General features: G+C 44.0%; 5 protein-coding genes across 5 annotated transcripts; 3 read left to right on the top strand and 2 right to left on the bottom strand.

Moving 5' to 3' along the window:
* Window positions 1-6,331: 6,331 nt before the first annotated feature.
* Window positions 6,332-7,279, bottom strand: LOC123376377 (olfactory receptor 52E4-like). The gene has a single exon (XM_045028323.1). It carries the CDS (start codon window positions 7,277-7,279, stop codon window positions 6,332-6,334), a length of 948 nt encoding a protein of 315 aa, XP_044884258.1.
* Window positions 7,280-23,737: 16,458 nt separating this feature from the next.
* Window positions 23,738-24,685, top strand: LOC123361826 (olfactory receptor 52E4-like). The gene has a single exon (XM_045001987.1). The coding sequence runs from the start codon at window positions 23,738-23,740 to the stop codon at window positions 24,683-24,685; it is 948 nt and encodes a 315-aa protein (XP_044857922.1).
* Window positions 24,686-40,679: 15,994 nt separating this feature from the next.
* Window positions 40,680-41,627, top strand: LOC123362739 (olfactory receptor 52E4-like). Its single transcript, XM_045003194.1, has one exon. The coding sequence runs from the start codon at window positions 40,680-40,682 to the stop codon at window positions 41,625-41,627; it is 948 nt and encodes a 315-aa protein (XP_044859129.1).
* A 9,970-nt stretch (window positions 41,628-51,597) lies between these two features.
* LOC123350483 (olfactory receptor 52R1-like) lies at window positions 51,598-52,551 on the top strand. Its single transcript, XM_044989102.1, has one exon. It carries the CDS (start codon window positions 51,604-51,606, stop codon window positions 52,549-52,551), a length of 948 nt encoding a protein of 315 aa, XP_044845037.1. The 5' UTR covers window positions 51,598-51,603.
* Window positions 52,552-59,279: 6,728 nt separating this feature from the next.
* LOC123362241 (olfactory receptor 52E4-like) lies at window positions 59,280-60,227 on the bottom strand. The gene has a single exon (XM_045002654.1). The coding sequence runs from the start codon at window positions 60,225-60,227 to the stop codon at window positions 59,280-59,282; it is 948 nt and encodes a 315-aa protein (XP_044858589.1).
* Window positions 60,228-72,089: the final 11,862 nt, after the last annotated feature.

Here is a 72,089-nt window from a genome sequence, read left to right as displayed (position 1 = left end):
TGTCACCCCCTGCCATCACTGCCTGGTTTAGGAAACATTTCCTTCGGGGGAATCCAGCTGGGTCAGTCCAGGAACCAGAGCACTCTGTGAAACACCGTGGGCAGAGGAGCCATATTTGGGAAAACATCTTGTGGACACTTTTCGCCCAGCCCCACTCCTCTCCCACTCACAGTCCTCCAGCATTCATGTAGCGGCTCCCGATTTGCTGCCACAGCCCTGCTCCAGCGCTTGTGGTTGGGCACCCACCAGGCAGTTCTGTCTGGGTCCCACCCTGAACCCATGTGCTTTTGAGTTGCAGCCACGTTCAGGCCCTGCCTCTGTGTCCAATCTTGGATGCAGCTTCCATTCTAGTCAGGGCCGGCTCTAGACCCCAGCGTGGCAAGCACGCGCGTGGGGCGGCCCTTTCCTGGGGGGGCGGCAGGGGTGACCGGACCTCCCGCAGGCATGACTGCGGACGGTTCGCTGGTCCCGTGGCTCAGCTGGACCTCCCGCAGGCATGCCTGTGGCAGCTCCACTGGAGCCGCCGGACCAGCGAACCGCCCGCAGCTGCGGGAGGTCCAGCCGAGCCGTGAGACCAGCGGACCCTCCGCAGTCATGCCCGCGGGAGATCCGCTGCTCCCGCGGCTCCGGGGCGCCTCCCGGGCATGACTGCTTGGGGCGGCCAAAAACGTAGAGCCGCCCCTGATTCTAGTGTCTCCCTCTGTGAGCGGAGACCTGATCACGAAGCAGCGAGGCCCTGAGACTGGTTTTGGCTTGACTCCTCCAGACTCTCCAAGTGCTTCAGCCCACCCTTCCCAGCTCTCCCCCTTGGGCACATTCTGTTTCCAGTTTCTCTCTTTTGTGTCACAGGATCGTTAAAGCAAACAGACCCAGGCCTTGCAAAAGAGGTTGCTAAAACAATTCCTCTACTTTAGAGAGCACAAGAGTTACCCAGATCTAGGTAAACACAATACAACACCTGCACATCATTCCCTGCCTCCGTATACTCACTGCCCTGGAGCATTCTTTGGGGTTTGGTAAGAGCCATCTAGAGTGTCCAGAGGCCATGTCCTGCAACTCCTGGCTTCTCCTCCAGCTGAGTCTGTCTCGCTGCTGCAGCCACAGCCCTGCAACCAAATCTGCTGCATATGTGCCTCTCTCCTGCCCCAGCTTCTTCTGGCTCCTTCAGTCTCTGCGTTTTTAAAGGGCTAGACCTAAACTGCCTCTCTTTTTTCACTCTTCTGGGGAGGTTTCATTCATTCTATGCCCACCCCTCTGCTGAGACGCTGGAGAAAACTGGCTTTATCTAGAATGCAGTTATTCCTTGCTTCTGACCGGGCAAGAGCTTGTCAGGAGTGAGATATCTAACGACTAACCTATTTGTAGACAGATGCTCCCATCTTCTGCCTTTGAGGCAGGAAGTTTGTTTATGAACAGAGGCAGGGTGACAAAGGACTAGTCATTACATTAAATTAAGGCTCCTTAGATGTTCCTGGAAGCATTGCCAGGCACCCCTGTTAAAAGATAGGAAAGAAGGGAAGGAAAACCTGGTGAGAATGGAAAGATTTAAATAGTGCTGCCCCCCAGGGGTCTGTACTGGGACTAGTGCTATTTAACATCTATAGCAATGATCTAGAAAAAGGAGTAAACAGTGAGGTGGCAAAATGTGCAGATGATATAAAATTAGTCAAGATTGTTAAATCCAAAACGGACTGGGAAGAGCTACAAAGGGATCTCACAAAACTGGGTGATGGAGCAACACAACGGCAGATGAAATTCAGTGTTAATAAATGCAAAGTGATACACATGGCTAAATATAATCCCAACTATATATACAAAATGACAGGGTTGAAATTAGCTGTTAAGCATAAAGAGAGAGAGCTTGCAGTCATTGAGGCTAGTTCTCTGAAAACATCTGCGCAATGTACATTGGCAACCAGAAAAGCTAACAGAATGTTGGGAATTATTAAGAAAGGGATAGATAATAAGAGAGAAAATATCATATTGCCTCTTGTAGCAGAGCCATCACCCCGATCCGGTTTGGAAGGGGTTAAAAACAGCCCTGGGAAAGGGCTGCCCATGAGAGCCAATCACGAGCGGGCTTGAGACAGCCAATCAGGATCCAGCAAGGCCAGTATAAGAAGGGATCCTGGAGAAAAGGAAGTGAGTCTTGCTCCAGCAGGGGATCAAGAAGGACCTAGCTGCCTGGTGGAGACAGGGGTACCTTGGACAGAGCAGTACTGGGAAAGGGCAGGCTGAGCTGGGGAGCTCTGGCCTGGCGACCTCCCAGGCTGAGGCCTTGCAGCAAAAGCCTGAGAATGTACTAGGGAGGTAGCCAGGCCAAGAAAAGGCAGCAGGTCCAACCCCCTTGCCAGTGATGAGAGACCATTCAAACTGCAGTATGAATTGGCCACTCATCATCGGCCAGGAGGTTGGACCTGCTGCCTCTTCCTTCCCTGTCCTTATGCAGACGGGTCTCCTCCTTGATGATGCCCGCATTTTCCAACATGAGTAGTAGGGTTGGGCACTCTCCGCCATGGCACCTCCTGCTGGTCAGTCTAGGAATTAGCTCATCAAGCTCAGATGCGCCCTCCTCTGGCAGTTTCTCCCCTGCCCATACCTGCCCCTTTGTAGTCCCTTTATCTTCTCCAGTTCAGGCCCCATGACCCTTCTGGACCACGGTGCCCCTTACCTTGGGATGCTGCCCCCCCCCAGCAGTGTCCCCACACTCTGGGTCTCCCCTCCTCAGGGGAACCACAAACCTGCTATATCCACCTTGCCTCAGTGGCTACTGCTAGTCATCATCTAGCCCCTTCTCTTGGGGGCGAACTACAGTCTGAAATGGCCACTCATCACTGGCAAGGGGGTTGGACCTGCTGCTTTTTCTTGGCCTGGCTGCCTCCCTAGTATCTCCTCAGGCCTTTGCCGCAAGGCCTCAGCCTGGGAGGTCGCCAGGCCAGAGCTCCCCAGCTCAGCCTGCCCTTTCCCAGCACTGCTCTGTCCAAGGTACTTACCAGGCAGCTAGGTCCTTCTTAATCCACTGCTGGAGCGAGACTCACTTCCTTTTCTCCAGGAGCCCTTCTTATATTGGCCCTGCCAGGCCTTAATTGGCTCCCTCAAGCCCGTTCGTGATTGGTTCTCCTGGGCAGCCCTTTCCCTGGGCTGTTTTTAACCCATTCCAAACTGGAGCGGGGTGACTGCCCTGCTACTCCCCCCTCTCAATATCCCATGCCCAGGAGTAGGGGGATCCTCTAGCCTGTGCAACCCGGAGATGTCCTGCCAGGTTCACTCGCTTCTCTTCACTTTCCTTCAACTTCAGGACCAGGTCTTCTTTCTTCTTTTGGGCTTTCTGTAGCTCCACCTCCGCTGTCCACTGGGCCCATTCTGCAGCTGTCAGCTGCGTACATAGGCTATTGTCCCCCGGACCCTCTAATGTCAGCGTCTGGGTTCCCATCGTAGCCTGCTCCCTCACAGTCTGGGTCCCGACCTCTCACTTGTCCGACTCTGTCTCAGTCCACTTTTCTGCCACCTCATGCTGGTGGCTCAGGCAGGTCTATCACCTTCACTGCCATGTTAACCACACTCATAGAATCATAGAATATCAGGGATGGAAGGGACCTCAGGAGGCATCTAGTCCAACCCCCTGCTCAAAGCAGGACCAAACCCAACTAAATCATCCCAGCCAGGGCTTTGTCAAGCCTGACCTTAAAAACCTCTAAGGAAGGTGTCATAAACAGATAGTTAAGGGTTAATGTCTCTTTTACCTGTAAAGGGTTAAGAAGCTCAGTAAACCTGGCTGACACCTGACCAGAGGACCAATAGAGGGACAAGATCCTTTCAAATCTGTGTGGAGGGAAGTCTTTTGTTTGTGCTCTTTGTTGTTGTTGTTGTTGTTCGCTCTCGGGACTGAGAGGGACGGGACATCAATCCAGGCTCTCCAAATCTTTCTGAATCAGTCTTTCATGTTTCAAACTTGTAAGTAGCCAGGCCAGGTGGATTAGTTTTATTTTTGTTTTCTCAACTTGTAAATGCTTCTTTTTGCTGGAAGGATTTTTACCTCTCTTTCCTCACAGCTTGAAGCCTCCTCTTACAAAGACCCTTGTTAAAAAAAACTTAACACCTCTGCCCTCAGGCTGCTTTCTAAGCAGCTAGAAAGGAGAGAAAAAAATCCTACTGGCTTTTGGTTCTTAAAAAATCCCTCACCGCTTCTCACCATGTCAAGGTTTCTTTCCCCACTTTGAACTTTAGAATACAAATGTGGGGACCTGCATGGACCCTTCTAAGCTTAATTCCTATCTTAGATCTGGTAACGCTGCCACCAGCCAGAATTCAGTGTCTGGCACACTTGCTGTACCCCCATAACCTTCCTTTCTCTGGGCAGCCTTGAGAGGCTTCACCAGTTCCCTGGGGAACACAGATCCAAATCCCTTGGATCTAAAAACAAGGAGAAATTAACCATCCCCCCTCTTTTCCCTCCACCAATCCCTGGTGGGTTCAGACCCAATCCCCTTGGATCTTAAAACAAGGAGAAATCAATCAGGTTCTTAAAAAAGAAAACTTTTAATTAAAGAAAGAAAGGTAAAAATCATCTCTGTAAAATCAGAATGGAAAATGCTTTACAGGGTACTTAGATTCATATAGCCCAGAGGAAACCCCCTCTAGCCTCAGGTTCAAAGTTAGAGCAAACAGAGGTAAAAATCCTTCCAGCAAAAAGACGCATTTACAAGTTGAGAAAACAAAAATAAAACTAATCCTCCTTGCCTGGCTACTTACAAGTTTAAAACATGAAAGACTGATTCAGAAAGATTTGGAGAGCCTGCATTGATGTCCCGTCCCTCTCAGTCCCGAGAATGAACAACCCCCAAAACAAAGAGCACAAACAAAAGACTTCCCTCCACCAAGATTTGAAAGTATCTTGTCCCCTTATTGGTCCTCTGGTCAGGTGTCAGCCAGGTTTAATGAGCTTCTTAACCCTTTACAGGTAAAAGAGACATTAACCCTTAACTAACTGTTTATGAAAGAAGGAGATTCCACCACCTCCCTAGGTAACCCATTCCAGTGCTTCACCACCCTACTAGTGAAAAAGTTTTTCCTAATATCCAACCTAAGCCTCCCCCATATCTTTGCCTCTTCTGGGACCCCAGGCATCTCCTTCTTCAGCCGCACTCCCCTGAGGGAGCAATGCCTGTTAAGATGGCCCTGCTTGCAGCAGCCAAAGCAGATTCCTTTCCCTTCTGCTGCCTTGGGCCTCTCATAGTCTGTCTTGGGTCCCCTCTTCTCGCTGGGGTTCAACTGAACCCTCCACCTTGGGCCTGGGCACTCCGACTGCAGGTGTCCGCATTGCCCACAGGCCCAACATGTCCGTTGCCCCCTGGGTTTCCTCACCCAGGTGGCCTTCCCAGGGCCATGTTCCTTCTCCTGCTCTGGGTGAGGCTCCTTGCCCTCATCCCAAGAGGGGCAATCCCTCCTTAAATGTCCACACCTCCTGCAGGCGTAACAAGCCCTGTACTACACCACTAGCCTCCTGGCCCTGTTGTGGGGCTTTTCACACCACTCTCTCTGGTCTCTCCTGGGTTCCTTCCTCAGGAGTCTTAGAAGGGTCAGCTGTTCATCAGGCAGCTGCCCCAATTGTTCCTGAAGGGCCCAATACATCTCCCATTGTCCCTCCTGGATCTCCTGGATCATCTGTAGCAGGGACTCTAGTCTTCCTCGCTGCTCATCAGTCCACTTTTGCTGGGGCACCAATGCTGGAGTCCAGCCACAGACGGCATAAGATCCCTCTGTGAAAAACCCCTCTACATAGGCCCCTGATTGTCCCTCCTTGCCCCAAGATGCCAGAACATTTTAGTACCAGAGCTGAGTGAGTTTAATATTTATTTATTTTTCTTTCTTTTACATAGAAATTAGATACAATTCTCCAGTCAGCTAATTGGTAAGTTATCTGCTAAAAAAATACAGTTTTTGAGTTCCTAAGTAACCCCTTGAATCATGTTTAAAATTGTCACCCTTACCAAAACCTTAAATGGCTCCCTTGCAGATGGGGGGTGAGAGGAGGAGGGACATGGTGATGATGCAGTGAGTGACAGGGTGGGGCCTTGGGGGGAAGAGGCAGAGTAGGGGCGGGGCCTTGTCGGAAGAGGTGGGGGCAAGGGGTGGGACACTGGGGGTCCAGTACAAGCAATGAGAAAGGTGTCAACTCAATGAGTTCTACATAGACCGGTTGCCCAGTTTGTCACACTGACACTACACAGTAAGGTCAGGAAGGGGATTAATGTCTCTCTGACTGTCCAGTCAGGGATTCAAGGAACACCATGTCAAAAGCCAGCTCTGCACGGAGCACAAGGAGAAAAATTTAGGTCTCTTTATGAGTAAAGAGACGGAGCAGCCTGTCCCGGATCTGTTTGGTTCTCACACCAAAAATGATGGGGTTAAGCATGGGGGGCACCAGGAGGCACACATTCATAAAAAGAACATGGCAATGCAGGGCCACATTGTGGCCAAACCGGTATGTGAGGACGGAGAACAGACCTGGGATGTAAAAGGCTAAAATGGCACAGAGGTGGGAGCCACAGGTTCCAAAAGTCTTGAGCCGGGCATCCTTTGTGGGGAGTCTGAAGACAGCTCTGAGTATCTGGATATAGGACACAGCTATAAAAAACACATCTAGACTGATCACCAAGATTGCCATAAAGAGACCATAGTAAATATTGATACGGATGTCAGCGCAGGCCAGCTTCACCACAGCTATGTGCTCGCAGCACGAGTGGGGTATGATATTGGTTCTGCAATATGGCAACTGCCTTGCTAGCAAGGGACAGGGCAGTACAAGCATGCAGCCACGCAGCACCACGGCCAGGCCAATATTGGCCACCATGGGGTTTCTCAGGATGATGGAATGTCTCAGTGGGTCACAGATGGCCACATAGCGATCAAAAGCCATGGCCATGAAGATCCCAGACTCTATTGCAAAAAAGCAGTGAATGAAGAACATCTGGATGAGGCAGGCACTGAAATCTACCTCCCTGGAATTGAACCAGAAGATGCTCAGTGTTTTCGGAATGGTGCATGTGCACAGGACAAGGTCGGTGATGGCCAGCATGCAGAGGAAATAGTTCATGGGCCCATGAAGGCTCAGCTCTGTCTTCACAATGAACAGGATGGTGAAGTTCCCCAAGATGGCTATGGCGTACATGGTGCAGAAGGGGATGGAGATCCAGACATGGGCTGCCTCCAGGCCAGGAATGCCCAACAGGATGAAGGTGGAGGGGTTGGTGAAGTCAGTGGTGTTGGAATCTGCCATGGAGTAGGGGAGAAGATGTCCAGTTCCTAGGCAGAACAAAGTCTTTTGCATGTACTGTGTGTTCCCCTAACTTCCTGTATATGCCCAGGCTCTAGAGTGAGGGTCGCAGTACAAATGCCTGGATGGAGGGACAATGTTAATATGAGACACTACATGCACTATTGGAGGCTGTTCTCATGGGTGAAACATTTTCATTATTCAGAGAAAGGAATTATGAATAATTTTGACACTACTAATGTTAGACCCTCAATAGAGATCTCCCTACGGGATAGGGAGCAGGCAGATACCAGATAAAATGCTGGTATGTAATACTCTAAATGCTCTTTATTGATTACAAAACAAACTGTATTCACTCCACATTTACACCACAAACATACTATACCAGAGTCCACAGGTCTGAATGGTCCCGATGGCCAGTCAAGATTCCTTCCGATCATAAGATGCAGGGAGCCGACTAATACCTCATCTATATCCACACAAGGCTCTAGATCAATAAGCGACTCCCTTTTGCAGAAATCATAAGCAACCATTTATAGTCCATTCTGTCACATCATCGGTTCTTTGCTTTTGTATATCTATATCTATCTACACAATTCAAAAGAGACAATCCTGGGCGGGCCACCATGGTCCAAGGCATGCCATTTCTTCCGAATCTTATACAATTTTATATCAGTCCAGTTGGTGCTAATTCTCCATATTTTCCCGGAACATAATAAGATTGTTTTTGCACAAATAGGTTTAATAGTTCTTGATCTTATGTTCTTGCTTTAGTTGCCAAGTCGCAACGCACATATTCATATCAAGCACGCATCATTCATATCAGTCTTCAATGTCCTATAACATATTACATGGATATATGAATCATTCTCTCTATATATACACAGAAGAACATGAGAACATATGAATGGCCATATTGGATCAGACCAAAGGTCCATCTAGACCAGTATCCTGTCTGAGCCCAGTGGTCAGTGCCAGTTGCCCCACAGGGAATGAACAGAATAGATAATCATCAAGTGATCCATCCCCTGTCCATCATTCTCAGCTTCAGGCAAACAGAGCCTGGGCACACTATCTCTACCCATCCTGGCTAATAGCTATTGATGGACGTATCCTCCGTGAATTTATCTAGTTCTTTTTTGAACCCTGTTATAGTCTTGGCCTTCACAACATCCTCTGGCAAGAAGTTCCGCAGGTTGACTGTGTGTTGTGTAAAAAAATGCTTCCTTTATTTGTTTTAAACCTGCTGCCTATTAATTTCATTTGGTGAGCCCTAGTTCTTGTGTTATGGGAAGTAGTAAACAACACTTCCTTTGAAAGTCTGAACATATAACACTGAGAAAAGAAAACTGTTTACATAATCCATATTTAGTCTGTGGAACTCCTTGCCACCAATATTATTGAAGCAAAGAGCTTAGCTGAATGGGATTCCAAAATGGATTGGCTATTGTTGGTGGTGCTGATGGCACCACCTTTAGTTAAGGCAGTCGGACAATTTCAATCAGGTGAATTCAATTTTCAGTTGCTTTTAAGATTGCCAAAATTTAACCGTTTGGACTGAAATTTCCCACACAGGGTGTCTGTGTCTGGCTGAATTTTGTTTTGGAAAGTTTCAAACCTAACATTTCAGCTGCCTTCTCGAATGAAGCTGGGAGAGAAGATATCTAGCCCATGCTGAAACATTCTTGTAATTGTTCCAGTGTGGAGCCTGAGCACCTCCATGCTTTCCAGTGGATAAAAGACAGGTAACAGTCCCCCTCCCTCACCCCCATTAACCACCAGAGCCCTGAAATGCAAGAGGAGGAGGTGACAGTGTCTGTGCATTAAAACGCAGCTGTCTCCTGAGGTCTTTACTCAGTTCTTACACCAAGGGGAGTTTTGCCTCAGTGTCTGAACAAACTATGGGTCACAGCCTCAGAACTTAGCCTTGCATTGTACATCTACTGACACCTCACACCCTGAAGGATCCACTGTGCCACTGAAATGCAGCTGGAGGCCCTTGGCCATGGGCACACAGCAAAGAGGGATATTTTGGCCCACGATAATGGAGCAAACTCATCACCTGTGGCAAGGGCCCTGGGATGTTTAATGGCTGTGCAGAGTGGAAAGGACCACAGACTTACTCTCAATCCCTTCATGTCCATGTTGCACTGGGTTTGTCTAGCAGGCGAGCTCCTCAGCAAGAGATGTGTACCTGTGAATTCTGAGATGGAAGTGTCCTCGCTGGGAATCCCCCTCAGGTAGCCGTTTCCCACACCTCTCTCAGCTAAGCATCTGCAGCAACATCCCACACCGAGAGCCAACACAGGGGTCTGCACCATTTATAATATAGCTCTGTGCAATCCTAGGGGCGTTCACTCAGCCTCTAGTGAAGAAGAGGCGGCTGGATGCAAACAGGCTGGAGACAAGCCTTTCTGCATTTCTGTGCTGTTTACCCAGCTTTAGGAATAAACAGTAATTAAGGGACCTTCCCACAGGGGGATGTCTCTCTTTCCAAGTCTGCGCTTCTGTGCTCTTTATCCAGCTTTAGGAGTAAACAGTAATTAAGAGAACTTCCCAAAGGGAGATGAGAACTCTTGGGCTCTGCGCTGAGTCTGAGAGGAATTGGCTACTCTGTGCATTTTTGAATACTGAAACATTATATTGATTAATAAGAAAACTAGGGTTAATGTTAGTTGTCCATTGGGTCTGATACCCTGTACATGCCAGGGTGGTTGGGTATATAGTAGTCAGGCAAATCCAGAGAAAGATGACTAAGAGGAGACATGAGCAGTTTCTGCAGGCACACAGGGCTGTCTCTAAGGGATCACAGATCAGTAATTCTCATCAGTAACTATCATCATGTTGTGCAGCACCTTTTATTGAAGGATCTTGAAAACACCTAGCAAAGGAAAGTGACTATGAAAATATCCCCATTATATAAATTGAGATGCAGGATGACATGAATTGGCCAAGGTAAATATACTAAGACATGAAAAGATGTTAGTATTTTTATATCTGCCTAGTGTAATTTTCACTCCATACATGTGTCTTCCCCCAGCAGCTCTCTCACAGGAGCTCTCTGTGTCTTATCAGCCCAGGGAATTACCTGGTCCCCTCAGTCTGATAAGTCATTAGCATTTTCACAAACTACTATCTCTTGACAGGGTTAGTTTTCACAAGCACGTTTGAACAAACTCCTGAGAAATCAGGACCTGGATTGGGATATCCTCCGTCTCCCCCTCTCTAGCCCTGAGAGGTCGGTTGTGTGCCTGCTCCCCTCCAAGAGGTCAGTTACATGGTTCCCTCTCAAAGCCTGAGCCATAGGTTGGGTGTCCAGGTGCACAGATGCCGAATCAGCCATTTTGTCCTGGGCGTCCTGCCCCATGTGATCAGTAGGCGGCAGAAGTAACAGCCATCTTGTTGGTATGTGCCAATGCATATCTTTATATTCCATTTCAACAAACTTGAAAAAGTATATAAGAGATTCTGTCTTCTTGGCTAAGGAGGAAAAGTCACTGTATGTTGTAAAAATCAAGCAAGTCATGCATAATTCCCTTTCTCACTGAAAAATAACACATGATTACTGGGAAGAATTTCTTATTACCCTTGTTGGAGGCATCAGATCCAACTGAAAAACTAATGTGCACCATCCAAGTCCTTAAGCAAAAGTTCTTATGATTTTGGTGCTAAAACACTCTCTGTTATGCTGTTTGCTTTCATCCATCCGTGTGGCATTTTCTCACAATTTCATAATCACATAAAAATATTGGAACCATTTTGTTTGCATAGTTCTGTCTTGCATAACTTAAATAGTGTGAACTACTGTGGTGAACTTGCCCCCACTTCAGCTGTGGCCACCAGATTTGTACTGGATGAATCTCTTTTGTTTAAAAAAATTGATTTGTGATATTGTTATCTGTTATTTTATGATTGCTTGTGTTTTGTGCTCTCTGCATGGCTGGTCCACATGCATCTTCCCTCGTATTTCCCAAAAAATCCTTGATGACATAGAACGCATTCTGCTATAGCCGTGTTGATTTTGTGAAGCCAATTTTTGAATGCATTTTCTTTGCATCATTTGTCATTAAAACAGCAAAAATGCTGTTCTTTTTCACTGTGCCACTGTTTGAATGCCCCTCATCACTGTCATCATTCATGTTTTGCATTTTTGTTTCGAACTGTTAGCTAAATGATATGAGTTCCTGTTCTCTGCTTACTGTACAGCAATTCATCAATGGAAAAAACAACAACAACCCCCCCACAAGGTGTGTATATGACCCATTTCTGCTCTTTCTCCAAATTATATGAACCTGTACAGTGAGCATGCAGGGAAGAAATATTGGAGGAACTGGTTAAGCAGACATTGTTTTGATGGGAAAATTGTGAAGAAATTAAGGAACATTCAATATTTCATCACCTGATAATTAAGTACATCCATTCACCAACACAGTTTCACAAAAACTGCCTGATAATATTCTCCCCTGCTAACTCTTAATTGGCAGATATACTGGGGGGGATCAAAGAATCTCTTTAAAAACAAATATATAGAGAGCAGATCTGGAAGGTGACATGCATACACAGAAGCCAGGATGCAGCAGAGGGAGCAAAAAAGTCAGACCAATTGTTCTGGGAGGTCACAGAGAGCATCCCCTAGCCTGATGCAGGTGGTTGAAGAGCAAATCTCACTCAGAACAACAAGCTCTGCACTTCACCCTGCTGACTGAGCCACTGTGAAGGACTTCCCTAGGTTGGTATCTGGAACTGGGGTATTGCTGAGCCCTCTGGCACACACCAATCTGGGTCCCCTCACACTGTAAAACCCTCCAGGTCCTGCACTCACACAAACATTCACAGGCAGCGACACACCCAACTGAGTTACATGAACATTTTCGCCAGCCTCTCATGCACTAACAATAGAGAGGATCCAGCCACTTCCCGCCAGCTCACTAGCCTGGGAGCCAAGAGCAGTACCGCTTTGCCCTTTTCAGAAACCTGACCAGTGCCAGTTTATAACTGAGTCTGCTCCTTCCTCAATGTGGAGAAGACAATGAACCAGCCTCTGTTCCTGAGCAACTTTCCCTTTACACTTCATGCAACACACTGTTTTAGGTAATACACATAACACAGATTTATTAACTCAGAAAGCTAGATTTTAGGTGATTATGAGTAAAAAGTATACAGATCAATGTAGATTATTTAATAAATAAAGCAAAATCACAATCTGAGTTCTAGCCACTAGACAGGATTTTAACCAAGGAGGGTCTCACCCTTATGGTACCAATCTTCCTTACAAAGGCTGGGATTTCTCCTTTCCAGCCTGGGACTACTGCTCAGTCAATTTGTTTTCCCCTCTAGCTGTGTTTTCAGGTGTTCGGTTGTGGTGGTAATTTCTACCTAATATAGCTTCTGCCATGTGGAGGGAACTTCATTGTCCCAAACAAAGCCCCCAGCACAGTTAATGGGAAAGTTCAGGCACAAGATGGAGTCCAGTGTCACATGAGCTGGTCACATGCCCTTGCCTGCTTCAGTGAGTCATAGCAGGGGCCATTACCCATATCCTGGCTAAAACATACACAGGAAAGTCCATCAGTTGGATATAATCCTCTTACATGGCCCATTGTGTTCACTGAGGGGCCGTCAACTTGAATTGTCCCTTCACAATGTGCTGGCTAGACTGGACGTAAGCTACCTTGAGGGATTTACCACAGGCACAAACTCATTTGAAATACAAGAACATAGTCAATATGAATTACTTCAGATACAAAAATAACACATACATACAAATTGGATAATCATATTCAGCAAACCATAACTTTTCAATTGACACCTCACGTGAGATATTTTGTACAAGATTTGTTGCAACTATATAGCAGTGGTCAATATGGGGGTGCCAGGGTGTTGCTCTGGGGTACAGAGTGTCGTAGAAATATAACTATATAACTAAAGCTATCTGAGGTCTAATTTTTTATTTTTATGTAAGACGTACAACCATGGCCTGAAAAAAAACTGTATTCTGGTCTGCACTACAGGAGAAAAGCAAACTGAGTGACAGAGCAAAGCAAAATGAGAGAGTGTTTCCCACACTACCCAACACACGCACAATATGTGACCCCCTGAAAATGTTCCCCTCACTTTCCTTCTTCACTTTCCTTCTTCACTTTTACCTTAATTGAATTGGCCTCGTTAGCACTGACCCCCCACTTTGTAAGGCAACTCCCACCTTTTCATGTGCTGTGATATATATACTGCTGGAGGCTGATCAAATGAAGTGGGCACCTGTACAGCAGCAGCTGCTGCCATGTTCCTTTCCATGGTCTTTGTGGGGATGTTGTGTCATCAGGCTTGCTACAAAGCTGCAGATCTATAGAACAGTGGATACCTCAGCTCCCATGGCTGTTGCGATATATATCCATGCAATATGTTATAGGCCTAGTGTGGATGAAGTGTTCCTAGAAGGAGGAGTGCTAGGCACAGACGGGCTCCACCTAACAAAGAGAGGGAAGAGCATCTTCGCAAGCAGGCTGGCTAACCTAGTGAGGAGGGCTTTAAACTAGGTTCACCAGGGGAAGGAGACCAAAGCCCTGAGGTAAGTGGGGAAGTGGGATACCAGGAGGAAGCACAAGCAGAAGAGTGTGAAGAGGGGAGGATTCCTGCCTGATAGTGACAAAGCGGGATGATCAGCAAATTATCTTAAGTGCCTATACACAAATGCAAGAAGCCTGGGAAACAAGCAGAGGGAACTGGAAGTCCTGGTGATTGGAATAACAGAGATTTGGTGAGATAACTCACATGACCGGAGCACTGTCATGGATGGATATAAACTGTTCAGGAAGGACAGAAAAGGAGGAGGAGTTGCATTGTATGTAAGAGAGCAGTATGACTGCTCAGAGCTTCAGTATAAAACTGCAAAAAAACCTGAAAGTCTCCGGATTAAGTTTAGAAGTGTGAGCAACAAGGGTGATGTCGTGGTGGGAGTCTGCTATAGACCACCAGACCAGGGGAATGAGGTGGATGAGGCTTTCTTCAGGCAACTAACAGAAGTTACTAGTTCACAGGCCCTGGTTCACATGAGGGACTTCAATCACCCCGATATCTGCTGGGAGAGCAATACAGCAGTGCACAGACAATCCAGAAAGTTTTTGGAAAATGTAGGGGACAATTTCCTAGTGCAAGTGCTGGAGGAACCAACTAGGGGCAGAGCTCTTCTTGACCTGCTGCTCACAAACCAGGAAGAATTAGTAGGGGAAGCAAAAGTAGATGGGAACCTGGGAGCCAGTGCCCATGAGATGGTCGAGTTCAGGATCCTGACACAAGGAAGAAAGGAGAGCAGCAGAATACAGACCCTGGACTTCAGAAAAGCAGACTGACTCCTTCAGGGAACTGATGGGCAGGATCCCTTGGGAGAATAACATGAGGGGGAAAGGAGTCCAGAAGAGCTGGCTGTATTTTAAAGAATCCTTATTCAGGTTGCAGGAGCAAAGCATCCCAATGTGTAGACTATGGCAGGTGACCAGCTTGGCTTACCAGTGAAATCCTTGCTGATCTTAAACACAAAAAAAGTAGTTTACAAGAAATGGAAGATTGGACAAATGACCAGGGAAGAGTATAAAAATATTGCTCAGGCGTGCGGGAGTGAAATCAGGAAGGCCAAATCAGACTTGGAATTGAAGCTAGCAATAGATGTTAAGAGTAACAAGAAGGATTTCTTCAGCTATGTTAGCAATAAGAAGAAGGTCAGGGAAAGTGTGGGCCCTCTTACTGAATGGGGGAGTCAACAGAGGATGTGGAAAAAGCTAATGTACTCAATGATTTTTTTGCCTCTGTCTTCATGAACAAGGTCAGCTCCCAGACTGCTGCACTGGGCAGCACAGTATGGGGAGGAGGTGACCAGCCCTCTGTGGAGAAAGAAATGGTTCAGGACGATTTAGAAAAGCTGGATGAGCACAAGTCCATGGGGCCGGATGCGCTGCATCCAAGGGTGCTAAAGGAGTTGGCGAATGTGATTGCAGAGACATTGGCCATTATCTTTGAAAACTCATGGCGAACGGGGGAGATCCCAGATGACTGGAAAAAGGCTACTGTTGTGCCCATCTTTAAAAAAGGGAAGAAGGAGGATGCAGGGAACTACAGGCCAGTCAGCCTCACCTCAGTCACTGGAAAAATCATGGAACAGGTCCTCAAGGAATCAATTCTGAAGCACTTAGAGGAGAAGAAAGTGATCAGGAACAGTCAACACGGATTCACCAAGGGCAAGTCATGCCTGACTAACCTAATTGCCTTCTATGATGAGATAACTGGCTCTGTGGATGAGGGGAAAGCAGTGGACGTGTTATGGGCTGGATGAATGGACTATAAGTTGGATAGAAAGCTGGCTAGATCATCAGGCTCAGGGGTAGTCTAGTTGGCAGCTGGTATCAAGCGGAGTGCCCCAAGGGTCAGTCCTGGAGAATGGCATGGATTGCACCCTCAGCAAGTTTGCAGATGACACTAAACTGGGAGAAGTGGTAGATACGCTGGAGCGTAGGGATAGGATACAGAGGGACCTAGACAAATTGGAGGTTTGGGCCAAAAGAAATCTGATGAGGTTCAACAAGGACAAGTGCAGAGTCCTGCACTTAGGACGGAAGAATCCCATTCACTGTTACAGACCAGGGACCGAGTGGCCAGGCAGCAGTTCTGCAGAAAAGGACCTACGGGTTACAGTAGATGAGAAGCTGGATATGAGTCAACAGTGTGCCCTTGTTACCAAGAAGGTTAATGGCATTTTGGGCTGTATAAATAGGGACATTGCCAGCAGATCGAGGGACGTGATCATTCCCCTCTATTTGACATTGGTGAGGCCTCATCTGGAGGACTGTGTCCAGTTTTGGGCCCCACACTACAAGAAGGATGTGGAACAATTGGAAAGAGTCCCGTGGAGGATGATAAAAATGCTTAAGGGGCTGGAGCACATGACTTATGAGGAGAGTCTGAGGGAACTGGGATTGTTTAGTCTGCAGAAGAGAAGGATGAGGTGGGATTTGATAGATGCTTTCAACTACCTGAAAGAGGGTTCCAAATAGGATGGATCTAGACTGTTCTCCGGGGTGGCAGATGACAGGACAACGAGTAATGTTTAACTTTGTCATGTTTCTGAGAAAGATGGCTTCTCTGGCTGAACTTGAAAGTGGGGGATTACAGTATCATGGAGGGGTGAAGTGAATGGTGGGCAACTGAAAAGGGGGCAGGGATGATTTCTTTCAACAACTTGATGCAAAGAGTCATAAAGTTTATCCTTCTCCTTGGGGCTAGATTTGAGTGTTGGTTCATAAGCACTAATGATGTTCACAGAGCTGATTGTCATCTGAATTGAGATGATATGCTCTATTTCCCAGTGGGTGTTTCTATGAGCTTTACCCACTTGTTTCTCACAGTGAAACCTACACCGTGCAGATGATTTTCTTCACTGCTTTTACCTTGCCAAGAGAAGGTGTAATTAGCCTCTTAGACAGAAACAGCATATTCAAGTCTTATTTCCTGAAGTGCTGCAATGTCAACATTAAGTTTGTACAGCTCACGGTCTATCAAAGCTGCCTTCCGTATGCTGCTTGTGTATTGCATGTCATCATTCTCTGTCAATGCCAGACACATGGTCCTGACATTCCAGCTGCCAAGCGGAAATTTCTTTTTTTTTTTATTTTTGCCAGATGCAAGGTTTTGGTTTGGCCCCACACACCCCATGAGGTTGTGGTGGTTCGGCACCTAACTGTCTGGGGGCTGCTCAATTTTGTGGTGGGCGATGGCTGACAGATGTGCAGTGATTCCTCCCACCATTGAAGATGACCCGTGGCGCCCTTCTCTATGCCAGTCAAGTGAGAGCTTATAACCCGTAAATGCCACCTTCTGTGTTGTGTCCATGCTGCCAGGAAGGATGGAGTGTCCTCTCCATGTGATGTGGCCACAATATCCTGGCAGTTAATATGGAGGCACTACTTTGCCCATGTGTCAGCATACCCCTCTTGACTTCACTGGTTTGGAGCAAAGGACGGACAGAATTGATACATTGTGAACCAGCTATTCTGTCGGAGTTGCCAGTGCAGAGGGGGGCTTCCATCTGCCTGCCTTTCAGGGCTCCCCTCCTAGATTAGTTATCAGCCCTTCCTGCAGGACCCAATCTGTCCTTTATGGATGTCATTGGCAAAAGCACTGGACAAATTTGCTCATCTGACTTTGATGGCATTTCCTTCTTCAAGGGTTCCACTACCCGCTTCAGGCACTTGTACCACTTATGGTCATAGCAAAAGCAGGTTTTCGGTTCTGACCTGGCCATGCCGGGGCTAAGGATCACAAAAAGGAGGTTATTAAGAATCTAAAGAATAAAAGAAATCCTACAACAGGTTGAGGTAGAAAAGGTTCTGCATTTGGAAAGAAGCAGTGTGAGGTACTCATGTCACATGAGTTAATGTAATCCTTTCAAGTCCATTAGTTGTCAAGGAGGATATTAACTAGAATCTACAGTAGAAACTTGGAATTATGAACACTGGAGTTATGAACTGACTGATCAATCACATGTTTCATTTGGAACCAGAAGTATGCAAACGGGCAGCAGAGCCAAAACTAACAAAAAAGATAAATACAGGACAGTTCTGTGTTAAATGAAAAGAATTTTAAAAATAAAGTGAAAGTTTAAAAAAAAAGATTTGACAAGGTTAGGAAATAATGAAAAAGCCAGTTTAGAATTAGTTCAGAAAAATTCTAGGAATATAATTAATGCCAGGAAACAATATGGTTTATGGAAAACTGTTCTTGTCAAATAAACCCAATTTCATCCTTCAACGAGAGTCCACATTTGGATGGGCAAGGGAAATGCAATAAACTCTGATTTCTCTACATGTAAAATGCTTCAGAGGTGCTGCCATAGCACTTCAGTGTAGTCATTACTTAAACCAATGGCAGGAGTTCTCCCGTCAGCGTTGGGAACACACCTCCCTGAAAGGTTGATGGAAGAATTCATCCATTGACTTAATGCTGTCTACACTGGGGTTATGTTGATATAGCTACATCTCTCAGGAGTGTGGATTTTTTTGCTATTGGAAAAAAATAAAATGCAATTATGGGTTGCATTAACAAAGGCAGAGCATGGAAGTAATGGGGGCAATAGTGTTCCTCTACTCGGTGCTGGTTAGGCCTCAGCTGGAGAAGGATGTAGGAAAACTGAAAATGGTCTAGAGCTGAGAGACACATATGATCCAAGGGATGGAATATGAGCAAAGCCTGAAGGAACTGGATATGTTTAATTTGGAAAAGAGGAGATTGAGGAGGGACATGACAGTGGTCTTCAGATATTTGAAAGGCTACATAAAAACGGAGAAAAGTTGTTCTGTCTTACCACACTGAGTGGAACAAGAGTCGATATGGTGAAACTACACCATAGCAGATTTAGATGTAATCTCAGGAAAAACTTCCTAACTATAAGAACCGGAGGACAATGGAATAGACGCCTCCATTGTTGGTGGAAGCACCTTCACTGGAAGTTTTCCAAAAAAAGCTGGATAGCCATTTCTCTCAGATGGTTTAGATGCAAAAAATCCTGCATCCTGGTAGGCGGTCAGACTAGATGATGATATAAAATCTTCATGTAGACCAGGCTTTTAATACAGGGGTAAATGGGTAGTGGTGCATATTATACAGGATGTTAGACTGGATGATCTAATGGTCCCTTCTGACCTTGAATCCTACAAATCTATCGATAAAGAAAGTAAATCAGGTCCTAGCACCAATTTGTGATAGCTACAGATAAAGGTCAAAACCTGGTTTCCAGCTACAGAGTGTTAGTAACTTGAATACAGGTGAACTCAGCACCTCTGTTCAGTACAGACAGGTACATTTGTTTAGTCCCATTCCAGTACTTAAAAGCTCAGGTGCTCTGCATAGGAGAAATACCCCAGATTAGCCCGATGAGGAGGCAGAGAGTTCAGCTATGGGAATCCAAGTGCCCTGAAGCTGGGGAAATCCTGGGAAGAATGAGCCTGAAACATTAAATTTCAGTTCCAGCAGGCACCCATAGTTCATCCTTCCCGGGAGTGGGGAGCTCACAAACGCCAGCAAGTTCTGAAAACCTCAGCTGCACCATGAGAGGATCGTGCAGACTCATCCACTCCTTCTACCACATCCCACAAAATGAACAGTCCCTGTCAGAGCAGGAGTCCATTTCCCTTTTGGCGTGATGGACAGACTGTGGTTAAGGAAGGGAAGTCAGGATTCTGGGTTTTGCCTGCCATCCGCCACTCAGTCTCTGTGTGACTTTAGCCAAATCTTGTCTCCCCGTGCCTCAGTTTACCTTTCAGTATAATGGGGATATGTTCATAGTGACTCTCCTTTGCTAGGTGTTTTCAAGATTCTTCAGTGAAAGGTGCTGCACAATATAACGATAGTTGCTGATGAGAATGTCTGATTGGTGAAACCAAAGCCCTCTGCATTTACAGAAAGTGTTTTTGTCCCCCACAGTCATCTCTCTCCAGATCTGTCTGTCTACTATCTCTCTAGCCCTCCTGAGCATTCACAGGGCTCCAGACCCTATGGCGCTCCAGGCATTATCCCCAAGTTTCTTCCTAATTAACTATAATTTTTAAAAATACACAAATATAGAAAACAGCCAATTCTCCTCTGACTCTGCACAGAGCCAAAGAAGGTCCCTCAGTTACTGTTTACTCCTAAAGCTGGATAATTAGCACAGAAGCAGAGACAGGCCTGTCTCCAGCCTGTTTATATACAGATTCCCGCTTCTCCCCTAGAGGCCGAGCAAACCCCACTGGGAAATGCATAGAACTATATTATGAATAGTGCAAGCCCCTATGTTGGCTCTCGGTGTGGGATGTTGCTACAGATGCTGGGGTGAGAGAGACGTAGGACACGGCTACCTAAGGGGAATTCCCAGGGAGGACACTTCTGTTTCAGAATTCACAGGAACCCATCACTTGCTGAGGAAGTCGTCTGCAAGAAAAACCGAGTGCAACAAGGATGTGATGGGATAGAGAGTAAGTCTGTGGTCTTTTTCAATCTGTGCAGCCGTTAAACATCCCAGGGTCCTTGCCATAGGTGGTGAGTTTTCTACAGTATCACTGGCCAAAATGTCACTCTTCTCTATGTACCCCTGCCCATCCCAGCTGATGGCCTGCAGTTCCAAAGTGTCTGCATTTCAGTGGCACGGTGGATCGTTCAGGATGAAAGGTGTTAGGAGATGTACAATACAAGACCGAATTCTGAGACCGTGGCCCGTACTTACTTCAGGTTCCAATGAGGCAAAACTACCATTGGAGTCAGAACTGAATAAAGATCTCAGGAGCCAGCTCTGTGTTAATGCACAGGCACTGTCACCTCCTTCTCTTATATTTCAGAGCTGTGGCTTTTAATTGGGGAACCGTTACATGACTTTTATCTTCTGGAATACAAGGAGGTGCTAGGGGGGCTCCTCACTGGAACAATCAGAAAAAAATATCGGCATGGGCTAGACATATTTTCTCCTAGTTTCGTTTGAGAAGTCAGATGAGCTGTTATTCTGGAAACTGTCAAAACACTATTTTGCTGGAAGCAGACATGCAGCTAGAGAAATTTCAGTCCAAATGCCTAAAATTTGGCAAACTTATAAGCAACTGAAAATGAGGTCTTCTTATTGAAGGTGTCAGACAGTCTTCATTAAAGGTCATGCCACCAGCACCGCGTACAATGGCCAAACCACTTGTGTATCCCATTCAGCTCAGCTCTTCACTCCAATAATGTCAGTGGCAAGAAGTTCCACAGGTCAAATATGCATTATGTTAACAAGTTTCTTTTATCGGTGTTGTATGTTCAGACTTGAAATTTAACTGAATGTTCCCTTGTCTGTGTGTTATGAGTCACAGTAAATATATTTGCCTGCTCTACTTTTCTGCTTTCTTTATTGATAGATCCATATGGTTTAATGTCAGACAGGACCACTAGATTATCCAATCATACCTTCTCTGTAACACAAGCCCATTAATTTTCATCCAGCTACCCCTGTATTGACGCAAAGTCTGTGTGTGACTAAGGCTGGGTCTACATTAGGATTTTACATCATAGAATCATAGTACCACGGGGTTAGAAGGGACCTGAAGAGTCATCTAGTCTATCCCTCTACCAAGATGCAGGATTTGTTGTGTCTTAGTTATCAAAAATTGAGGGCTATCCACACTTCCTTGGAAAACCTCTATTCAAGGAGCTTCCATGACTACCCTGGCCTCCTCTTCTTGCAGTTAGGAAGTTTTTCATGAGATTTAATTTAAATCTGCTATGCTGGAGTTTGAACACATTGCCTCTTCTCCTGCCCTTTGTGGTAAGAGAGAACAACTTTCTTCCAGCTGTTTATGGCAGCTTTTGGAAGTATTTGAAGACTGCTATCACATCCCCCCCTTTAATCTCCTCTTTTCCAAACTAAACATACCCAGTTTTTTTCTGTCTTTGATTATATGGATTGTATTTCACTACTTTGTCATCTTTGTCATGATAAGGTAGATGGAAAAATTCTTACATTCACCTAGCTATCACCTCTTGGGGAGGTGGATTATCTATGCTGATGGAAGGAGCCTTGTCTTTGGTGTAAGTAGTGTCAGAAGCAGCGCTGCTATAGCATTTTACTTGTAGACAAGCCTTCAGGCAGATTTTGCAATAAAGCATTCGGCCTGGATCTGACAACATGGAGAGCTGGAGAATCCACCACTTCCCTTCCCAGTTTGTTCCAATTGTTAACCACCCTCAGGGCTGAACATTGGCCATTATTTCCAGCTGGAATTTGTCCACGTTCAGCTTCCATCCATTGGGCCTTGTTTTGCCTTTCTCCTCTAGATTACAGAGGCCATTCCTGTGCATAGTTTTTTCCCCATGAAAGTGTCCGCTTGATCAGGGTTTTTTTATAAGTTAAAGAGATGAAACCCTTCAAGTCTCTCACGGTCCGGCTTTTTCTCCAGCCTCCAATCATTTTTGTGGCTCTTCTTGGAACCCTCTCCAATTTTCCAACATCCTTTTAAAATGTGGACCCCAGAACTGGATGCATTTGGTTTCCCCATGTTCAGAGGTAAAATCCATTCCCTGGTAAAACTCACCTCTCCTCTTTTAATGCCTCTGAGGATTGCATCAGTCCTTTTGTCCTTTTGAGTTGATTTTAAACAATGACCTCTAAATCCTTGTCAGGGTCATTGCACTGCATAATATAGTACCCCAGACTGTGGGTCAGGACTGCATACCCTGTTCTGAGAGGATAAGATTGCATTTGACTGTGTTAATACATTTACCAATGTAAATATTCTTACCAGTGCTCCAGGTGAATTGATATGGCTGCCTTGTCCTTAGGGTGACTAGGTGTCCAAATTTTTTAGGGACAGTCCCAAAATATGGGTCTTCTTCTTGTATAGGAGCCTATTTCCCCCCACCTAGTTTCTATTTTTTACACTTTTTATCTGGTCATCTTACCGATCTTCCTCATTTTCAGCGCTCTGCCAATCTTTGGGTCGTCCACAAATTTTATCCTCATTGATTTTCTATTTCCTTTCAGGTCAGTGATGACAATATTGAATAAAATCAGGCCCAGAAATGATCCCTGCAGAACCTCATTAGAAAAAGCCCCAGTCACTGCAAGTGCTTTCTGAGGTCTCTCAGTCAGCTAGTCTTCAGTCCATTTTGTGTGTACTCCAATGATATTGTAGAGTGTTATTTATTTTACCTCCCTCTTTTTCCTTCATAAATTAAAATGAAATAGAAAAATCAAAGCTTATTGCATATGCACGGTTCCCTTGATAAACCAAATGTTCACCCTAACAAAAGAATGATTTCAGGATTGCTTGACAAGACTGGTTTTGCATAAACCTTGTCATTGACTAGCATTATTTATGTTCTTAGAATTTTTTTCTTGAACTAATCCAAGACCATCTTTTCCATTGTTTCCTAATCCTTTCAAATTTTTTTAAATCTTTAACTTCATTTTTTAATAGTTTATATTTAAAACACAGGAATTACCCTAATTTTTTTCTAAGATTCCTTTTCTTCTCAATATACTTAATAACCTGATTTGGGGTGATCCTTAGCTTTACCAACCATGGATATTTAAGTGATGTCTTTAATGTCCCACACTTGTGTTTCCCACTGCTGCCTCTTAAGGTTCCTCCACCCTGCCATGTAGGAATTATTGATGCATGGAGTATCATAAAATATTGAATTGGTATTAGAGGGGTTGTTGATCATAATTCATTTCTCTAAATAATTGTAATGTTATTTTTCAGTGTGTCAAGAGTGACCAATCTGCTTCACCCATGAGAATAGGCTCCAGTAGTGCATGTACTGTCTTATATTAACATTGTCTCTCCATTCAGGCATTAGAACTGCGACCATCACCCTAGAGCCTGGGCACGTACAGGAAGTCAGGGGAACGTAGGGTACATGCAGGCGACACCATTGTGCCTCAGAGTTGGACACCTTCACCCCTACTCCATGTCAGATTCCAACACAACTGACACCACCATCCCCTCCACCTTCATCCTGATGGGCATTCCTGGCCTGGAGGTGGCCCATGTCTGGATCTCCATCCCCTTCTGCACCATGTACATCATAGCCGTCTTGGGGAACTTCACTATCCTGTTCATCGTAAAGACGGAGCAGAGCCTCCATGGGCCCATGTACTATTTCCTCTGCATGCTGGCTGTCACCGACCTGGTCCTGTCCACGGCCACCGTACCCAAAATGCTGAGCATCTTCTGGTTCAATTCCAGGGAGATTGATTTCAGTGCCTGCCTCACCCAGATGTACTTCATTCACTGCTTCTCAGCGATGGAATCTGGGATCTTGGTGGCCTTGGCTTTGGATCGCTACGTGGCCATCTGCCATCCCCTGAGACATTCCACCATCCTGACAAATTCGGTTGTGGCCAAGATCGGACTAGCCGTGGTGCTGCGTTGTGGCATAAGTGCATTGCCCTATCCCTTCCTTGTGAGGCGGTGGCCATATTGCAGAACCAACATCATCCCCCACTCTTTCTGTGAGCATATAGCCGTGGTGAATCTGGCCTGTGCCGACACCCGCCTCAGTAGTTACTATGGTCTCTTTGTGCTCTTCTCTGTGATAGGTTTGGATGCGCTTTTTATCACCGTGTCCTATATCCAGATCCTCAGGGCCATCTTCAGCCTCCCCACAAAGGATGCCCGGCTCAAGACTTTTGGGACCTGTGGCTCCCACCTTTGTTGCATATTATCTTTCTATCTTCCAGAATTCTTCTCCTCCCTCACACACCGGTTTGGCCACAAAGTGTCTCTACATGTCCTTGTTCTCATTGCCAACGTGTACCTCCTGGTGCCCCCCTTGCTTCACCCCATCGTCTATGGGGTGAGGACCAAACAGATCCGGGGCAGGCTGATCAAGCTCTTTACTCATAAAGGGACCTAAATGTTTTATCCTGTTGCTCAGGCTCCATGCAGAGCTGGCTGGTGCATGGTGCTGGGCCCTCTTTCCTGAATCACTTCCTGGACAGTCAGAGAGACATTAAACCCTTTTATGACCTTATTGTGCTGTGCCTGCATGGCAATCTGGGGAATCAGACCATGTACAATTCACGGGTTTGACACCTTTTTAATTACTGGAAGCTGAACCTCCACAACCCCACCCCTTGCTCTAGCTCTTCCTCCAAGGCTCCTTCCCTGCTTTGCCTCTTCCCCACGAAGGTCCCACTTCGGTTGCTCACTCCTCTCTTCCCCTCCCCTTTTCAGTTGCTGTATCCTTTTCACCTCAACTCTCCCCACCTCCAGGTGTTCGGGAGCCATTTCAGATTTTGTTAAGCGTTGCCACTTTAACCGTCTAGTTTTGTGGCAGAAAAAATGTATCTAATTCCTATATGAAAGAAAGAAATGTAAATGAACGTTAAATCCACTCAGCTCTAATACAAACATGTTCTGACATTTTGTGAAAAGTCACTTAAGGAACACCCTTTAGAAAATAAATATTTAATATATATGTGATGGGATCAGTCACAGAGAACCCCCTGGGACTGTCACCAGATGTGCTGAAATTACCCCTGAGCCAGTCTTCCCTGCCAGCTTGGGACACCAGAACCCTGTCTTGTCGAGGCAGACACGCTAGTCTACTGCAACACAGACCCAGGGCCTGGGCCACACCCTCAAAGCAGCAGACTTAACTGAAAACAGCTCAACAAGTTACCTGTTTCCAGCACCCAGAAACCCAGCTCCCAATGCGATCCAAACTCCAAATAAATCTATTTAACTCTGTGAAACAAATATTTAAAAGGTACAGGGACTAGAGTGAAATCCCTGCAAGCTGAATGGACACTTTTCAAAGACACCACAATAGAGGCCTATCTTAAATGTATACCCCAAATTAAAAAAACAAACAAACAGTAAAAGAACTAAAAAAGAGCCACAGTGGCTTAACAACCATGTAAAAGAAGCAGTGAGAGATAAAAAGGCATCTTTTAAAAAGTGGAAGTGAAATCCTAGTGAGGTAAATAGAAAGGAGCATAAACACTGCCAAATTAAGTGTAATAATGGAATAAGAAAAAGCCAAAAATTAGTTTGAAGAACAGCTAGCCAAAAACTCAAAAGGTAATAACAAAATGTTTTTAAATAGATCAGAAGCAGGAAGCCTGCTAAACAACCAGTGGGGCCCATGGACGATCAAGATACAAAAGGAGCGCGTAAAGATGATAAAGTCACTGTGGAGAAGCTAAATGGATTCTTTGCTTCAGTCTTCATGGCTGAGGATGTTAGGGAGATTTCCAAACATGAGCTGGCTTTTGTAGGCGACAAACTTGAGGAATTGTCACAGATTGAAGTGTCACTAGAGGAGGTTTTGGAATTAATTGATAAACTTAACAGTTACATGTCACCGGGACCAGATGGCATTCACTCAAGAGTTCTGAAAGAACTCAAATGTGAAGTTGCGGAATTATTAACTAAGGTTTGTAACCTGTCCTTTAAATCGGCTTCGGTACCCAATGACTGGAAGTTAGCTAATGTAACGCCAATATTTAAAAAGGGCTCTAGGGGTGATCCCAGCAATTACAGACCAGTAAGTCTATCGTCAGTACCAGGCAAATTAGTTGAAACAATTGTAAAGAATAAAATTGTCAGACACATAGAAGAACATAACTTGGTGGGCAAAAGTCAACATGGTTTCTGTAAAGGCAAATCATGTCTTACTTATCTATTAGAGTTCTTTGAAGGGGTCAACAAACATATAGACAAGGAGGATCCAGTTGGCATAGTGTACTTAGATTTCCAGAAAGCTTTTGACAAGGTCCCTCCCAAACCCTGTTATGTAAATTAAGTTGACGATCCTTTCATAGACTGAGAACTGGTTAAAAGACAAGGAACAAAGGATAGGAATAAATGGTAAATTTTCAGAAAGTAAAGGGATAACTAGTGGTATTCCCCAAGGGTCAATCCTAGGACCAATCCTATTCAATTTATTCATAAATGATCTGGAGAAAGGGGTAAATAGTGAGGTGGCAAATTTGCAGATGGTACTAAACTGCTCAAGATAGTTAAGACTAAAGCAGACTGTGAAGAACTTTGAAATTATCTCACAAAACTAAGTGATTGGGCAACAAAATGCCAAATGAAAAATAATGTGGATAAATTTAAAGTTATGCACATTGGAAACTATAACCCAACTATACATACAATATGATGGGCGCTAATTTAGCTACAACTAATCTGGAAAGAGATCTTGGAGTCATCATGGATAGTTCTCTGAAGATGTCCACACAGTGTGCGTCAGCAGTCAATAAAGCAAACAGGATTTTAGGAATCATTAAAAAGGGATAGAGAATAAAATGGAGAATATTTTATTACCCTTATATAAATCCATGGGTTGCCCATATCTTGAGTACTGCGTACAGATGTGGTCGCCTCATCTCAAAAAAGATATACTGGCACTAGAAAAACTTCAGAGAAGAGCAATTAAAATGGTTAGGGGTTTGGAACAGGTCCCATATGAGGCGAGATTAAAGAGGCTAGGACTCTTCAGCTTGGAAAAGAAGAGACTATGAGGGGATATGATAGATGTATATAAAATTATGAGTGGTGTGGAGAAAGTGAATAGGGAAAAGTTATTTACTTGTTGTCATAACTATAAAGGGAAGGGAACAGCCCTCCTGTGTACAATACTATAAAAGCCCTGATAACCAGAGACACCAAAATCCTTTTACCTGTAAAGGATTAAGAAGCTCAGGTAACCTGGCTCACACCTGACGAAAAGGATCAATAAAGGGAAAAGATACTTTCAAATCTTGGTGGGGGGAAGGCTTCTGTTTGTGCTCTTTGTTTTGGTGGTGTTCGCTCTTGGGATTAAGAGGGACCAGACATCAATCCATGCTCTCCAGATCTTTCTGAACCAGTCTCTCATATTTCAAACTTGTAAGTAACATCCAGGCAAGGTGTGTTAGTTTTATCTTTGTTTTCTCAACTTGTAAATGTTCCTTTTGCTAGCGGGTTTACCTCTGTTTTCTGTAACTGTGAACCTAAGGCTAGAGGGGGTTTCTCTGGGCTCTTTGAATCTGATTACCCTGTAAAGTTATTTTCCATCCTGATTTTACAAAGATGATTTTTACCTTTCTTTCTTTAATTAAAATCCTTCTTTTTAAAGTATCTGATTGATTTTTCCTTGTTTTAAGATCCAAGGGGGTTGGATCTGGACTCACCATGAATTGGTGGGGGGAAAAGGAGGGGGAATTGTTATTTTCTCCTTGTTTTAAGATCCAAGGGTTTGGATCAGTGTTCACCAGGGAATTGGTAGAGGGAGATATTCTGAAGGGAGGTAGCCAGAGTTTCCCAAATAACTCTTAAATGATTTGGGTGGTGGCAGCAAAACCAGATCGAAGCTGGTAATTAAGCGTAGATGTTCTCATGCAGGTCCCCACATCTGTACCCTAAAGTTCAGAGTGGGGAAGCAATCTTGACACTTGTTCCCAAAATATAAGAACTAGGGGCCACCAAATGAAAGTAATGGGCAGCAGATTTAAAACAAATAAAAGGAACTTCTTCTTCACACAGCGCACAGTCAACTTGTGAAACTCCTTGCTGGAGGAGGTTGTGAAGGCTAGTACTATAACAGGGTTTAAAAGAGAACTGGATAAATTTATGGAGGTTAAGTCCATTAATGGCTATTAGCCAGGATGGGGTAAGGAACGGTGTCGCTAGCCTCTGTTTGTCAGAGGGTGGAGATGGATGGCAGGAGGGAGATCACTTGATCATGACTTGTTAGGTTCACTCCCTCTGGGGCACCTGGCATTGGCCATTGTCGGTAGACAGGATACTAGCCTGGATGGACCTTTGGTCTGACCCAATATGGCCATTCTCATGTTCTTATGTATAATGCTTCTATAGGGTAAATTCATAAATTGTCCACCTTTTATAACACTGATAGAGAGATGTGCACAGCTGTTTGCTCCCCCAAGTATTAATCACTTACTCTGAATATATTAATAAACAAAAGTCATTTTACTGAATATAAAAAAGTAGCATTTAGGTGGTTTCAAGTAATAAGAGGCAGAAGAAAGTAAATCAAATAAAGCAAAAACAGGCAAATTTAAATCTAATACATTAAGAAACTGATTACAGGAAATATCTCACCCTCAAAGATGTTCCAATTAGTTTGTTTCACAGACCAGCCTCGTTCCTAGTCTGGGCCCGATCCTTTCCCCTGGTACAGTCTTTGTTAGATCCAGCAGACATCTCCAGTGATAACCAGGTGTTTTCTCATGACTGGCGGCCTCCTTTGTCCTGCTCCATCCCCTTTTATAGCTTTGGCACAAGGTGGGAATCTTTTGTCTGTGCTCGTCCCCACCCACGGCTCATCAATGAAGAAGTAAAAGGATTAAGATGGATTCCTGTATCATGTAACATGGTCACATGTCACTGTAAGACCATAGTTTTCATTCTCCCTGGGTTGGCGCACAGGAACACAGGAACACAGGAAGGTTTGCAGGTAAATAAACCATTTACAACCAATTGTCTGGGTCATTGGGAGCCATCAAGATTCTAAATCACCGTTACAAGAGACCTTTTGCATAAAGCATATTCCAGTTACATCACGTTCACATTCATAAGCATATTTCTATGAAGCATATGAAGTGCAACGTCACAGTGTATTCTTACTTTGTTACTAAATTTGCGGACATAGAGACCCGTCAAGCTTCTTGGTTTCTATCTCAGCTTTGGGAGGAGAGTGGAGTCCAGTGGATTACAGCAGGGGGCAGATAGTTATGTTTTCTATATAAGAAAGCTCTACTGGGTGAAGACAACAGTCCATCCAGCCTAGGATCCTGTCTTCTGACCGGGACCAATGCCATGTGCTTCAGAGGGTATGAACAGAACAGGTCATAATTAAGTGATTCATGCCCTGTCACCCACTCCCAGTTTCTGGCAAACAAATGCTAGGGACATGATCCCGGCGCATCGTGGCTAATAGCCATTGATTGACCTATCTTTTAAGAACTTACCTAATTTTTATTGGAACCTTGTTATTGTTTTGGCCTTCATAACCTCCTCTGGCAAAGAGTTCCAAAGTTTCACTGTGAATAAATAATTCTTGTTTGTTTTAGATCTTCTCCCTTTTAATTTCATTGGGTGACACCTAGTTCTTGTGTTAAATTAAGGATTACGTAATATTTCTTCATTCAATTTCTCTACACTTGTCATGATTTTATCAATCTCTCTCATACTCCCCTGAGTCATCTGTTTTCCAAGCTGAAATATCTCAATCTGTTTCACCTCTTCTCCTACATTTTCCAATTCCAACATATATTTTTGGGATGGGGTGACCAGATGTGCATTCAGTATTCAATATGTGGGCATAGCATGGATTTCTATAGAGGCAATAAAATATTTTCTGTCTCATTATCTATCCTTTCTACATGATTAACAACATTCTGTTCACTTTTTTGATGCCACTGAACATCGAGCAGATGTTTTAACTATATTAATTCACATTCGATTGTATCAGCCATCTGTATCCTTATTTCTTTGGGATTTTTCACTACTCTTCTCTCACCTTCTTTGTACTAAGGGGCAGGAGACATCTGCCTATATATAAATTGGTCATTAAAATCTATCAGCCCTAACGAGATCTCGCCTGGACAAAAGAAGGGATTAACTGCATTTTAGATAAAAGCCAGTTTTCTCCAGCTTCTCTGTATAGGGGTGGGCATGGGAGGAATGGAACTTCACCAGAAAGGGAACAGAGAGAGGATCCATTGGTCCAGCCCTTTAAAACCACCGGGACAGAATGATCCAGAGGAAGCTGGGGTAGGACAGAGGCACAAGGGCCGGAGAGGGGACTCTGCTAGCAGGGTGATGGCTGCAGCAGAGACTCCAACTGGAGGAGGAGGTCAGGGGCTCCAGGAGTTGGCCCTTGGACACCCCAGAGGGCTCTGACCATATCCTAGTGTATGCTCCAGGGTGATGTTGAAAAAAATAATTGCTTGACAGCCCTAGTAAACAGTGAGGTGACAAAATTTGCAGATGATACAAAACCACTCAAGACAATTTAGTCCCAGGCCGACTAAGAAAAGCTACAAAAAGATCTCTCAAAATTGCATGACTGGGCAACAAAATGGCAGATAACATTCAGTGTTGACAAATGCAAGTAATACGCATTGGAAAACATATTCCCAGCTATACCTAGAAAATGATGGTGTCTAAATTAGCTTTTGCCATTCAAGAAAGATCTGATATGCCCACATCTTGAATACTGCATGCAGAGCTGGTTGCCCCATCTCAAAAAAGATAGATTTGAATTGGAAAAGGTACAGAGAAGGGCAAGAGAAATGATTAGGGGTATCAAACAATTTCTGTATGATTTGAGATGAAAAGGCTGGGAGTTGTCAGCTTGCAGAAGAGATGACTAAGGTGAAGGGTATTTACTCCTTCTCACCACACAAGTACTAGGTGTCACCCACTGAAATTAATAGGTAGCAGGTTTAAAACAAATGAAAGGAAATATTTTTTTTCACACAACTCACAGTCATTCTCTGGAACTCTTTGACACAGAATGTTGTGAAGGCCAATACTATAACAAGGTTCCAAAAACAACTAGACATATTCATGGGAGATTGATCCATTAATGGATAGTAGCTGGGATGAGCAGAGGTGGTGTCCCTAGCCTCTGTTTGCAAGAAGCTGGCAATGGGCGCTGGTGCACATTATCTGTTCCTTTCATTCCATCTATGTCACCTGGAATTGGCAACTGTCAGAAGACAAGACACTGAACTAGAAAGATCTTTGGTCTGACCCAGTATGATCGTTCTCATGGTCACTGAGGTAGGACATGGTATGTTCACCTGGATGTGGGTGTCTCTTGTGCTCTCTAAAGTAAAATAATTATTTTAGCATCCTGTGCCTGGGGTTCCAGGGTGGCCACAGTGAGATTAACCAATTAGGGCAAACTTTGAAGAATGGAGCTGACCCAAATGGGTGGTTATTCTAACACTTGGATTTCCCAAGCCAGCAGCAGAACAGCTTTCACAATGATTTACTGATTACACAGAAAACAAAATACAGTTCACTTACAACAACCCAGCTTTTGGTTTCCACCTAGATAGAAAAGTCAAGTATGATGATGATTATATCAAGCAGAGTGTCCCGGGGTCGGTGATGGGGATTGTTTTGTTCAGCATATTCATTTATAATCTGGATGATGGGATGGATTTCACCCTCAGCAAGTTTGTGGATGACACCAATCTTGGGGCAGAGGTAGATACCCTTCGGGGTAGGGATAGGATCCACAGTGACCTAGACAAATTGGAGGATATGGACAAAAGAAACCTGATGATGTTCAACAAGTACAATGCAGAGTCCTGCATGCATTGCTACAGGCTGCAGACCAACTGGCTAAGTGGCAGTTCTGCAGAAAACAACCCGGGAATTACAGTGGATGAGAAGCTGCCCCTAAGTCAAGAGTGTGCCTTTGTTGCCAAGAAGGCTAAAGGTATATTGAGCTGCATTAGTAGGAGCATTGCCAACAGAAAGAGGAAAATGATTATTCCCCTACTATGTCCAGTTTGGTGTCTACCCACTACAGAAAGGATGTGGACAAACTGGAGAGAGTCCATTGGAGGGCAATAAAAATGATTACAGGGCTGGGCTACATGACTTACGAGGAGAGGATGAGGAAACTGGGCTTATTTCGTCTATACAAGAGAAGAGTGAGGGGAGATTTCATAAGAGCATCCAACTGGCTGAAGGGAGTTTCCAAAGAGATTGGAGCCAGGATGATCTCAATGGTGGGAGAGGACAGAACAAAACCCAATGTTCTCAAGTGCAGTGGGAGAGGTTTAGGTTGGATATTCGGAAAAACTATTTCACTGGGAGGGTGGTGAAGTACTGGAATGGGTTACCTAGGGAAGTGGTGGTATCTCCATCATTAGACGTTTTTAAGGCCTGGCTCGACAAAGCCCTGGCTGGGATGATTTCAGTAGAGTTGGTCCTGCTTTGAGTACTGGTTGGAAAAGATGATTTTCTGAGGTGTCTTCAATCTCTAGTATTCTATAATTCTATACTTTAAAAAAGGTACTATCAACCGCAAAGGATTGTCACATCACCTTCCAGATCAGATCAGCAAATATTTCAGATCTTACCCAAATACACACTACAGCCAATTCTTAACTGAATTAAGATTTATTTAAAAAGAAAGGAAAAGAAAAGAGAGTATTCATTAAATGATTATTATACAGATAGACTTAATTCAGTTTCACAGTAGAAATGGTGTGCTTCACAGTTGCACAGAGTTCCTTCTCAATTTAATCCACAGATTATTGTCCAATGTCAAAGTATTCAATATCAGGGAGATCTGGTGTGTAACTGAAGACCACAATCTTGTGTCTCTAGCTTCCCATGATAAAGCTTAAGAAGATCTGAAGTAAAAAGGATCAGGTCCCAAGAGCCCTTTATACAGTTCCTTGGCAGCACAACTGTCCTTAGGTGAACAATCAACTTTTGAAGTAACATTCTGTTTCCTAAATATCACCAGTTATTCACTTCCTGGATTAAAATAACATAATTATGCATTAAGCAGTTTGTAGACAGTTTATCACAAACTTTAGAGAGACATATGGTCAATGATATTATTACACCCAATTCTTATCCAATATTATTTCCTTTTGATCTTTGAATTAACAGAATACAGCCTTACACCAGAACCATTTGGTTACGTGGTTCATCTCTATCTCACTATATGTAAGCAGACTACTAGAGTCACTCTCTTCTTCCGATTGTTTAACAATACAAGTCTACATTTAAAGCTCTAGACTATCTGAAATGGAATGGGCCCAATTACCATGTACATACTTTTCTAACATGTTTCTATGACTTGAAAGTAGGTGACAATGGAACAGATGCTTGGTTTAGATGCAAAAAACTTAATGTGCTGCATCCTGGCAGGAGGTCACACTAGATGATGATATAAAATCCTTGTGTAGACCAGGTCTTAATCACACTCTAGTTATGGAGCTCAATACAGGAGTATATGGGTGAAACGTAATGGTGCATGTGATACAGGATGTCATTCTGGTTGATCAAATGGTCCATTCTGACCTTCAACCCTAGGAGTCTATTGATATAGAAAATAAATCAAGTCCTAGCACCCCTTTGCCATGGCTACAGATGAAGGTCAAACCATGGTTTCCAGCTACAGAGTGTTAGTAACTTGAATACAGCGCCTCTATTCAGTACAGACAGGAACATTTGTTGAGTCTCATTCCAGTACTTAAAAGCTCAGGTGCTCTGCATAGGAGCAATACCCCAGATTAGCCGGAAGAGCAGGCAGAGAGTTCAGCTATGGGAATCCAAGCGCCCTGAAGCTGGGACAGTCCTGGTAAGTCTGACTGAGCCTGAAACATTAAATTTCAGTTCCAGCAGGGAGAGGCAGGAAGGAAATGAACAGAGAGGTCAAAAACAAATCCGGTGCAAACACTAATACAGTCTCTATCCTCACTGTAGGGTGCCTCTTTTTCTATGGCATCTTTGGGGGGAAGACAAGGACACTATCCCCAGGAATATTTTATTTCTGTTGCTTTTACTAAGTCTGTTCCCCCGAAGTAACCCTAGTGACTGTGATTTGTCAGCAGATATCTGAGCGGAAGCAGAAGTGGACACCCATATTTCATCCTTCCCGGGGAGTGGGGATCTCACAAATGCCATCAAGTTCTGAAAACCTCAGATTCACCATGAGAGGATCGTGCAGACTCAGGCTCTGCTCATGCAGCCTGTTTTTTCCTGTCATCCTGCCACTCAATCTCTGTGTGACCTCGGCCAAGTCCGGTCTACCTGTGCCTCAGTTTACCAATCTGTATAATGGGGATATGTTCAAAGTGACTTTCCTTTGCTAGCTGTTTTCAAGATTCTTCAGTGAAAGGTGCTGCACAATATAATGATAGTTGCTGATGATAATGTCTGATTGGTGATACCAAAGCCCTCTGTATTTACACAAAGTGGTTTTGTCCCCCACAGTCATCTCTCTCCAGATCTGTCTGTCTACTATCTCTCTGTCCCTCCTGAGCATTCACAGGGCTTCAGACCCTATGGAGCTCTAAACATTATCCCTAGTTTTCTTCCTTATCAACTATATATTTTAAATGTACACAAATATACATAAATACACAAAACAGCCAATTTCCCTCTGACTCAGCACAGAATTAAAGAATTCTCATCTCCTTTTCAGAAGCTCCCTTAATAACTGTTTACTCTTTAAGCTGGATAATTAGCACAGAAGCGGAGAAAGGCTTGTCTCCAGTCTGTTTACATACAGATGCCGCTTCTCCCCTAGAGGCCGAGTAAACCCCACAGGGATTGCACAGAGCTATATTATAAATGGTGCAAACCCCTATATTGGCTCTCAGCGTGCAATGTTGCCACAGATGCTGGAGTGAGAGAGAGACGTTGGACACGGCTACCTGAAGGGGATTCCCAGGAATGACTCTTCTGTTTCAGAATTCACAGGTACCCATCTCTTGCTGAGAAGGTCACCTCTTGACAAACCCAGTGCAACATGAGTGTTGGGATAGAGAGTAAGTCTGTGGTCTTTTCCACTCTGTGCAGCCATTAAACATCCCAGGGTCCTTGCCATAGGTGATAAGTTTGCTCCAGTATCATTGGCCATCACTCATCTCTATGCCCCATTGCCCATCCCAGCTGATGGCCTGTGGCTCCAAATTGTCTGCATTTCCGTGGCACGGTGGATCCTTCAGGATGAAAGGTTTTAGGAGATGTACAATACAAGGCTGAATTCTGAGACCGTGGCCCGTACTTAGTTCAGGTCCCACTGAGGTAAATCTCCCCTTGGAGTCAGTACTGAATAAAGACCCCAGGAGCTAGTTGTGTGTTAATGCACAGGCACTGTCACCTCCTCCTCTTGCATTTCAAAGCTGTGGCTTTTAATGGGGAAACTGTTACCTGACTTTTATCTGCCGGAATGCAAGGAGGTGCTAGGGGGCTCCTCACTGGAACAATCAGAAAAAAATGTCGGCATGAGCAAGGCATATTTTCTCTTAGTTTCCTTTGAGAAGTCAGATGAACTGTTATTCTGGAAACTGTCAAAAAACTATTTTGCTGGAAGCAGACATGCAGCTAGAGAAATTTCAGTTCAAATGCCTACAATTTGGCAAACTTATAAGCAACTGAAAATGAGGTCTTCTTATTGAAGCTGTCAGACAGTCTTCACTAAAGGTCGTGCCACGAGCACCACGTACAATGGCCAAACCACTTGTGTATCTCATTCAGCTCAGCTCTTCGCTCCAATAATGTCAGTGACAAGAAGTTCCACAGCTCAAATATGCATTATGTTAACAAGTTTCTTTTATTGGTGTTGTATGTTCAGGCTTGAAATATAACTGAATGGTTCCTTGTCTGTGTGTTATGAGACACGGTAAATATATTTGCCTGCTCTACTTTTCTGCTTTCTTTATCGATAGACGCATATGGTTTAATGTCAGACGGAACCACTAGATTATCCAATCATACCTTCTCTGTAACACAAGACCACTAATTTTCACCCAGCTACTCCTGTATTGAAGCAAAGACTGTGGGTGACTAAGGCCATGTCTACACTAGGATTTTACATCATAGAATCATAGGACCACAGGGTTGGAAGGGACCTCAAGGGTCATATAGTCTATCCCTCTGCCAAGATGCAGGATTTGTTCTTTCTTTGTCATTGAACATTGAGGATTATCCGCAATTCCTTAGAAAACCTCTGTTCAAGGAGCTTCCATGATTACCCTGGCCATCTGTTCCATTGTTCTCCTATTTTTACTGTTAGGAAGTTTTTCATGAGATTTAATTTAAATCTGCTATCCCTGCTATGCTGGAGTTTGAACACATTGCCTCTTCTCCTGCCCTTTGTGGTGAGACAGAACAACTTTCTTCCAGCTCTTTATGAAACATATCCATTTCTTTTTGTCTTTGATTATAATGCTTGTATTCCACCATTTTGTCATCTTTCTCATGAGAAGGTAGGCGGAAGAATTCTTACATCCACCTAGATATCACCTCTTGGTGAAGTGGATTACCTATGCTGATGGAAGGAGCCCTGCCTTCAGTGTAAGTAGGGTCTACACAGAAGCACCAAGGCAGTGCTACTATAGTGTTTTAATTGTAGACAAGCCTTCAGGCAGATTTTGCAATAAAGCATTCGGTTTGGATCTGCCAACATGGAGAGCTGGAGAATCCAACACTTCCCTTCTCAGTTTGTTCCGAAGGTTAACCACTCTCAGGGTACGTCTACACTACGGGATTATTCCGAATTTACATAAACCGGTTTAGCAAAACAGATTGTATAAAATCGAGTGCGCGCGGCCACACTAAACACATTAAATCGGTGGTGTGCGTCCACGGTCCGAGGCTAGCGTCGATTTCTGGAGCGTTGCACTGTGGGTAGCTATTCCATAGCTATCCCATAGTTCCCGCAGCCTCCCCCGACCCTTGGAATTTCCGGATTGAGATCCCAGTGCCTGATGGGGCAAAAATCATTGTCGCGGGTGGTTCTGGGTAAATGTCATCAGTCACTCCTTCCTCTGGGAAAGCAACGGCAGACAAGCATCTCGCGGCTTTTTTCCCTGGATTGCCCTGGCAGATGCCATAGCATGGCAATCATGGAGCCTGTTTTGCCTTTTGTGATTGTCACTGTATGTGTACTAGATGCCGCTGACAGAGGTGATTCAGCAGCGCTACACAGCAGCATGCTTTTGCTTTTGCATGACAGCAGAGATGGTTACCAGCCATACTGTAGCATCTACCATACCATAAATTGGTAATAAGATGATCATGGTTACCAGTCCTTTTGCACTGCACCATTTGCTGCTGTCATAAGTGCCCCTGGCTGAGATCAGCCAGGGGCGCAAAAGCCAAAATTGGGAATGACTCCCTGAGTCAATCCCTCCTTTTTGGTATCTAAAAATAGAATCAGTCCTGTCTAGAATATGGGCAAGTGTACTAGAGAACCACTGTATCATAGAGCCAGAGAGCACAGCTGCTCTGTGTCAGATCCTGCAGAAATTATGAGCTGTATGCTATTCACAGGGGGTGCTCCTGCAACAACCCCACCTGTTGATTCCGTTCTTCCCCCAGCCTTCCTGGGCTACCGTAGCATTGTCCCCCCACTTGTGTGATGAAGTAATAAAGAATACAGGAATAAGACACAGTGACTTGTTAGTGAGAAATGAATGGAAGGCAGCCTCCAGCTGCTATGATAGTCCAGACAGGACATTAAGCATTGTGGAGGAGAGGAGCCCAGCATCCCGCTGCTAGTCCAGGGGCAATTGAATCTTTTCTTTTCACATGCAGGGTGGCGGCTGATGGAGCTCAGCCCCCTGTTGCTATGATGAAGACGGTTACCAGCCATACTGCACCATCTACCACGAAAAAATTAGGAGCAGGCGCCCTTGATCGACCTCACTGATGCTAGTCGGCATGGTTACCAGTCCTTTTGCACTGCCCCATGTGCCAATAGGCTGATGATGACAATGGATATCAGCCATATTGTACCATCAGCCACCCATGGCGGGGGGGGAGCAAGGATGTTGGTGTTGAGTGCTGCAGCATCGCATCATAGAATCATAGAATCATAGGGTTGGAAGGGACCTCAGGAGGTCCTCTAGTCCAACCCCCTGCTCAAAGCATCTGTCTGCAGCATTCAGTAAAGATAGGGTGACATGTAAAAGAGTCAAGAGAGGATTGTATTCCCTTTCACTTTTGGGGGTGGGGGGGGGGTGCGTAAATTGCCGAGCTATGCCCTGACCCACCACGGACACTGTGTTTGACCCTAGAAGCATTTAGAGCTCAGCCAAGAATGCAAATGCTTTTCGGAGACTGCAGGAACTGTGGGATAGCTTGAGTCCTCCAGTCCATGAGCGTCCATTTGATTCTTTGGATTTCCGTTTCGCTTGTCACGCAGCAGTGCGCTGAGTCCCTGCTATGGCGTCTGTCTGGAGATTTTTTTTAAAATGATTTTGAATTTCGTCTTCTGTAACGGAGCGCTGATAGAACAGATTTGCCTGCCCTTACAGCGATCACATCCGCATGGTCCATGCTGGAGCTCTTTCTTTATTTTGATTTTTAACTGCATCGCCACACGTGCTGATCCGAGCTCCACGCTGGGCAAACAGGAAATATTCAAAAGTTCGCGGGGCTTTTCCTGTCTACCTGGCCACTGCATCCGAGTTCAGATTGCTGTCCAGAGCGGTCAGTGGTGCACTGTGGGATACCGCCCGGAGGCCAATACCGTCGATCTGCGGCCACACTAACCCTAATCCGATATGGTAATTCCGATACCAGCGCTACTCCTCTCGTTAGGGAGGAGTACAGAAATCGATTTAAAGAGCCCTTTATATCGATATAAAGGGCCTCTCAGTGTGGACGGGTGTGGCGTTAAATCAGTTTTACGCTCCTAAAACCGGTTTAAACGCTTAGTGTAGACCAGGCCTTAGTGCTCAACATTGCCCATTATTTCCTGCTGGAATTTGTGCATGTTCAGCTTCCACCCATTTGGCCTTGCTTCGCCTTTCTCATCTAGATTACACAGCCCATCACTATGCACAGGTTTCTCCCCATGAAAGTGTCCTCTTGATAATTCTTTTGATAAGTTAAAAAGATGAAACCCTTCAAGTCTCTCATGGTCCGGCATTTTCTCCAGCCTCCAATCATTTTTGTGGCTCTTTTCGATACCCTCTCCAATTTTCCAACATCCTTTTAAAATGTGGACTCAAAACTTGATGCATTTGGTTTCACCATGTACAGAAGTAAAATCCATCTTCTGCTGCCTCCGAGGGTTGCATCAGTCCTTTTGGCCTTCAGTGTTGGTTTTAAACAATGACCTCTAAATCCTTGTCAGGGTCATTGCACTGTATATTATAGACCTCCAGATTGTGGGTCAGGACTGCATTCCCTGTTCTGAGAGGTTAAGTTTGCATTTGAGTGTATTACTATATTTTGTTTGCATCAGACACTCCAATGCTCCACATCAATTGATATGGCTGCCCTGTTCTTAGTGTGACCAGATGTCCCATTTTTTTAGGAACAGTCCCAATATTCGGGACTTCTTCTTGTAGAGGAGTCTATTTCCCCCAACCCAGTCTCATCACCCTACCTATCTTCATCATTTTCACCACTCTGCCAATCTTTGGGTCATCCGCAAATTTTATCTGCACTGATTTTCTAATTCCTTTCAGGTCAGCGATGAAAATATTGAACAACATCAGGCCCAGAACTGATCCCTGAAGAACCACACTAGAAAAAGCCCCAGTCACTGCAAGTGACTTCTGAGGTCTCTCAATCAACTAGTCTTCAGTCCATTTTATGTGTACTCCAATGATATTGTAGAGTGTTAATTATTTTACGTCACTGTTTTCCCTTCATAAATTAAAATGAAATATAAAAATCAAAGATTAAGAAGATCTGAAGTAAAAAGGATCTTTATCTTCATTTTTAGTTTACATTTAAAACACAGCAATTGCCCTAAATTTTTTCTATGATTCCTTTTCTTCTTCATATACTTAATAACCTCATTTTGGGTGATCCTTAGCTTTACCAACCATGGATATTTAAGTGATGTCTTTAAAGTCCCACACTTGTGTTTCCCGCTGCTCCCTCTTAAGGTTCCTCCACCCTGCCGTGTAGGAATTATTGATGCATGGAGTATGATAAAATATTGAATTGCATTATTTTTCAGTGTGTGAAAAGTGACAAATCTGCTTCCTCCATGAGAACAGGCTCTGCTAGTACGTGTATTGTCTTATATTAATATTGTATTTCCATTCAGGCATTAGAACTGTGACCATCTTCCTAGACCCTGGGAACATACAGGAAGTCAGGGGAACGTACGGTACATACAGGCAACACCGTTCTGCCTCAGAGTTTGACACCTTCACTCCTACTCCATGTCAGATTCCAACACAACCAACTTCACCAACCCCTCCACCTTCATCCTGATGGGCATTCCTGGCCTGGAGATGGACCATGTCTGGATCTCCATCTCCTTCTGCACCATGTACACCATAGCAATCTTGGGGAACTTCACCATCCTCTTCATCGTAAAGACAGAGCAGAGCCTCCATGGGCCCATGTACTATTTCCTCTGCATGCTGGCTGTCACCGACCTGGTCCTGTCCACGGCCACCGTACCCAAAATGCTGAGCATCTTCTGGTTCAATTCCAGAGAGATTGATTTCAGTGCCTGCCTCACCCAGATGTACTTTGTTCACTGCTTCACAGCGATGGAATCTGGGATCTTAGTGGCATTGGCCTTGGATCGTTACGTGGCCATCTGTGATCCCCTGAGACATTCCACCATCCTGACAAATTCCGTTGTGGCCAAAGTCGGACTAGCCGTGGTGCTGCGTTGTGGCATAAGTGCATTGCCCTATCCCTTCCTAGTGAGGCTGTGGCCATATTGCAGAACCAATGTGATCCCCCACTCTTTCTGTGATCACATAGCCGTGGTGAATCTGGCCTGCGCTGACATCCGCCTCAGTAGTTACTATGGTCTCTTTGTGCTCTTCTCTGTGATAGGTTTGGATGCGTTTTTTATCACCGTGTCCTATATCCAGATCCTCAGGACCATCTTCAGCCTCCCCACAAAGGACGCCCGGCTCAAGACTTTTGGGACCTGTGGCTCCCACCTTTGTTGCATATTATCTTTCTACCTTCCAGAATTCTTCTCCTCCCTCACACACCGGTTTGGCCACAAAGTGCCCCTACATGTCCTTGTTCTCATTGCCAACATGTACCTCCTGGTGCCCCCCATGCTGCATCCCATCATCTATGGGGTGAGGACCAAACAGATCCGGGGCAGGCTGCCCAAGCTCTTTTCTCGTAAAGGTAATTAAATGTTTTCTCCTGGTACTCAGGCTCCATGCAGAGATGGCTTGTGACATGGTGCTGGGCCCTACTCCCTGAATCACTTCCTGGACATTCAGAAAGACATTTACCCTTTAATGACCTTATTGTGCTGCGCCTGCATGACAAAGTGGGGAATCAGACCATGTACAATTCACAGGTTTGACACCTTTTAAATTACTGGAAGCTGGATCCCTGCACCCACCCTTGCCCTGGCTCTTCCTCCAAGGCTCCTTCCCTGCTTTGCCTCTTCCCCACGAAGGCCCCACTTCGGTTGCTCACTCCTCTCTTCCCCTCCCCTTTTCAGTTGCTGTATCCTTTTCACCTCCACTCTCCCCACCTCCAGGTGTTCGGGAGCCATTTCAGATTTTGTTAAGCGTTGCCACTCTTACCGTCTAGTTTTGTGGCAGAAAAAATGTATCTAATTCCTATATGAAAGCAAGAAATGTAAATGAACGTTAAATCCACTCAGCTCTAATACAAACATGTTCTGACATTTTGTGAAAAGTCACTTAAGGAACACCCTTTAGAAAATAAAATTTTAATATATATGTGATGGGATCAGTCACAGAGAACCCCCTGGGACTGTCACCAGATGTGCTGAAATTACCCCTGAGCCAGTCTTCCCTGCCAGCTTGGGACACCAGAACCCTGTCTTGTCAAGGCAGACACGCTAGTCTACTGCAACACAGACCCAGGGCCTGGGCCACACCCTCAAAGCAGCAGACTTAACTGAAAACAGCTCAACAAGTTACCTGTTTCCAGCACCCAGACACCCAGCTCCCAATGCGATCCAAACTCCAAATAAATCTATTTAACTCTGTGAAACAAATATTTAAAAGGTACAATGACTAGAGTGAAATCTCTGTAAGCTGAATGGACACTTTTCAAAGACACCACAATAGAGGCCTATCTTAAATGTATACCCCAAATTAAACAAACAAACAAACAGTAAAAGAACTAAAAAAGAGCCACAGTGGCTTAACAACCATGTAAAAGAAGCAGTGAGAGATAAAAAGGCATCTTTTAAAAAGTGGAAGTGAAATCCGAGTGAGGTAAATAGAAAGGAGCATAAACACTGCCAAAAATGGAAGTGGCCACAAAAAGTGTAAAAATGGAATAAGAAAAAGCCAAAAAATAGTTTGAAGAACAGCTAGCCAAAAACTCAAAAGGTAATAACAAAATGTTTTTTAAATACATCAGAAGCAGGAAGCCTGCTAAACAACCAGTGGGGCCCATGGACGATTGAGATACAAAAGGAGCGCTTAAAGATGATAAAGTCATTGTGGAGAAGCTAAATGGATTCTTTGCTTCAGTCTTCATGGCTGAGGATGTTAGGGAAATTTCCAAACATGATCTGGCTTTTGTAGGCAACAAACCTGAGGAATTGTCACAGATTGAAGTGTCACTAGAGGAGGTTTTGGAATTAATTGATAACCTTAAAAGTAACTAGTCACCAGGACCAGATGGCATTCACTCAAGAGTTCTGAAAGAATTCAAATGTGAATTTGTAGAACTATTAACTCTGGTTTGTAATGTGGAAGCAGGGAAAGAATTAATAAGGATTTGAAGGGGATCTTAATGCATGTCAGTCAGTTAGCAAGAGTTAGCCCAGCTGTAACCCTAATGACGTGAGACTTCTAGAAGCAGAATAGTGTGAGGCAGAGGGAAAGAACTGTGTAAAAAGTTATTACGACCTTGTAACTGATAACCAAATATGCAGCCTGGTGTCTTTTAGGAGTGAGAAAACAAGATAGCAGAATGGCTTATGTATAAACAAAATGAAGTTGTTGCTCTTTATTGTCTGTATTATTGCTAGTTATTGTCTGTAACAAAAGTATAAAGGGTTGCTGTAATTGTTTACCAGTTGAGAGACCTGTCCGGGACTGGGGCGACCCTGTGTCCTATGGCACTCTCTCCCTCCATTGTAATTACTGGAGAAATAATAAAGTATTTGATTTTGCTGCACCCAAAAGAAAAAACGAGAAATGAGTTTTTCTCCGACAATTTGGGGGCTCGTCCGGGATGGCAACGCCCACGGACCCACAGACGGCTACTACGGATCATTCCCCTTCGAACCCCATGGCGCCACATGAGAGGTATGAGACCTTTTGAAATCTCTATTGGGGTATCGGAGGAGGACTGTCCGTGAGGACGTCTGTCTCTGTTGGGCTCACGCCATCTGAACTTATTGACTGTGCAGCAAGATAAGATGCACAGTGGTATTGGGGAAAGGCCCCAACAATGTTAGTTTATAGCAGTATTGGGAACTGCTGAGTTGGCCAACAAGGTAATGCATAGGTAAATGCATTAGAATGCACCGGTGCTAAGGGGTTTTTACCGCCTCAAGAGGGGTTGTCATACCGCCTCATGGTATTGGACAGGACCAGGTAAAGATGCATCGTGGTTAAAAAAAAAAAAAAAAAAAAACAGAGGTAAAAGAAGAAAAAGGAAAAAAAAAAGAGGCCTTGGTGTGTGTGTGTACACCAGTGTGAGTGACTGTTACCGGAAGACGCCCAGAATACCCTGTGAAGCGAAAGCTCGTGATCAGGACTACTCTAACGCAAGCCCGGTAACTAGTGGATCTTTAGGAGATCCGACCCACGGTGGGCTGACTCGGCCTGGCATAGTCCGGCGAGGAAGCTGCCTGGGTCTACAGTTCAAAGTTCTAACCTATCTAATGTGGAATGGTGCTAATTACCATTTACATAATTTTCTACAATATTTCTATAAATTGAAATTAGATCAATTACCCTGAAATTTGCTCATCCCTTTCTGGCCATGTGTAACACAACCCCTTTTGCAAAGCCTGGGTCTGTTGCTTAAACAATCATGTGCCTCAAAAGAGAAACTGGAAACAGAGTGGGCCCAAGGGGGAGCTCTGAGAAGGGTGTGCTGAAGCAATTGGAGAGTCTGGGGAAACCAGGACAAAACTAGTCTCAGGGCCTTGGCACGCAGGTCTCGACTCCCAGAGGGAGGTGCTAGAACAGCAGCTGAACCCCAAGAGTGGGCCTGAAAGTTGCTGCTACTCAAAAGCACATTATTTCAGGGGCTGCAGGGGGAAGCACAATCACAACCACCTGTTGGGTGTCCAGCCATGGGAGCCTGAGCAGGGCTGTGACAGCCAACCTGGAGATGCTACATGGTTGCTTGTCACCTGTGACTGGAAGAGGAGTGAGGCTGGGTGGGGAGGTGTCCACAAGATGTTCTCTACACCCAAATGTGGCTCCTCTGCCCTCTGCTCCACTACCCTGAGTACTTTGGGTCCAGGACTGATCCCTCCAGGCTCCCCTGAAAGGAATATTTCCTGAAGCAGGGAATGGCAGTTTGGGGTCAGGCAGAGCATTTGGCTTCTCCCTTTGCAAGAGCCCTCCAGAATGGCAGAGGCAGGGAGTTGCTGTTCTAGTGGGTTGTGTCCCATCTCTCTCTCTCCCCCCACCCCATGCATTTGGGTCTGTGACGGGGTGTGCATGCCACACACTGGGACTGCAGAGGTTAATTCCTCTCCTTGGGTTGAGGAGGCTATGTCACCATACCTGCCAATCTTCTATGATTCTGTGATTGAGTCTATGCATGCTGGAGGAGTGGGCCTGTGCAACTACTTACACCAAAGACAGGGCTTCTTCCATCAGCATAGATAATCCACCTCCCCGAGAAGTGGTAGCTAGGTGGATGGAAGAATTCTTAAGTCTACATCTTCATGTCTACACCAGGGTTAGATTGATGTTTGGATTTTGTTGTTGTTTCAAAATAGGCATGCATGCTGCTTCCTCTGCCTCTGCCAGGCCTTCCACAACCCCTGGATGACACGAAGCCCACATTCTCCAGCAGCCTATTCTCGAAATGCCAGTAGCCCAGCCTGGCTCTCTGAGAAGAGAGAAACCGTCACAGCCACTAGATGATGGTCTGAGAACAGGGCCAGCCAAATCGGGGGATTTGATAGAAGCCTTCAACTACCTGAAGGGGGGTTCCGAAGAGGCTGGAGCTCGGCTGTTCTCAATGGTGGCAGATGACAGAACAAGAAGCAATGGTCTCAAGTTGCAGTGGGGGAGGTCTAGGTTGAATATTAGGAAACACTATTTCACTAGGAGGGTGGTGAAGAACTGGAATGGGTTACCTAGGGAGGTGGTGGAATATCCATCCTTAGAGTTTTTTTAAGGCCCAGCTTGTCAAAGCCCTCTCTGGGTTGATTTATTTGGGGTTGGTCCTGCTTTGATCAGGGGTTGGAGTAGTAGATGATCTCCTGAGGTCTCTTCCAACCCTAAGCTTAATAACATAAGAACATAAGAAGGGCCATAGTGGGTCAGACCAAAGGTCCATCTAGCCCAGTGTTCTGTCTACCAACAGTGGCCAGTGCCAGGTGCTCCAGAGAAAATGAACAAAACAGCTAATCATCAAGTGATACATCCCCTGTCATCCATTCCCAGCTTGTGGCAAACAGAGGCTAGAGACACCATCCCTGCCAATCTTCTATGATTCTGTGATTGAGTCTATGCATGCTGGAGGAGTGGGCCTGTGCAAGATGGAAGTGTGATAGTCAGAGTACAGGAATGTTCCCTCATTGGTCGCATGGTGGGAGGATGCCCAGGACAGAATGGCTGATTAAGCATCTGTGCACCAAGGCACCCTTCCTGTGGCTCAGGCTGTCATACAGAACTGTATAACTGACCTCTTGGAGGGAAGCAGTCATGCAACTGACCTCTCGGTGATAGACAGAGGGGTGACAGAGTGTAACCCCATCCAATTCCTGATTTTTCAGGACTTTGTCCATCATGTGCTTGTGAAAACTAACTCTGTCTCTTTAAGACAGGATGTGAATCCTAAGGAATAAATGGTTGTCTGTTAAAATGTTAATGATCCACCTGAATGAGGAGAGGAGAAAATTCTCTGGGTTTGGAAGGCATAGAAAGCAGCTGTGAAAGAGCTACTGGGAGAAAACACATTTCTCAGCCCAAATGGCACAGATCACAACTCTCTAGGTTGCAGTGCTGGGAGTGGGGATCACAAGGAAAACATGAGATGGGGACGGGTTTATTTTTTGCATGGGCATAACCCTGGGGCTGGGAAGCTGCTCCACAGGGAGCTAGCCAACACGCAAAGTCCCTTTACATCCTTACCTCACCAGACACTGCAATACCGAGACACCAAAAATGACCTTAGACTGAGATCCCCACTGAAGGGAACACTGAGGGGAAAGGAAAATCAGTAATTAAACATGTTAATATTCAGGGAGGATTGAATGACACAAAGGATTTTGAACAAAGGAAACTGTCCACGGAAAGTGTGGAATAATAAGAATACTTGGAAATGTCTACCTGTGATAAAAGATTTTGTGTTATTGTTAAATCTCATGATGCAAAATTTGTTGCTAATGCTAAACATTATAACAGAAAATTTGGTACTTATCGTAAATCTTATGAAAAGGTGTAACATGCATGATATTTGGGAAAAGGTCTTGGAAGTACTTGGAATAGTAAACAAGAAGCCTTATGGGGAGACCATGGTTACATCAGGGAAGTCAGGAGTGATGGATTCTGTCTGTCATGGATTCTGTCTGTAACTTTGGCTAAATCACATCTCCCCGTGCCTCAGTTTATCTATCTGTATAACAAGGTTATGTTCATAGTGACTTTCCTTTGCTTGGTATTTTGAAGAGCCTTCAATGAAAGATGCTGCACAGTCTGATCATAGTTATTGGTGAGATTTACTGATCTGTGATCCCTTCGCGACAGCCCAGTATACCTCCAGAAGTGTTCAAGTTTCCACTCAGTTGTCTCCTCCAGATCTGTCTCTCTACTATTTACCCAGTTATCCTGGGCATTTTCAGGAGATCTAGGCATTATCCCTAGTTTTCTTGCTAATCAACTATATTTTTAAATATACATAAATACACAGAACAGCCAATTCCTCTCTGACTCAGCACAGAGCCCAGAAGTTCTCATCTCCCTTTGGGAAGGTCCCTTAATTACTGTTTACTCCTAAAGCTGGATAATTAGTAGAGAAGCAGAGACAGGCTTGTCTCCAGCCTGTTTACACTCAAATGCTGCTTCTCCCTTAGAGGCCAAGTAAATCCCACTGGGACTTCGCAGAGCTATATTATAAATGGTGAACATCCCTGTACTGGCTCTTGGCACTGGATATTGCTATAGATGCTGCAGTGAGAGAGGTGTGGGACACGGCTACCTGAGGGGGATTCCTAGCGAGGACACTTCCCATTCAGAATTCACAGGTACCATCTCTTGCTGAGAAGCTCACCTGCTCAACAAACCCAGTGGAACATGGGAATGATGGGTTAGAGAGCAAGTCTGTGGTCCTTTCACTGTGGTCCTTTCACAGTATTGCTGGTCAAAATGTCACTGTTTTCTGTGCACCCCTGCCCAACCCAGCTGATGGCCTCCAGCACCAAAGTGGCTGCATTTCATTGGCACAGTGGATCCTTCAGGATGAAAGGTTTTAAGAGATGTACAGTACAAGGCCATATTCTGAGGCTGGGACACATATTTTGCTGAGACCCCACTGAGGCAAAACACCCCTTGGAATAAGAACTCAGTAAAGACTTCAGGAGCCAGCTGTGTGTTAATGCACAGACACTTTCACCTCCTCACTGAACAATTATAAGAATTTTTCAACATGGGTAAGACTTATTTTCTCCAAGCTTCACTTGATAAATTGGCTGAGCTGTTTTGCTATAAACTTTCAACAGACAATTCAGCCGGAAGCAGACACCCAGCATGGGAAATTTCAGTCCAAACACCTAAAATTTGACAAACTTCCCAGCAATTGAAAATGAAGTCTTCTTATTGATGTGTGTCTTAGTCATTGAAGACTAAGGGCTATCCACAGTTCCACTGTCGTCCTCTTCTTACAGTTAGGAAGTTTTTCCTAAAATTTAATTTAAATCTGTTGTGGCGGAAGTTTGAAATAATTGCCTCTTGTCCTGCCCTCTGTGGTAAGACAGAACAGCTTTCCTCCACCTCTTTATGGCAGCCTTTCAAGTGTTTGAAGAATGTTATCACATCCCCACTTAATCTCCTCTTTTCCACACTAAACATAACCAGTTCCATCCGCCTTTGGTCGTATGGCTTGTATTCCATCCCTTTAGTCATCTTTGTCACTCACCTCTGGATCCTTTCCATTTTCTATACATCCTTCCCATGCACTGGTGGCCATAACTGTACTCAGTACTCCAGCTGAGCCCAAACCAGTGCTTCATAGAGGAATACTATCACATACCATGACTTGCATGCTATGCCTCTGCTAATACAACCTAATGTTGAATTTGCCTATTTTGAAACAACAAAATCCAAACATCAATCTAACCCTGGTGTAGACATGAATATGTAGACTTAAGAATTCTTCCATCCACCTAGCTACCACTTCTCGGGGAGGTGGATTATCTATGCTGATGGAAGAAGCCCTGTCTTTGGTGTAAGTAGTGTCTACACAGAAGCACCAAGGCAGCGCTGCTATAGCATTTTTATTGTAGACAAGCCTTCAGGCAGATTTTGCAATAAAGCATTCGGCCTGGATCTGCCAACATGGAGAGCTGGAGAGTCCACCGCTTCCCTTCTCAGTTTGTTCCAATTGTTAACCACCCTCAGTGCTGAACATATGGCCATTATTTCCTGCTGGAATTTGTCCACGTTCAGCTTCCATCCATTTGGCCTTGCTTTGCCTTTCTCCTCTAGATTACAAAGCCCATTGCTACCCACGGTTATCTCCCCATGAAACTGTCTGCTTGATCAGGTTTTTTTTATAAGTTAAAGAGATGAAACCCTTCAAGTTTCTCATGGTCCGGCTTTTTCTCCAGCCTCCAATCATTTTTGTGGCTCTTTTCAGCCCCCTCTACAATTTTTCAACATCCTTTTAAAATGTGGACTCCACAACTGGATGCAATCGGTTTCACCAGTGCCATGTGCAGAGGTAAGATCCTTCCCCTGCTCCATCTCACCACTCCCTGTTTATACATCCAAGGATCATATCAGTCCTTTTGGCCACAGCAGCGCACTGGGAGATCACAATGAGTTGGTTTTACACAATGACGTCTAAATCCTGTTCAGGATCCGTGCATTGCATAATACAGTGTCCAAGACTGTGGGTCAGGCTTGCATTTCCTGTTACGAGAGGCTAAGTTTGCATTTGACTGTACTAAAACTTTTTTTTTCATGGGACACTCTTACCAGTGCCCCAGATCAATCGGTGTGCCTTCCTTGTCCTTCTCATTTTCACCCTCTGCCAATCTTTGGGTCATCTGAAAAATTTTATCTGCAGTGATTTTCTATGTCCTCTCAGATCATTGATGAAAATATTGAGTAGCATTGGTCCCAGAACTGATCCCTGCAGAACCCCACTAGAAACAGCCCCATTCACTGATAATGACCTGTTAGCAATTGATTTCTCAGATCTGTCAGTTCACCAGTTTTATTCCATTTTATGTGTGCACTACTGATATTGTAGAGTGTTAATTATTTTATCTCAGTGTTTCCCCCGAATAAGTCAAATGCCTCAGGAAAATCAAAGCTTATTGTATCTGCATGGTTCCCTTGATCAGCAAAATCTGTACTCTATTAAAGGGTGAAATCAGGTTTATTTGACAAGACTGAGTTTGCCTAAATCCTGTTGTGAATGGCATTACTTGTATTATAGAATGTTTTTCTTGAACTAATTCCATACCAGCTTTTCCATATTTCCTAAGCTTCTCAAATCTTTTTTTTTAACAGTACCTTAATTTTTTTAATGCTTTACATGTAAAGAGGAATTTCCCTAAAACTTTTCTAGGATTCCTTTTATTCTTAATATACTTAATAACTTCCTTTTTGTAATCCTCAGCCCTGCCAACTATGGATTTTCCCCTGATGTCTTCGATATACATTTATCTTCCCCACCCTCATTACTGCCTTCACTTGGCAAATGGACCAGCTTTTTAGCCAAAGTTTTTCACCTTCTTGACTGAGGAATCCTGACTTTTTTCTCTGTCTAATGATCTCTCTTAAAAACACTTTCAATTTTCATTACAATTTTTTGTCTAATTATTTCCTTCCAATCAGTTTTGATGATAGTTTTCCTCAGCTTTGGGGAATTAGAACTTTAGAAGCACTGTGTGTCTATAGAAACTACAGGTTTGGTGTTCTCTGTTCATTTGAATGTAATCAGATCCATTCCTAATTTTGCTGTCCTCTATCACTTGCCCCCTTGTTTGTCTCTTCTCTAAACAGCCTCAGACTTGTCAGTCTGTCCACATACGGCAGCCTCCCCATTCTCAGAGCCTGTCTTGGAAATCCCCTTTTTATTTGCTATATCCTTTATAGAGACTGGGTGACCAAAACTGAGCACATGTCCAGAGCAGGTTATTCTCCATTCCATTCCTCAGGCATCCAAATATTGTTTTTGTTTTGGCCACTGCTGTGAATGACCAGGTGTTTCTCCGGAGTTGCTATCAATGATGCTGAGGTCTTTTCTCTAAGTTGTTTTCTAGTTGGGATGTTTCCCCAGCACGTCTTTACAAAGGTTTGGGTTTTTTCTACTCTCATATTTTAAGCAAACAGATGAAAGGGGAACTCCCTACAGCATGGATTCTCGAACAATGATTGATAGCCAATATCCACATTCGTGTTTCCTGTTGGTGACTCTTAAGGTTTCCCCCACTATGATGTGCAAGAATTATTGATGCATGGAGCATCATAACATATTAAATTAGCATAGGAATGTTCAGTTGTTCATAATTCATTTAATTAAATAATGAGAATGTCATTTCTCAGTGTATAAAGAGCAACCAATCTACTTAACCCACAAGAACAGCCTCCAGTAGTGTATGTAGTGTCTCATATTAACATTGTCTCTCCATCCAGGCATTTGTACTTCAACTATCACCCTGGACCCTGGTCACATACAGGAAGTCAGGGGAACCTACGGTGCATGCAGGAGACACCGTTCTGACCAAGAGTTGGAAACCTTCTCCCCTACTCCATGTCAGATTCCAACACAACCAGCTTCACCAACCCCTCCACCTTCATCCTGATGGGCATTCCTGGCCTGGAGGTGGCCCACATCTGGATCTCCATCCCCTTCTGCATCATGTATGCTATAGCCATCCTGGGGAACTTTTCCATCCTGTTCATTGTGAAGAGGGAGTCGAGCCTCCATGGGCCCATGTATTATTTCCTCTGCATGCTGGCCATCACCGACCTGGTCCTGTCCACAGCCACCATGCCAAAAATGTTGAATATATTCTGGTTCAATTCCAGGGAGATCGATTTCAGTGCCTGCCTCACCCAGATGTACTTCATTCACTGCTTCTCAGCAATGGAGTCTGGGATCTTAGTGGCCTTAGCTTTGGATCGCTATGTGGCTATCTGTGATCCCCTGAGACATTCCACCATCCTGACAAATTCTGTTGTGGCCAAGATTGGCCTGGCTTTGGTTCTGCGCAGCGGCATACTTGCATTACCCTATCCCTTCCTAGTGAGGCGGTGGCCATATTGCAGAACCAACATCATCCCCCACTCTTACTGTGAGCACATAGCCGTGGTGAAGCTGGCCTGCGCCGACACCCGCCTCAGTAGTTACTACGGCCTCTTTATTCTATTCTCTGTGATCGGTCTGGATGTTTTTTTTATCACCGTTTCATATATCCAGATCCTCAAGGCAATCTTCAGCCTCCCCACAAAGGATGCCCGGCTAAAGACTTTTGGGACTTGCGGCTCCCATCTTTGCGCCATCTTAACCTTTTACATACCAGATTTCTTCTCTTCCATCACGCATCGGTTTGGACATAATGTGCCCCTGCATGTCCTCATTCTCATGGCCAATGTGTACCTTTTGGTGCCCCCCTTGTTACACCCCATCATCTATGGGATGAGGACCAAACAGGTCCGGGACAGGTTGCTCCGGCTCTTTTCTCATAAAGGAACCTAAAAGTTTTCCCCGGTGATATGGCTCTCAGGCCAAGCTCCGTGTAGAGCTGACTGGTGATATGGCGCTGGGCTGTCGTCCCTGAATCACTCACTGGGCAGTCAGAGAGACATTAAATCCTTTCCTGACCTCATTTTGCTGTGTCAGCATGATAAGCTGGGGAATCAGTTCATGTACAATTCAGTGGGTTGCCACCTTTTTTAATTTCTGGAAGCTGGACCCCCAGAACCACGACCCTTAGACTGACTCTTCTGCCAAGTCTCTGCACCTGCTGTACCTCTTCCCTGCAAACCCCGCACCTCTGTCCCTTGCTCCTCTCTTCCCCTCCCCTTGTTAGTTGCTGGATCATTTTAATCTCCTTTCCACAAACACCTATGTTCTTTTTCTTTTTCTGCTGCCTGAAAAATGAATAGCTTGAATTTTGAAATTGTTTGCTGTTTTCTCTCATCCTGTTGCTTTTCTGTCCCTACTTCCCTTTCTGAAATAAGGAAACATAAAAGGAAAAAAGTGGTGACCTATTTGATCTCCAGCCACCAAACTTAAAATCTCTGCACAAATGTATGAAGTTCAAATTTCACTCCGAACAGCAAGGTGTGCATTTCACACTGCTTGTAATGCCACTGTGATGGACGTTGTGATGATACAATCTGGAACTGGGGCACTGCTGATCCCTCTAGCATATCAGTCTGGGCCCCCTCCCCTCTCAGGCTGTGAGAAGCTTCAGATGCCTACAGGTCCTGCACTTACACAAACATTCACAGGCAGGGATACACCCAGTTGAGTTACATGAATGCTTTCGCCAGCCACCCGTGAACCCTCTGTAGCAAGGATCTAGCCAACTACCTCCAGTTCACCAACCTAGGACACAGAGCTGACCATCTTCTCCTGCTCATAAGCCTGACTGGTAAGTTTATTACTCATCTGCCTCTTCCTCAATGTGGAGCGGACAATGCACCAGCCCCTGATCCTGAGCAGATTTCCCTTTATACTTCAAACAACACATTGTTTTAGGTTAAAAAAATAGAACCGATTTATTAACTACAAGTAACAAGTGTACAGATCAAAGAAGATTACCTAAGAAATAAAGGAAAATTGCAGACCAACACTACCTAAATCATCCCAGCCAGGGCTTTGTCGAACCAGGACTTAAAAACCTCAAACAATGGAGATTCCACTTCCTTAGGTAACCCATTCAAGTACTTGAACACTCTCCCAGTGAAATAGTTTTTCCTAATATCCAACCTAGACCTCTCCCATTGCAACTTGAGATTGATGCTTCTTGTTCTGTCATCTGTCATCATTGATACCAGCCGAGCTCTAGCCTCTTTGGAAATCCCCTTCAGGTAGTTGAAGGCTGCTATGAAATCCCCCCTCATTCTTCTCTTCTACAGACCAAATAAGTTCCCTCAGCCTCTCCTCGTAAGTCATGTGCACCAGCCCCCTAATCATTTCATTGTCCTCCACTGAGCTATCTCCAATTTGTCCACATCCTTCCTGTAGTGAGGGGCCACCAAACTGGATACAATACTAGTTCTTTTTCGAACCTCATTATAGCCTTGTCCATCACAACATCCTGTGGCAAATAGTTCCAGATACTGACTATGAGTTGTCTGAAAAAATACATCCTTTCATTTGTTTTAACCTGTTTTAAACCGGCTACCTATTATTGGGTGACACCAAGTTTTTGTGTTATGAGAAGGAGTAAATAACACTTCCTTATTCATTTTGTTTACACCTTTCAGGATTTTATAGACCACTCTCATACCCCCCCCCTTAGTCATCTGTTTTCCAAGCTGACAACTCCCAGCCTTTTCATCTCAACTCATATGGAAATTGTTTGATACCCCTAATCATTTCTGTTGCCCTTTCTGTATCTTTTCCAATTCCAATATATCTTTTTTGAGATGGGGCAACCAGATCTGCATGCAGTATTGAATATGTGGGCATAGCATAAGTATAGATAGAGGCAATATATTTTCCATCTTATCTCTCCCTTTTGTAATGATTCCCAACACTCTGTTAGCTTTTTGGACTGCCGCTGCACATTAAGTGGATGTTTTTGGAGAACTATCCACAATGACTTCAATATCTTTCTTGAATGATAACAGCTAATGTAGACACCATAATTTTTATGTATAGTTGGAAGGATGTTTTCCAGTGTGCATTATTTTGCATTTTGTCGATATTGAATTGTATCTGCCATTTTGCTGCCCAGTCATACAGGTCTGAAAGATCCTTTTGTAGCTCTTCTCAGTGTACCTGGCACTTAACTGTCTTGAATAATTTTGTTTCATCAGCAAATTTTGCCACCTCACTGTTTACTAGGGCTGTCAAGTAATTTTTTTTTTCAACATCACTCTGGAGCATACACTAGGATATGGTCAGAGCCCTCAAAGGTGTCCAAAGGCCAACTCCTGGAGTCCCTGACTCCTCCTCCAGTTGGTGTCTATGTCTCTGCTGCAGCCATCACTCTGCTAGCAAAGTCCCCTCTCCGGCCCTTGTGCCTCTGTCCTACCCCAGCTTCCTCTGGATCATCCAGTCCAGGTGGTTTAAAAGGGCTGGACCAACAGCTCCTCTCTCTCTTCCTTTTCTGGGGAGGTCCCATTCCTTCCATGCCCACTCCTTTGCAGAGAAGGTGGAGAAAACTGTTTTTTATCTAGAAATGCAGTTACTCCCTTCTTCTGTCCAGGCGAGATCTCGTTAGGGCTGATAGCCTTTAATGACCAATTTATATATAGGCAGATGCCTCCTGCCCCTTAGTACAAAGAGGGTGAGTGAAGAGTAGAGGAAAATCCCAAAGAAATAAGGATACAGATTGTTGATACAATCAAATGTGAATTAATAGGATTAAAGTTTCTGCCCAATGTGGCAATCAAAAAAAGTGAACAGAATGTTGGTAATCAGGTAGACAGAATAGATAATAAGACAGAAAATATCTTATTGCCTCTATACAGGTCTATGCTATGCCCACATATTGAATACTGAGTGCAGATCTGGTCACCCCATCCCCAAAAAAGATATGTTGGAATTGGAAAAGGTACAGAGAAGGGCAATAATTTATTAGGGATATTAAACGTTTGAGGAGAGGTGAAAAAGATTGGGACATTTCAACTTGGAAAAGAGATGACTCAGGGGGGTATGAGGTATCAGGTTTCCCTCCCCACTCTGAACCCCTGGGTACTGATGCGGGGACCTGCATGAAAGGCCCCTAAGCTTATATTTCACCAGCTTAGGTTAAAACTTCCCCAACGCACAAATTCTTTTCTTTGTCCTTGGACAGTATTGCAGCCACCAGCAAGTGATTAAACAAACATTCAGGGAGGGGCTACTTGGAGCCACACCCCGCCCAAATATCCCCCCAATCCCCTTCACCCCCTTTCCTGGGGGCAGGGGTTGAGAATAATATACCAACCAATAGGTTAACAAAGTGAGCACAGACTAAATCCCTGGTTTTTAGGAGACCGAAAATCAATCAGGGTCTTAAAAGAAGAATTTTATTAAAAAAAGGTAAAAGAATCACACCTGCAAAATCAGGATGTAAGATAACTTTACAGAGTAAATAAAAGGATTTTAAACCCAGAGGATTCTCCTCTGACTCTGCTTCCCAGTTACAAAACCAAAATATAATTATCTCTTAGCATAGGGAAAAGTCACAAACTAAAACAAACGATAATCTAACACATTTCCTTGCTGTTACTTAGAACTTCTGTAAGTTTAGATGTATCATCTCAGGATCTTGTTAGGAGCTGGTTTACCTGCTTGGTATCTCTTTTGTCCCGAGAGGGAACCAACAAAAAAGCACAAACAAAAACCTCCCCCAACCCCAGATTTGAAAGAGAGCTATAATATCATGACAGGTGTGGAGAAATTGAATAAAGGAACGTTATGTACTCCTTCAACTAACACAAGAACTACTTTTCACCCAATGAAATTAATAGGGAGCAGATCTAAAGCAAACAAAAATAATTATTTATTCACAGTCAACCCGTGGAATTCTTGGCCAGAGGAGGTTATGAAGGCCAAAAGGATAACATGGTTCCAGTAAATTAGTTCATGGAGTATAGGTAAATCAATGGCTATTAGCCATGATGGCCAGGGATTTTGTCACTAGCCTCTGTTTGCCAGAAGCTGGGAGTGGGTGACAAGGCATGAATCACTTGATGATTACCTGTTCTGTTCATCCCCTCTGAAGCACATGGCATTGGTCATGGTCAGAAGACAGGATCCTGGGCTGGATGGACCGTTGTCTTTACCCAGTATAGCCTTCTTTATAGAGCCCATATGTATCTGCCCCATGCTGTAACCCACTCTCCTCACAAAGCTGAGATAGAAACCAGGAAGCTTGATGGGGTCTCTCTCTCCACAGAGTTAGTAACAAAGTAAGAATATACTGTGACATTGCACTCCATATGTTTTATGGAAATATGCTTATGAAAGTGAATATGATGTAATTGGAATATGCTTTATGCAAAAGGTCTCTTGTAAAGTATCGTAACAAAGGTTATAACCTACTCAATATTTTCATCCTATTGGTATGTATCATTTTTGTATCTGAAGCTAGAAATATGAAGTATAACTCTGAGGTCCTCTTATACTCTTGCAAATTGTGGGCCATTAATGGTGGTTTAGAATCTTGATGGCTCCCATTGACCCAGACAATTGGTTGTAAATGGTTTATTTATCTCCAAACCTTCCTGTGTACATGTGGGCCAACCCATGAAAAATGTAGACTAGGGGTCTTACTGTGACGTGATCATGTCACATGATACTGGAATCCATCTTAATCCTTTTACTTTTTCATTGATGAGCCGTGGGTGGGGACAAGCACAGACAAAAGATTCCCACCTTGTGCCAAAGGTATGAAAGGGGTGGAGCAGGACAAAGGAGGCCTCCAGTCATGAGAAAACACCTGGTTACCACTGGAGATGTCTGCTGGATCTAACAAAGACTGTACCAGGGGAAAGGATTAGGCCCAGACTAGGAAGGAGGCTGATCTGTGAAAGAAGCTTATTGGAACATCTTTGAGGGTGAGATATTTCCTCTAATCAGTTTCTTAATGCATTAGCTTTAGATTTGCCTGTTTTTGCTTTATTTTGCTTTTTTGACTTACTTTCTTCTGTCTCATTACTTGAAACCACTTAAATACAACTTTTTACTTAATAAAATCACTTTTGAGTATTAATAAACCCAGAGTAAGTGATTAATACCTGGGGGAACAAACAGCTGTGCATATCTCTTTATCAGTGTTATAGAGGGTGGACAATTTATGAATTTACCCTTTATAAGCTTTATGCAGAGTGAAACAGATTTATTTGGGGTTTGGATCCCTTCGGAAGCTGGGTGTCTGGGTGCTGGAAACAGGTATCTTGTTGAGCTGTTTTCAGTTAAGCCTGCAGTTTTGGGGGCATGACCCAGGCCCTGAGTCTGTGTTGCAGCAGGCTGGCGTGTCTGGCTCAACAAGACAGGGTTCTGGAAATCCCAAGCTTCCAGGGAAGACTGGCTCAGAGGTAATTTCAGCACATCAGGTGACAGTTTCCGGGGATCTCTGTGACCGATCCCATCACATATATATTAACATTTTAATCCTGAATGGTATCCCCTATGTGACTTCCCACAAGATGTCAGTAAATGTTTGTATTAGAGCTGAGTGGCTCTACATTTACTTTTCCTTCTTTTATATAGGAATTAAATATTTTTCAACTGCCACAAAACTAGACGGTTAAAGTGGCAACACCTACAAAATCTGAAATGGCTCCCCTACACGTGGGAGTGGGGAGAGTGGAGGTGAAAAGAATACAGTGACTGACAAGGGGAGGGGAAGAGAGAAGTGAGCAACTTAAGTGGGGCCTTTGTGGGTGTCATAGGTTTCACCCCCACTCTGGACTTTAGAGTACAGATATGAGGACCTGAATGAGAAGCCCTAAACTTAATTACCAGCTTAGATCTGGTTTTGCTGCCACCATCCAGATGTCTGAGTCATCTAGAAAACTCTGTCTTCCCCCAAAAAACTTTCCCCTCCCTAGGTAGCCTTGAGAGACTCCTCCACCAATTCCCTGGTGAGTCCAGATCCAATTCCCTTGGATCTAAAAATAGGGGGAAAATCAATCAGGTTCTTAAAAAGAAGGCTTTTAATTAAAGAAAAGAAAGGTAAAAGAAAAAACCCTCTGGGAGACAGCATACAAGCTGATGTCACAGACAACAGATTTAAAACACAGGAAACCTTAGTATACACAAGAATACCCAAATTTGATTACTCCCCTAATTGCACAAAGACAAGTTACAAAAACTATTTATTCCTTTTTAAAACTTACTACTCTGATAAGAGGCTGGTTCCTTGATCTTTTTCACTCTGGCTGAAACTGAAACTGACTCTAAACAAAGGAAACATCCCTCCTTCCTTTTGAAACATCTTGTTCCCCCATTGGTTCCTCTGGTCAGGTGTCAGCTAGGCTAGGTGAACTTCTTAACCCTTTACAGGTAAAGCAGGGAAGGAGCCAGGGTAAGGGGTGGGGTTGCAGAGGTCCCGCTTCCGGCAATTAAAAAGAGGCAAACTAGTGAATTGTACATGGGCTGATTCCACAGTTTGCCATGCTGGCACAGCACAATAAGTTCATAAGTTCATAAAAGGGTTTAATGTCTCTCTGACTGTCCAGGAAGTGGTTCAAGGAAGATGGCCCAACACCATGTCACCAGCTATCTCTTCATGGAGCCTGAATACCAGGATAAAAAATTTAGGTCTCTTTACAAGTAAAGAGCTTGAGCAGCCTGTCCCGGATCTGTTTTGTCCTCACCCCATAGATGATGGGGTGAAGCATGGGGGGCACCAGAAGATACACATTCGCAATGAGAACAAATACATGTTGGGGCACTTTGTGGCCAAACCGGTGAATGAGGGATGAGAAGAATTCTGGAAGGTAGAAAGATAATATGCAACAAAGGTGGGAGCCGCAGGTCCCAAAAGTTTTCATCCGGGCATCCTTTGTGGGGAGGCTGAAGATGGCCCTGAGGATTTGGATATAGGACACAGCGATAAAAGGCACATCTAGACCAATTACAAAGAATAGTACAAAGAGGCCATAGTAACTACTGATCTGGATATCGGCGCAGGCCAGCTTCACCACAGATATATGATCACAGTAGGAGTGGGGGATGATGTTGGTTCTGCAATATGGCCACCGCCTCACTAGGAATGGATAGGGCAATGCAAGTATGCCGCTGCGCAGCACCACCGCCAGGGCAATCTTAGCCACAACAGAATTTGTCAGGGTGCTGGAATATCTCAGGGGGTCACAGATGGCCACATAGCGATCCAAAGCCAAGGCCACAAAGATCCCAGACTCCATTGCTGAGAAGCAGTGAATGAAGTACATCTGGGTGAGGCAGGCACTGAAATTGATCTCCCTGGAATTGAACCAGAAGTTACTCAGCATTTTGGGCACAGTGGCCATGGACAGGACAAGGTCAGTGACGGCCAGCATGCAGAGGAAATAATACATGGGCCCATGGAGGCTCTGCTCCGTCTTTACGATGAACAGGATGGTGAAGTTCCCCAAGATGGCTATGGTGTACATGGTGCAGAAGGGGATGGAGATCCAGACATGCGATGCCTCCAGGCCAGGAATGCCCAGCAGGATGAAGGTGGAGGGGTTGGTGAAGTTGGTTGTGTTGGACTCTGACATGGAGTAGAGGAGAAGTTGTCCAACGCTGAAGCACAAGGGTGTCGCCTGCATGTACCGTACGTTCTCCTGACTTCCTGTATGTGCCCAGTGTCTAGGGTGATGGTTGCAGTTCAAATGCCTGAATGGAGAGACAATATTAATATAAGACTCTACATGCACTAGTTGAGGCTGTTTTCATGGGTGAAGCAGATTGGTTGCTCTTGACACAGTGAGATATAAAATTTTCATAATTCAGGGAAATGAATTATGAACAACTGTCCGTTATAATGCTAATTCAATGTTTTATGATACTCCATGCATCAATAATTCCTACATGTCAGGGTGGAGGAACCTTAAGAGGCAGCAGCGGGAAACACAAGTATGGATACTTGTTATCCATCATTGTTCCTTAATGCAATGAAACCCAAGGTAGAAAATCCACATTGTAGGGAGTTACACATTTATCTGATTTCTCAAAATCTGAAAGTGGAAAAAAATCCAAACCTTTTAAACACATATGCTAGGGATACTTGGAAAAGAACTGGGCATGATAGATAGCCGCTCAACTGAAACACCTTCTGAGTCTCAGCAGAGGGAAATGAAACACAATCTTTGCATTCCAAAGGAATGTCATAGAGAATAAACTCCTCTGGATATCTTTTCTGCTCTGGTCACCTGGTCTCTATAAAGGATATAACAAATATAAGGGGGATTTCCGAGACAGGCATGGGAATGGAGAACAGACTGAAAAGTCGGGGACTGTTTAGTTTAGAGAAGAGACACACAAGCAGGCATATGGTGGAGGGGTGGGAAATAGGTAAGGAAGTGATTCCATTCAAACTGACAAACAGAGAAGAGTTCCCAACTAATACTTTCTATAGACACTGAGTGCTTCAAAATCTCTAGTTTCCCTAAGCTGAGGAAAATTATCAACAAAACTGATTGGGACGAAAAATGTAGACAAAAAATTGGAATAAAAATTGGGAGATTATTAGATAGAGAAAAAGTCACAATTCCACAGTCAAGAAGGCTAAAATTCCGGTTCAGTTGCAAAGTGAAGGTACAAATTAGGGGTGAGGGGATATATAACAAATGTGAAAAAAGAGGAAATAAATAGCCTGCAATATAAATTGGTAATTATGAAAATTGAAAAGGCACTTTAAAGACATCAGTTAAATATCCATGGTTGGCAAAGCTAAGGATAACGAAAAAATGATTTTATTAAGTATATTAAGAAGTAAAGGAATCTTCGAAATGTTTTAGGGCAATTCCTGTGTTTTAAACTATAAAAATGAATGTAAAGATTTGAAAAGTTTAGGAAACAATGGAAAAGCTGCTATGGGATTAGTTCAAGAAAAAAAATCTAAGAATATAAATAATGCTAGTCAATGACAAGGTTTATGCAAAACCAGTCTTGTCAAGCAATCCTGAAATCATTCTTTTGTCAGGGTGGACATTTGGTTTATCAAGGGAACCGTGCATATGCAAAAATATTTGATTTTTATATTTCAATTTAATTTATGAAGGAAAAAGAGGGTGGTAAAATAAATAACACTCTACAATATCATTGGAGTACACACAAAATGGACCGAAGACTAGCTGACTGAGAGACCTCAGAAAGCACTTACAGTGACTGGAGCTTTTTCTAGTGGGGTTCTGCAGGGATCAGTTCTGGGCTTGATGTTATTCAATATTTTCATCACTGAACTGAAAGGAAATAGAAAATCAGTGCAGATAAAATTTGTGGACGACCCAAAGATTGGCAGAGCGCTGAAAATGAGGAAGATCAGTAAGGTGACCAGATAGAAAGTGTCAAAAAATTGACACTAGGCGGGGGGGAAACATGCTCTTATACAAGAAGAAGCCCCAAATATTGGGACTGTCCCTAAAAAATTGGGACATCTGGTCACTCTAAGGACAGGGCAGCCATATGAATTGTTCTGGAGCATTGGTAAGAATATTTAAATTGGTAAATATATTAATACAGTCAGAGAATGCAGGCCCAACCCACAGTCTGGGAAACTATATTATGCAGTGCAATAACCCTGACAAGGATTTACAGGTCATTGTTTAAAACCAACTCAAAACGCCAAAAGGACTGATGCAATCCTCGGAGGCATAAAAAAGAGAGTGGTGAGTTTTAGCAGGGGAAGGATTTTACCTCTGTACGTGGCTGTCATAGGTTTATTCCCCACTTTGAACTTTAGCGTCCAAAAGATGGGGACCTGCATGGATCCTTCTAAGCTTAAATCCTAGCTTAGATCTGGTACTTGCTGCCACCAGCCAGGTTTCAGTGTCTGGCACACTCTCTGTCCCCCCAAACCTTTCCCTGGGGAACACAGATCCAAACTCCTTGGATCTTAACACAAAGGGAAATAAACCATTCCCCCACCTTCTTCCCCCTCCCCTAGTCGTTGGGAAAGATTACCTTGATTCAACTCCTTGAATCTAAACAAAGAGGGATTCACCTCCCCCCCCACCTGTCCCTGGTGAGTCAAACTAATCCCCTGAGGTTTTAAACAAGGGAAAAAATCAAACAGGTTCTTAAAAAGAAAAGCTTTTAATTAAAGAAAAAAGAAAAGGTAAAATTTAGCTCTGTAAAATTCGGATGGAAGTTTACAGGGTACAGTTTATGAAACTACAGAGAGCTAGCAACCAAAAAAAATAAAATATGGTTCCAGCAAACACACATTTGCAAATACAGAAATTAATCAGAAGACTAATTTGCCTTTCTAATACTCACTATACTGCATGAAGAGAATATTTCAGGAAACTTGGAGAGCCTGGATATACGTCTGGCCCCTCTTAGATCCAAAGAGAGAACAGCCCCCAAAACAAAGAACACAAACAAAGACTTCCCTCCACAGAGATTTGAAATCATCTTGTCCCTTGATTGGTCCTCTGGTCAGGAGTCCTTCAGGTTTACTGAGCTTGTTAACCCTTTACAGGTAAAAGAGACCTTAAACCTTAATTATCTGTTTATGACAGTGGCAAAACCAAATGGATCCAGTTCTGGGGTCCACATTTTAAAAGGATGCTGGAAAATTGGAGAGGGTGCCGAAAAAAGCCACAAAAATGATTGGAGGCTGCAGAAAATGTTGGACCATGAGAGATTTGAAGGGATTCATCTTTTTAACTTATCAAAAAAATTATCAAGTGGATACTTTCAGGGGGAAAAACCTATGCTTAATGATGGCCTCTGTAATCTAGAGGAGAAAGTCAAAGCAAGGCCCAATGGATGGAAGCTGAATGTGGACAAAATCAGGTGGAAATAATGGATAATGTTGAGCACTGAGGGTGGTTAACCTTCGGAACAAACTGAGAAGGGAAGTGGTGGATTCTCCAGCTCTCCATGTCGGCAGATCCAGACCGAATGCTTTATTGCAAAATCTACCTGAAGGCTTGTCTACAATTAAAATGCTATAGCAGTTTTCTTAGCAGATTTAAATTAAATCTCATGAAAAACTTCCTAACTGTAAAAAGAGGAGAACAATGGAACAGATGGCCAGGGTAGTCATGGAAGCTCCTTGAATAGAGGTTTTCTAAGGAAGTGTGGATAATCCTCAATCTTCGATGACTAAGAAAGAACAAATCCTGCATCTTTGCAGAGGGATAGACTATATGACCCTTGAGGTCCCTTCCAACCCTGTGGTCCTATGATTCTATGATGTCAAATCCTAGTGTAGACATGGCCTTAGTCACCCACAGTCTTTGCTTCAATACAGGAGTAGCTGGGTGAAAATTAGTGGTCTTGTGTTACAGAGAAGGTATGATTGGATAATCTAGTGGTTCCGTCTGACATTAAACCATATGGGTCTATCGATAAAGAAAGCAGAAAAGTAGAGCAGGCAAATATATTTACTGTGTCTCATAACACACAGACAAAGGAACATTCAATTACATTTCAAGCCTGAACATACAACACCGATAAAAGAAACTTGTTAACATAATGCACATTTGACCTGTGGAACTTCTTGTCACTGACATTATTGGAGCGAAGAGCTGAGCTGAATGAGATACACAAGTGGTTTGGCCATTCTACGTGGTGCTCGTGGCACGACCTTTAGTGAAGACTGTCTGACAGCTTCAATAAGAAGACCTCATTTTCAGTTGCTTATAAGTTTGCCAAATTGTAGGCATTTGAACTGAAATTTCTCTAGCTGCATGTCTGCTTCCAGCAAAATAGTTTTTTGACAGTTTCCAGAATAACAGTTCATCTGACTTCTCAAAGGAAACTAAGAGAAAATATGTCTTGCCCATGCTGATATTTTTTTCTGATTGTTCCAGTGAGGAGACCCCTAGCACCTCCTTGCATTCCAGCAGATAAAAGTCAGGTACCAGTTCCCTGATTAAAAGCCACAGCTTTGAAATGCAAGAGGAGGAGGTGACAGTGCCTGTGCATTAACACACAACTAGCTCCTGAGGTCTTTATTCAGTTCTGACTCCAAGGGGAGATTTACCTCAGTGGGACCTGAACTAAGTACGGGCCACGGTCTCAGAATTCAGCCTTGTATTGTACATCTCCTAAAACCTTTCATCCTAAAGGATCCACCGTGCCACGGAAATGCAGACAATTTGGAGCCGCAGGCCATCAGCTGGGATGGGCAATGGGGCATAGAGATGAGTGATGGCCAATGATACTGGAGCAAACTTACCACCTCTGGCAAGGACCCTGGGATGTTTAATGGCTGCACAGAGTGGAAAAGACCACAGACTTACTCTCTATCCCAACACTCATGTTGCACTCGGTTTGTCAAGAGATGGGTACCTGTGAATTCTGAAACAGAAGAGTCATTCCTGGGAATCCCCTTCAGGTAGCCGTGTCCAACGTCTCTCTCTCACTCCAGCATCTGTAGCAACATCGCACGCTGAGAGCCGATATAGGGGTTTGCACCATTTATAATATAGCTCTGTGCAATCCCTGTGGGGTTTACTCGGCCTCTAGGGGAGAAGCGGCATCTGTATGTAAACAGACTGGAGACAAGCCTGTCTCTGCTTCTGTGCTAATTATCCAGCTTAAAGAGTAAACAGTTATTAAGGGAGCTTCTGAAAAGGAGATGAGAATTCTTTAATTCTGTGCTGAGTCAGAGGGAAATTGGCTGTTTTGTGTATTTATGTATATTTGTGTACATTTAAAATATATAGTTGAGAAGGAAGAAAACTAGGGATAATGTCTAGAGCTCCATAGGGTCTGGAGCCCTGTGAATGCTCAGGAGGGATAGAGAGATAGTAGACAGACAGATCTGGAGAGAGATGACTGTGGGGGACAAAACCACTTTGTGTAAATACAGAGGGCTTTGGTATCACCAATCAGACATTCCCATCAGCAACTATCATTATATTGTGCAGCACCTTTCACTGAAGAATCTTGAAAACACCAAGCAAAGGAAAGTCACTTTGAACATATCCCCATTATACAAAATAGTAAACTGAGCCATGGGGAGACAGGCCTTGGCCGAGGTCACACAGAAATTGAGTGGCAGGATGACAGGAAAAAACAGACTTTCCTGCCTTAACCAATAATTTTGTGGGATGCATCGGAAAGGCTGGATGAGCAGAGCCTGAGTCTGCATGATCCTCTCATGGTTAATCTGAGGTTTTCTGAACTTGCTGCCGTTTGTGAGCTCCCCACTCCCAGGAAGGATGAACTATGGGTGTCCACTTCTGCTTCCGCTCAGATAGCTGCCAACAAATCACAGTCGCTGGGGTTACTTTGGGGAACAGACCTAGTAAAATCAACTCTAATAAAATGTTCCTGGGGATAGTGGCCTTGTCTTCCCCCCAAAGCTGCCATGGAAAAAGGGGCACACTATAGACAGGATAGAGACTGGATTTGTGTTTTCACCAGATTTATTCTTGCCCTCTCTGTTCATTTCCTCCCAGCCTGTCCCCGGTAGAATTGAAGTTTAATGTTTCAGGCTCAGTCAGACTTCCCAGGACTGTCCAAGCTTCAGGGCGCTTGGATTCCCATAGCTGAAATCTCTGCCTCCTCATTGGGCTAATCTGGGGCATTTCTCCTATGCAGAGCACCTGAGCTTTTAAGTACTGAAATGAGACTCAACAAATTTTCTTATTTATACTGAACAGAGGTGCTGTATCCACCTGTATTCAAATTACTAACACTCTGTAGCTGGAAACCATGGTTTGACCTTCATCTGTAGCTATGGCAAAGGGGTGCTAGGACTTGATTTATTCTCCGTATCAATAGACTCATAGGGTTGAAGGTTAGAATGAACCATTCGATCATCCAGAATGACATCCTGAATCACATGCACCATTACATTTCACCCATATACTCCTCTATTGAGCTCCATAACTAGAGTGTGATTAAGACCTGGTCTACACAAGGATTTTATATCATCATCTAGTGTGACCCCCTGCCAGGATGCAGGATTTTTTACATCTAAACCATCCTAGACAGATGGCTATCCATCCTTTTTTTTTGAAAAGCTCCAGTGAAAGTGCATCCATGACCTCCCGAAGCATCTGTTCCATTGTCACCTAATTTCAAGTCATAGAAACATGTTAAAAAAGTATGTACATGGTAATTGGGGCCATTCCATGTTAGATAGTCTAGAGCTTTAAATGTAGACTTGTATTGTTAAACAATTGGAAGAAGAGAGTGACTCTAGTAGTCTGCTTACATATAGTGACATAGAGCTGAACCATGTAACCAAATGGTACCTGTGTAAGGCTGTATTCTGTTAATTCAAAGGTCAAAAGGAAATATTATTCGATAAAAATTGGGTGTAATAATATCATTGACTATATGTCTCTCTAAAGTTTGTGGTAAACTGTCTACAAACTGCTTAATAGATAATTATGTTATTTTAATCCAGGTAGTTAATTACTGGTGATGTTTAGGAAATAGAATGTTACTTCAAAAGTTAATTGTTCTCCTAAGGACAGTTGTGCTGCCCAGGAACTGTATAAAGGGCTCCTGGGACCTGATCCTTTTTACTTCTGATCTGCTTAAGCTTCATCAGGGGAAACTAGAGACACAAGGTTGTGGTCTCCAGTTACACCCCAGATCTCCCTGATATTGAATACTTTGATATTAGACAATAATCTATGGACTAAATTGAGAAGGAACTCTGTGCAACTGTGAAGCATACCATCTCTACTATGAAACTGAATTATGTCTGTCTGTATAATGATCTTGTAATTAATACTCTTTTCTTTTCTTTTTTTTTAAATAAATCTTAATTCAGTTAATAAGAATCGGCTGTAGTGTGTTTTTGGGTAAGATCTGAAATATTTGCTGATCTGATCTGGAAGGTGTTGTGACAATCCTTTGCGGTTGATAGAACCTTTTTTAAAGTATAGAATTATAGAATACTAGAGATTGAAGAGACCGCAGGAGATAATCTTTTCCAACCAGTACTCAAAGCAGGACCAACTCTACCAAACTGGACATAATACTCCAGATCTGGCATCACCAGTTCCAAATAGAGGGGAATAATCATTTTCCTCTTTCTGTTGGCAATGCTCCTACTAATGCAGCTCAATATACCTTTAGCCTTCTTGGCAACAAAGGCACACTCTTGACTTAGGGGCAGCTTCTCATCCACTGTAATTCCCGGGCTGTTTTCTGCAGAACTGCCACTTAGCCAGTTGTTCTGCAGCCTGTAGCAATGCATGCAGGACTCTGCATTGTTCTTGTTGAACATCATCAGATTTCTTTTGTCCATATCCTCCAATTTGTCTAGGTCACTGTGGATCCTATCCCTACCCCCAAGGGTATCTACCTCTGCCCCAAGATTAGTGTCATCCACAAACTTGCTGAGGGTGAAATCCATCCCATCATCCAGATTATTAATGAATATGCTGAACAAAACAATCCCCATCACCGACCCCGGGACACTCTGCTTGATATAATCATCATCATACTTGACTTTTCTATCTAGGTGGAAACCAAAAGCTGGGTTGCTGTAAGTGAACCGTATTCTGTTTTCTGTGTAATCAGTAAATCATTGTGAAAGCTGTTCTGTTGCTGGCTTGGGAAATCCAAGTGTTAGAATAACCACCCATTTGGGTCAGCTCCTTTCTTCGCAGTTTGCCCTAATTGGTTAATCTCACTGTGGCCGCCCTGGAACCCCAGAGACACCCACATCCAGGTGAACACACCATGTCTACCTCAGTGACCATGAGAACGATCATACTGGGTCAGACCAAAGATCTTTCTAGTTCAGTATCCTGTCTTCTCCACACCAGTCATAATTTTATAGACCTCTTTCATACCCTCCCCACTTACTCATCTCTTCTCCAAGCTGACAACTCCCAGTCTTTTTCATCTCAAATTATTCAGAAATTGTTTGATATCCGTAATCATTTCTCTTGCCCTTCTCTGTACCTTTTCCAATTCCAATGTATCTTTTTTGAGATGGGGCAACCAGCTCTGCATGAAGTATTCAATATGTGGGCATAGCATAGGTATAGATAGAGGCAATATATTTTCCATCTTATTATCGCTCCCTTTCTCACACAGGGATATGGTCAGAGCCCTCTGGGGTGTCCAAGGGCCAACTCCTGGAGCCCCTGACCTCCTCCTCCAGTTGGAGTCTCTGCTGCAGCCATCACCCTGCTAGCAGAGTCCCCTCTCCGGCCCTTGTGCCTCTGTTCTACCCCAGCTTCCTCTGGATCATTCAGTCCCTGTGGTTTTAAAGGGCTGGACCAATGGATCCTCTCTCTGTTCCCTTTCTGGTGAAGTTCCATTCCTCCCATGCCCACCCCTATACAGAGAAGCTGGAGAAAACTGGCTTTTATCTAGAATGCAGTAACTCCCTTCTTTTGTCCAGGTGAGATCTCGTTAGGGCCTTTAATGATCAATTTATATATAGACAGATGTCTCCTGCCCCTTAGTACAAAGAAGGTGAGTGAAGAGTAATGGAAAATCCAAAAGAAATAAGGATACAGATGGCTGATACAATCGAATGTGAATTAATATAGTTAAAATATCTGCTCGATGTTCAGTGGCATCAGAAAAGTGAACAGAATGTTGTTAATCATGTAGAAAGGATAGATAATGAGACAGAAAATATTTTATTGCCTCTATAGAAATACATGCTATGCCCATATATTGAATACTGAATGCACATCTGGTCATCCCATCCCAAAAAGATATGTTGGAATTGGAAAACGTAGGAGAAGAGGTGAAATAGATTGGGACATTTCAGCTTGGAAAACAGATGACTCAGGGGAGTATGGGAGAGATTGATAAAATCATGACAGGTGTGGAGAAATTGAATGAAGAAATATTACGTAATCCTTAATGTAACACAAGAACTAGGTGTCACCCAATGAAATTAACAGGGAGCAGATCTAAAACAAACAAGAATTATTTATTCACAGTGAAACTGTGGAACTCTCTGCCAGAGGAGGTTATGAAGGCCAAAACAATAACAAGGTTCCAATAAAAATTAGGTAAGATCTTGAAGGATAGGTCAATCAATGGCTATTAGCCACGATGCGCCGGGATCATGTCCCTAGCATTTGTTTGCCAGAAACTGGGAGTGGGTGACAGGGCATGAATCACTTAATTATTACCTGTTCTGTTCATACCCTCTGAAGCACATGGCATTGGTCCCGGTCAGAAGACAGGTTCCTAGGCTGGATGGACTGTTGTCTTCACCCAGTAGAGCTTTCTTATATAGAAAACATAACTATCTGCCCCCTGCTGTAACCCACTGGACTCCACTCTCCTCCCAAAGCTGAGATAGAAACCAGGAAGCTTGACTGGGTCTCTATCTCTGCAAAGTTAGTAACAAAGTAAGAATACACTGTGACGTTGCACTTCATATGCTTCATGGAAATATTCTTATGAATGTGAACGTGATGTAACTGGAATATGTTTTATGAAAAAGGTCTCTTGTAAGGTATCGTAACAAAGGTTATAACCTACTGAATATATTCCTGCTATTTGTTTGAATGCATCAATCTTGTAATCTGAAGTTAGAAATATGAAGTATAACTGTGAGGTCCTATTGTAACTATGCAAAGTGTGGGCCATTAATGGTGGTTTAGAATCTTGATGGCTCCCAATGACCCAGACAATTGGTTGTAAATGGTTTACTTACCTGCAAACCTTCCTGTGTTCATGTGCGCCAACCCAGGGAGAATGGAAACTATGGTCTTACAGTGACATGTGACCATGTTACATGATACAGGAATCCATCTTAATCCTTTTACTTTTTCATTGATGAGCCATGGGTGGGGACTGTATGTTACAGCTCCATTTTGTTTCTTAAAGCTGTCCCCTTACTCCATTTTGTTCTTGTTCTCCTCTGTGGCCGCCCCTCCCTGGCTGTTAAGTTGTTTACCAGGGCCTCTGCCCTTCTCAGAGGGAGGGCCCCCTAAGTTGTTTAACAAAAGCCATTGCCCTTCTCAAAGGGATGGCCACTTATGCTAAGTGGGACCACTGCCCTGTTCAAAGGGTTAGTCCTGTTATCACCTTGTTAAAACCTGGGCTTGGTGTAGGGTGGCCACTGTCCAGAGCTGCAAGACCTATTGTGTTTTTAAGATCCTGGGCATGAGTCATACCTCTGGGCTCAAGGCTAGTCCAAACATGCCTCTGTGGCTGCCTGCAGTTTTTTCTCTGCCTCCCTCCTCCCTGTAAGAGGGGGAGCCAATCAGAGTTACGGCAGGAAGCTGCCAGGGTTTGCCTTTAAAAACAGACATTTTTTGAACAGACTTCAGAAAGGTTCTTGCATTTGTAGTAACGGGAAACAGAGACGGTGCTGCAGAGAGGCGTCCTAGGAAAGCCCCGGACCTTTTCTTTTATTCTCTTTCTTACAGACAGGTTACTCATTACTACATGATTGATATCAAACAGGTTACTCATTACTACATGATTGATATACTTGTTTATTTCCTACTAATTGGTTAAGGCTGGCTTCCCTCAATGGGCCATTGTCTTGTGTCTTCCGTGTAACTAAGACTTGCATAACAGAGTGTACCTACTGTACCGTACTATGAGGGGAACAATACCAAGGTTCAATGCAGGGACAGCCTGGTTTGCCAACACTTGTACCCACATCTCCCCCTTTTTGTTTTGTTAAATATGACTAATACTTTCGAGGGGGCCCTGGGTAGGTCCACGGACAGCCCTTGATAAAGAGAGAAACAAAGGAGGGGACACACTGAATGCCGCAGCAAAATAGCACGAGCAAGAGTACAGTGAGTCCTCCAAAGGTGACAAGCTGATGCAACCACCCAATGTTAGGAAGTCATGAGGAAAGCCAATCCCACCATTCCGCGAGGGGGTCTGGATTGTATCTGATTTGATCTGTTAAATTTTTAATAATCTTGAGTTGATTTTCAACTGAATGATGGTGATCAGAAATATTAAAGCAACACATATCATTAACCTTTTCACACCCATAATGATGCAGCATAAGTAAATAATCTATAGCCGCTCGATTTTGCAACACCCCATGGCGGATGTCTTCCTGCTCATCATTAAGGAGGGCTATAGCGGTAGATGTCGCATTCAAAGCCTTAGTGGCCGCGCAAGCCAAACCATTAATTCGCATACTGTTTCCCGAGGCCAACCCGGGGACCCCGACAAGAGAAACAGCCAAAGCGACAGTCTCGGTTTTTGAAAGTAAATGTACACGGCTATCACAGGAAGCATCCAAAGGAAGGCTGCGACTAACTCGCGAAATATTTAACAGCTGCCTTTTGGTAGGTAATATAAGCGCAAATCGGCTTAGGCAACAACAAGTGCCATCACTAAGATTGGCGGGCATATAATTGAAAGTATATCCTGAGCATGTCCAAAACCACCCATTCGGCAGCTGTACATGCTTGTATATATAAGAGATATTTGTCACAGCAGAACAATTCAAGGCTGGAGCAGGAAACTGCTTACAATTACTCATAGTA

The sequence above is a fragment of the Mauremys mutica genome, chromosome 1 (genome assembly GCF_020497125.1).
Source record: "Mauremys mutica isolate MM-2020 ecotype Southern chromosome 1, ASM2049712v1, whole genome shotgun sequence".
NCBI lineage: Eukaryota > Metazoa > Chordata > Testudines > Geoemydidae > Mauremys > Mauremys mutica.
Note: the sequence above shows the minus strand (reverse complement) of the source record. Positions and strands in the feature narration are given on the sequence as shown.

Bases quoted from the DNA above. Each gene is read 5' to 3' on its own strand.
- LOC123376377 (XM_045028323.1), bottom strand. From the start codon at position 7,279: ATGGCAGATTCCAACACCACTGACTTCACCAACCCCTCCACCTTCATC.
- LOC123361826 (XM_045001987.1), top strand. From the start codon at position 23,738: ATGTCAGATTCCAACACAACTGACACCACCATCCCCTCCACCTTCATC.
- LOC123350483 (XM_044989102.1), top strand. From the start codon at position 51,604: ATGTCAGATTCCAACACAACCAGCTTCACCAACCCCTCCACCTTCATC.
- LOC123362739 (XM_045003194.1), top strand. From the start codon at position 40,680: ATGTCAGATTCCAACACAACCAACTTCACCAACCCCTCCACCTTCATC.
- LOC123362241 (XM_045002654.1), bottom strand. From the start codon at position 60,227: ATGTCAGAGTCCAACACAACCAACTTCACCAACCCCTCCACCTTCATC.